General features: G+C 38.4%; 3 protein-coding genes across 7 annotated transcripts; 1 reads left to right on the top strand and 2 right to left on the bottom strand.

Moving 5' to 3' along the window:
- Positions 1–1,342: 1,342 nt before the first annotated feature.
- LOC132979297 (outer dense fiber protein 2-like) lies at positions 1,343–8,979 on the bottom strand. 5 transcript variants are annotated; one of them, XM_061044985.1, is made up of 17 exons: positions 8,772–8,979; positions 8,447–8,622; positions 8,202–8,328; positions 7,951–8,082; positions 7,687–7,761; positions 7,293–7,364; positions 7,089–7,205; positions 5,429–5,614; positions 5,234–5,343; positions 5,000–5,135; positions 4,369–4,479; positions 3,836–3,940; positions 3,198–3,356; positions 2,697–2,797; positions 2,437–2,599; positions 1,632–1,757; positions 1,343–1,516 (listed from the first exon to the last, which is right to left on the bottom strand). In XM_061044985.1, exons 2-17 carry the CDS (start codon positions 8,608–8,610, stop codon positions 1,343–1,345), a joined length of 2,058 nt encoding a protein of 685 aa, XP_060900968.1. In that variant the 5' UTR covers positions 8,611–8,622; positions 8,772–8,979. The 5 variants fall into 5 exon arrangements, with proteins under 5 accessions (XP_060900968.1, XP_060900967.1, XP_060900966.1 ...); XM_061044984.1 differs by having other exon boundaries at positions 8,447–8,625; XM_061044983.1 differs by having other exon boundaries at positions 8,711–8,979.
- Positions 8,980–9,176: 197 nt separating this feature from the next.
- On the top strand, positions 9,177–12,264 carry ift22 (intraflagellar transport 22 homolog (Chlamydomonas)). The gene is made up of 5 exons (XM_061044989.1): positions 9,177–9,438; positions 11,039–11,121; positions 11,309–11,395; positions 11,541–11,743; positions 11,833–12,264. The coding sequence occupies exons 1-5, from the start codon at positions 9,400–9,402 to the stop codon at positions 11,979–11,981; spliced, it is 561 nt and encodes a 186-aa protein (XP_060900972.1). The 5' UTR covers positions 9,177–9,399; the 3' UTR covers positions 11,982–12,264.
- A 20-nt stretch (positions 12,265–12,284) lies between these two features.
- Positions 12,285–13,912, bottom strand: LOC132979300 (ATP synthase subunit g, mitochondrial-like). Its single transcript, XM_061044991.1, has 3 exons — positions 13,796–13,912; positions 13,312–13,472; positions 12,285–12,484 (listed from the first exon to the last, which is right to left on the bottom strand). The coding sequence occupies exons 1-3, from the start codon at positions 13,845–13,847 to the stop codon at positions 12,386–12,388; spliced, it is 312 nt and encodes a 103-aa protein (XP_060900974.1). The 5' UTR covers positions 13,848–13,912; the 3' UTR covers positions 12,285–12,385.
- Positions 13,913–72,089: the final 58,177 nt, after the last annotated feature.

Genomic DNA, 72,089 nt, shown 5'->3' on the forward strand with positions numbered 1-72,089 from the left:
ACTAACAGCAGAGTCTAAAGTGGTTTGGAAATATCCCAGAGGTTCGTGTGTATCAGTTATTATGTTTGCAGCCCTACAGGCATGAAGCTTCTCGTCTGACATCTGAGCAATTGATCTGCAGCATCAGTGATCTCAGTCCAGCTGGGATTCAGAACACAAACACATTAAATATAATCATCACACATTTTCTATTATCAATGCAGACATGGACACGTTTGAATTCAGTAAAAATGAGATCATCTCATGATCATTTTTATTCCTAATTTCCCATCATCAGCATCAGTCACGGTAGAGGAATTATTATGTGATGGGAGTCAAGTCGCAGCATATTTCATTTTTAGGAGGAATGAACAAGTCGTTTATCATACCAGTTAAAAGTAACATGGACATGTGCAACAACAACATATACCAGCACTCATTGTGTTGGATAACAATTGCGTTCATTACTCTCTGTATTTAAAGAATGGAGGGAAACACCTAGTCTGATTTGGAGCCTGATGCACACAGATCAGAATGCCCACCATGCATTGTGAGTCAAATGAGACACTCAAAGAGGAACAAGATGGGCAACAAAATAGTTCCACCTAGTGGCACATTATTTTTCTCCAGCTGGAAGACAGAAATTGAATTCAATGGCTGTTACTTTGACCGAGAGCCCAGCAAAACATCTTCAGATGTCCTTTTTTCTAATCTGATAACAGACTAAAAAAACCCAACATTTTTTAATTTAAATGGATTAAAAAAAATGCAAATTGAAGCATCACAAGCACAAAATCACATTCACGACTAAATCCATTTACTGTATCTATCTACAATGTTGATTTTCTTTTGAAGGCTCTTACAACAAGCGGACACTTGTACACATTGTTTAAGGTGTTGTACAAATTATTCAAGTGAAACAAAGTAGGTCTTAAATTAAGACATTTTATGGCTTCTTTTAGTCACTCAGTAATGTTCCACAGATTGTCTTAGTCAGTGTCAGTCTTACCCAGAAGCCTCATTTTAAGTTTATACATTCACGACAGCACCAATTACTTCTTGTACATAAGCTAAAAAAAAAAACAGTCATCAAACCTCTCTAACTACAGTCAATTTTCCTGATACCTGGAAAATCAAAGTCCCACATTTCCAGCAAACTGTAGAAGTATCAAAAGACAGTCCAAAACTATCAAACTCACAATAGGTTCTCAAAAAGTGATTTTCACACACACACACACACACACACACACACACACACACACACACACACACACACACACACACACACACACACACACACACACACACACACACACACACACACACACACACACACGAAACCCCCTAAGACATCAATCTTTACTCACTTTAGAAAATACGACGATCCAAAAGTTGTCGTCTGCAGTCCCTCATCAAACATTGTGGTGTACGAGTTTTTCAGAAAATCCACATAGTTCTGAATGCTTTGTTTGTGGCTCTCTGATTGGTCAAGGCTGATCTGCAGGTCCTTCAGACGCACCTCAAACTGTTTCTCTGCCTGAAGATTAAGATGCAGAGAAAAAAAGACGACAGTTTCGCTCGATATCAATATCCGAGCCTGCAACACGAGAAAACGTTTGGCTTTCTCTGATAGAGACAAGCAGGACACTCACAGTGATCTTTTTCTGACGAAGAAGCCGCAGCTCGTTATCTCTTCGGCTCTTCTCGGCTTCCAGCTCCAGGATTCTAGTCTGAAGGGCCTCCTCTCTCGAAACAGCTCGGCCTTTGACCTTGTTGACCTGGACAAGAGGAAAAATGAAACACATCATGTCCTGAGTGCAACATAGTTATCTGAAAACACTTCAAAGTATCAAAGACGTTGACGTTAAGGTGCTCTAATTGTTTATATCAAATAGTGAAAGGACAAATGTTTTCATGAAATGTCAAGATTTATCACTTTAACTCTGAAAAATGTGGGTACAGAGTGGTCGAAAAAAACATTGGAATATGGGTGCAGGTAGCCTAACGGTTACTGAGTGCACCCCATGTACAGAGGCATATTCCTCCAAACGGGCTGCCCGGGTTCGAATCCGACCAGGGGCTCTTTTCCTGCATGTCATTGCCCACTATCTCTCCCTGATTTCTGACTCTATCCACTGTCCTATCTCTACAATAAAAGCACAAAACACCCCAAAAAAAACCCATTAAAAAAACCATTGGAATATTTGTAATGTTATTTATTGATGTTTCTTCAAATTCTGAAAAATACAAAATGTAAAATTGGTTGTAGTGTTGTTAAGACAATGTGACCAAGTTGCATTTATTCATCTTGATGACTTGATGATGTAGACTGTAGCAATCAAAGCTTACCAAAAGATACAAAAGAGAAATATTTATTGGAAAAATACTTTCTATTTTGCATAATGCATTGTTTTCTATGTACGTCTCATCTGTCACTGAACTGTCTTTTAGCTGTACCTGCTGTTTGACGTCTGATAAAGCCGCCTCCAGCTGCCGGCTGAGGGCCTGACACTCCGACGAGCGCTGGTCCAGCTGTCGGTTGCTGTAGCTGAGAGCTTCCTCCTGACCCGCAAGTCTCCGAACCAGCTCCAGGTTTTCCTGCTGCAGATTCTCCATCTGTCTACAATCACATGTTAAATTCATTCAAATACATTTATTTATCTGTACAAAAAATACAAACATGCTCACCAGAGCACAAACACAAGAGGACTTCTTACTTTTGGACAGAATTCACCCTCTCTTGTATTTGTAAATTGGCCTCATGGATGGAGTTCTTCATTTCCACAGAGGATGACAGCAGTTTAGTCTGACTCTCCATCTGAAGGAGTCAAATGTAGAATTTATAACCTCCTGCATTCGTCTCAACTGAATGAAGAAAACAAGAAGCTTCATGATCACACAGAAAACGGTGCAGAATAAAAGATCATTCAATGCTATTTGCTATTCAATGCCACAATCTAGCCGACACAAAAAGGGGAAGTTTTCAAGGCAGCAGTTCATCAACATTCATAGAAAGATGTTGATGGATGAAAAGGACGCACACTGCACAACAATGACTGGGTCCATATGTTAGTATGGCTGTAAAGGAACTCATCCCACTGCAATCAGACAATCTCACTGCAGGACCAAAAACACAAGATGCGTCGACAGACACATGGGGTTGGTGCTATCGCCTACATTTTTACATTCTCTGACCTCAACGGCTCACTTTTCCACACCTTAACCTGCAGTTGCCTAACGGACTCTGACTGTTCTGAGCACTTCCTCTCTGAGCGCCGCAGGTTCTCCTGGCACTCGAAGAGACTCTGCTCAGCTGAGCTCAGTAACTCTGGTAACGACTTCAGCTCCTCCACACGCCTCTGCAGCTCCTGCCTCACCTGGGCACCGGAGGACGGCAGAAGGAGTTGGATATGGGAGAACAGAAAAAAACACAAGCCATAACATGTGACACTCCTCTGAAAGTGACGCTCAAAGCTGGGTGTTATCCTTAAGGTGTGCAGAACGTGCCAAGATTGATCTTTAAAATGAGCCCCAGCAGTTGTTAGCTGAAGTGTTTTGCTCCAAAGAATTAACGTCAGAGGTTTTGTAGTTTGCAGAACCAGGTGAAAAAAAAACTTTTTTAATGCTTCTCTTGCTTTTCGGCTACAAAAACAGTCGGAGTAGCCATTCAGCAGCAGGAGATAGAGCTGAACATACTGAGAAAACACAACAGTATTGTACAAGTGCAATAACAAAGAAATGAAGAGAAAGAACATCATTCAAATATAGTCAAATGTACATGATGGTATTCATTGTTTTGGAAATCAATTATTTAATGAAAAAGGAACAGTCGTCATACAGAGGGGCAGGTGCTTACCTTCTCAACTTCTGAATCGTTCTCATCTCTCGTCTTCTCTGTCTCTCTTAAAAGATTTGCATATTTCATCCTCAGATCCTCTACCTCGAATTGAAGCTCTGCAGCCTGGAAATCAAAAACAGGGAAGTAAAACCTTCTATGATTGAAACAGTTTGAGCAAAGCACAAAATTAGATTTTTGTTTATGGCAAAAAAAAAAGAGACAAAAAAATGATTTAAAGTTAACTTGTCACTACTATGCTTTGTATTTTCTCATATTATGACTCTGGCTTTCTTCCCCACAGTGTTTTGTTTTTTTACCTAATCGGAAAACAGACTCTAAAACATCTAATTTACATATAAAATAATGGCAATAAATTTGCAATGTTAGGTTTTTAGGCCGTACAAAGTTAGCTTTCAATAAAAATTGGCGCGTTTAAAAATCTTGCTTCCTGTAAAATGTGTGTCCGACCTAATCTTCCCCTTTGAGCTCTTAAAAACAAATCACAAGAAAGAAAAAAAAAAAGGTAAAAAGCTAAATGAGCAGATGTCAACCTGAAACTGGCACTTCTCAGTTTGATGTTTCCTCTCCTGGGACACGATCTTCTCTTCTATCAGGGCCGACTCAGAATCAGCCAGCTGCTGCTCCAACTCCGCCACTGACGCCTGGAAACACACCAACACCAAAACATGATCGAAAAAGAAAAATGAGAGAGAAAATGCTGGTTTCCAGCTTCCTCACGAATAAGACCTTCATTTTACTGTTTGTTCTTATTTAGTCTTTTATTTGTACTGTGTTCATAAAGTCTATATTTGTATAGTATCACTATGTAAGTATTTCTTTAAGTCTAATGATTCTGTTTTAATCCTTAAAGCCTCAAAGCCAGGGACAGGGATACAAACTCAACCACAGCTAGAAACCTGTACGCATGGCTTCTTCCCTGTTTTACATATGAAGCAATTTATTGCATGTGTCAGTGTTAAATAAACGGACAAAATAAAATAAAAGATGCGCATTTACATTAAGGCGAAACAGAATTGCCAAATGAGAAAGACTGACAGATGATCCTCTCTTTGCAGGTAAGCAATAAGAGGTGTGAGTAATTAAAGGAAACATATTCACAACAGGGTTTTAATGCTGTTTACAGTAATGACACATGCATGCAAGCTGTTCGGCAAGCTGTACCTTCAGTGTTGCATTATTGACGCTGAGCTCTCCATTTTCAGCGCCGAGTTTTTCAACTCGTTGCATCACAATTTCGTTGGCTGCGTTGAGCTCGTCCTTCTCCTTCTGCAGCCTCCCTGTCACGTCTGCAATGTGGCTGTATTGATCACACACATTAAAAATTCATTAGTGAAAATTGATTTCCACAATCAAAAGGGGGCGGTGTGTGGGAAAGAAGACAAAAAAATGGCCAACCTTTTCAATATCTCTATATGAGCTAAAAGTTGGTTGTTCTCATCTGTCATCTGCTCCTTTTGTTTACTCCTCGAGTCTCTTTCTGAGCGGGCGTTTGCCAGCTGAGCATCCTGAATGCCAAACAAGTTAAAAAGTTAAAGCACAATCCTTAACAGACACTTTGAACAGAACCACACAAAAAAACAGACTTTATACCTTTTCTCTCAATTGTTCATAGCATTTCTCAATGGCGACCTCGAACCTCTCAGCTCTCAGTTTCTGTGCTCGCGTGGCTTTTTTGAGGGATAGCTTGTCTTGTGCTGCCTTTTCAGTCAAAGACGTGATGGACACTTTCAGATCGTCTACCTCCAACTTTTGCTCCGTTAAGGTTCTCTCTAAAGTCTGGGGGGAAAAAAAACATTATTTTAAAAAGATACGTTTGATTATTACGCCTTTACTTCATAGTATCTCAAAGATATCCATGTTGTTGACTTTAGTAGCACCTGTGGAGAGATAATCAATTATCATAGATTATTAGATTTGTCTTTCCTCTATTGGCTCCCTGTCAGTTTAAGAATTGATTTTAAGATTTTACTGATCACTCTTAAAGCTTGTTTTATTGGGTGCTGCATGGATTACATCTCTGAAATGCTGATCGCTTATGAGTCATCTCGCAACCTGACATCCTCAGGTTGTTCTCTACTGGTCATTCCAAAGTTGAGACTCAAATCTAAATGTGACCGTGCTTTTTGCCACTTTGGAACGGCCTGCCTGAGGAGAGAATTTGAAACTTCTTCGAAATCACTTCATAAAACTCACTTTTATAGACTTATTTTTTATGTGATCTCACTTTTTAAATGTCATTTTCTTTTCTCTTTTTTTTTTTTTTAATCCTTTAACTGCTCTAAATACATTTTGACATTCCTTGTCCGTATTCTGATGCCCTCTGATTACGGACCTTTAAGGCTTCATTTACTTATTTATCAATCATTTGTTCTTCATGTGTTTTTATTTCCTGTGTGTGTTATAAACTTTTCATCATTTTGTTGAGATTGTATTCTTTAATTATATTTCTTTATCATTTAAACTGCCTTTTGAGACCTGCTTGTTGTATGAATTTCATTCCTTCATTTGCATTTATTCTTGTTGATATTTGCATTTGCATTTCGTTCTGGCCTTTTTGTCTGAATTGTTTAGACTACTCTGTGTATCCCGACTCTGAATGTTTATCATGCTCTTTTCATGAGCTCCTGCCCTTGCTTCGTCTGTCATGCACTTTGTAAACCTCTGTTTTTAAAGGTGCAATTTTAATTAAGATGGAGATGAGATTTATTTTTGTGAAGTTTTATTTTATAGATATATAATATACATTATTTGATTTAATGCTAATTTCATTTACATTTATAATTTGTACTTTACAAGAGTATCTGTTTGATATGATGCACTTTGCCTTTAAGGTTACCCGTGGTTACGGTTTGAGGAGTGATATTGCTTTAAGACAAGTAAGGTGTCAATGTTGTTGTTGTTCAGTCAGGTTATGTCATGCTCTGTTACGGACGGACATTAAAAGTATGAGACGCACAGCAGAAGTTGTCCCTGTACTTTTACTTACCCACACCCGAGTATATATATCTTTAATTAAGGATGTTTAGTGTTATAGTTAATGGCAAGACAACTGAGGATAATCAAAATCATCCAAGAAGCGCCGTTACAATAATTATAATGAACAGAAGAGACTGGTTTTAAAATCAGCAGACATTAATAAAAACAGTATGCCTCAACACACACACACTGCGATGAAATGACATCCAAGTGAATGTAAATTCTTTAGATCAGTTTACAGAGTGATGGCGGATAGAGGCGTTTTTTTTTTTACCCGTAGCTGCACAGTCAGGCGATTGTTTTCCGCCTCCTTGTTGCGTAGCTGCCCCTGCAGGTGAGCACGAGTTGCCTCCAAAGACTTGGTGATGTGGACGGTACCTTTAATGTTCTCCTGCAAAGATAATGATAGCGAGGTGCTTTCCAATGAGGTCTTCAAGGTCTATCCGAAACTCTAAATGAAAACGTCTTCTGTGCCTACCTGCTCTTCTCTCCGCTCAGCCATCAGGTCCTCCACTCTCCTCTCCGTCTCGCTCAAGTCTCTTTTTAAACGCTTAAGGACAAAAATGACAGCAATCAATACATGATATGAGACTATAATTTAGAATTATATTTATAAAGTACAAAACATGAATTCTCACAGAGTAGATGTTTGTATGTAATATAATTCAGATCATAATAATTAAGAACATAATGTGGCTTTGTTGGATCACTCAGTCTTTGCATTAACTTTACCAGTATCCAGTCAATAGAATTGACCCAGATTAACCCTTTCAGTCTCCACAATTCACATCTACCAATTAAAGCAAAAAGCTTAAATATCTTTAATATATGTAATAATAATATAATAATAATATACGTAATTAAACATTCACCTCATTTTCACTCTCGGCCTGAGAGAGCTTCTTCAATAAAATATCAATTTGGTGGTCTGCATCAATTTGTTGAGCCTGTATGCAAAGACACAGGTTATAAAATACACGTTAAAAGGGAGTGAGAAAAGAAATCCAAGACACCTTTGGATAAGGTGTTTATTATGATCATATAATGGCCACAATAATTCTACTGCTAGTTCTGACAGACCTATGGCTAGTTATCCTGAGCATACATGTATACAAGGCAAATATATTCTGACCAACCTCTGTCTCTTGGAGCTGTTTCAGTTTCTGTCGGACAGACTTATTCATTCTTCTGAAGTCCTCCAACTTCTCCAGCAAAAGTCCTCTCTGCCTTATAATTCTACGTTTGTCTGTGGCACACTGCCTTGAATCCTTAATAAAGAGAAAAACAAAGTAAGAATAGTGTGACATGAATTCAATTTAGAATTATTCTTAATAGGGTTACATTTCTTTGGTGTTTGCAAAGTAAGTAAACAAAAGAAAAAACATACTGTGAATCCATCCTCCATGGCATCTTTAAAAGACACGAGCTGTATGGCAGCAGAGTTTGCAGCTGCTTCTGCATCTGTCAATATTTTCAGGAAATTGCTTTTTCCATCCACAGCAAAGTTTCCACAGCTAAATGACAAACAGGAAGGAAACGGTTGAAATAATTTAGGCTTGGCTGCAGTGAGGATATCTATATCCTCTCATATTAGGCAGTATGATCAAATGTTTATGCATTATAGGACCTCACCAATTGATGTCAGCCTCTGGGGTTCTTGTTTGGAGACTGCTGTGGGCTCTGTTTCTTCTCCATGGCTCCTGAGAGGTAGCGAGATCAGCACAGCTGAGACTAACATCCTCCCTGGTAGAGCTGAAACCAAGAGGGGGACTGTGGAGTTCATCCTCTGGAGACATAGGCTACTATTCCTACTGACAAAACAAAATACAATCTTAATAAATGACAACATACAGTTTGAGGGGAGAGAGTTAGTTAACACTAGACGTTTTAAATTACCTTAGTATCCCCGTATTCTCAACTATTAAATTAAAAAGACAAATTTGACGATGCAAGCTACCTGAGCTTACTCCATGGCAACTGGCAGTCCACAATATCAGGATAAGTGGCTGCTAAGCTTTACGTTGTATTACAGACAGAGAGCATGTTGTTAATTCTACGAGACAAAAATCATTGACCTTAAACTATGAATGTTCGAGCTTAAAAATTGCACTCCGTAAACAAGTAACACAACTGAAAACACAAATATTACTTACAAAAAAAAGAGTCGGTTGCGAACAACGCTACTCCAAACTGAAGAGCCCCCTCCTGGACGGTCAATCGGATTGGTTAGCTCTGAGGCAACGTGATGACGCAGACCTATTTTTCTCTCTACTGATTCGTTCCGAGATGAAAAAGTGGGCGGGACGATATTTGATTAAACCAGAGAAGAACCAATGAACAGGAGGAAGCTAATAGTGTTGTTGATACCATAGAAACAAAACGGAAGTGTACTGCTAAGGTATCTGTAGCTCCTCTAAAAAAAATAAAAAAAAAAGCAAGTTAATAAGATTGTAAACATTTTGTGCACAGACGATTACGCGAAACCAAAAAGCTTAGCATAGCATTGTGCAGAAACATAGTTAGTTGTCATATAATTGTTTTGGTCGCGTGGCTTGTAGGCGAGCTGGTTCTTCTGCAGAGTGGAAATGTTCAAAGCAAAAATCCTGTTTGTTGGTCCAAATGAGGTAAGTCAATGCAAAGATGAACATGCATAACCTTTGTTGTAGATAGATAAGAACTAACGGAGGCAGCTGAGCAGCTTTTAGCGGCTTAGGAGATAAAAAATAGTAATTATTCCTGCAACGTTATTGTTACGTTACGTTATTTAACTCATACGTATGCTTACGTTTCTCTATGTGTGTCTGGCTTGGCTATATGTTGTTCAGCAATCTGGCAAAAACTTTAACCTCAGAAAAGTAATAGATTGTATTTTTCACAGCGTACATACTGACTGGTCAATGATAGGACAGCATAGATGATGGCACTCATTACATGATGGTTCAGTTACTTCTAATTCTACGAGAAAGTCAAAAACAATAAAGATCAGCCCCATGTCACTGTTCTCCACTAAAGAAGAAAATAATTAAAAAATACTCAAGTTTAAGTACCTTCAACAGAATAATGCTGCCCTACAAAGGCAAAAGACCTGAGAAAAATGACTTTAAAGTCTTTTTGTTGTCCAGCCAAATGAGTTGCAGGCAGAATATTGGAAATGTGGCAATTCTTTGTCTTTTTAATGAGGTTATTAATGTTCATCAAAAATATTTAGCTCAAACATGACCTTTGACCCTCATTTGGAAGTTAAGGTACTCTGCCTTTGCATTGGTCATGCCAAGGCAAAAGGCATTAACTTCCATTTGATACTGTATATCACTTGGTTACATGGTTAAAATAACACAACCAACACTATTTCTTTGTTACACTTTAGTCAAGCTACTGTGTGTGTCAGAAGCGCTTGATGACAGATATTAAAACAAAGGCATAACACCTTAACTCCACTGCAGTGAAACAGTAACTTCACTTTGATCCACAGCGATACCAAGGCAGAAGACCTTAACTCAGTTTGAGTATTTCTGAATGCTGCAGTACAAAGGCAAAGACCCTGATGAGTGAAGTTACTGGACTCTGCCTTGGTTTCTCCAGGGCTTTTGGAAGTTAAGGCAAATACAACCTACTATTTTCTCAAAACAACAACAACACAATTGACTCAAGATATCTTTCCACATAATAAAGCACATCTGTAATGTTCCAAAAATGACCAAAACTCATATTTGAAAAAATTGAAGTTACTGCCTTTTGCCTTTGCAGGGCAGAATAATGCAGGGTGAGCGAGGACCAGTGGTGTGGTACTTCTAAATCTCCCCTGATTCACACTATTGATTGACTGACAGTATTTGGTAGGATGCGGCAACTTCTAGTATGGTGAAGGGATGACCCTCCCTACTCGGTCTCTAATTGGCTAGTACACACTAACTCAACATGCAAGAGGATTCTTACGTCACTGTTATTAACAAAGGCCGTTTTTTCTCTGCTGGACGGGACACTTGGGGAACAATTGAGAGTATGCCCACTTCTTCAGGCACCTCTACACCACTGGCGAGGACCCTATATTAATAAGGCTTCACCAACCAGAGCCCTAACATGTAGAGAGAGTTCACCCTTCAAATGTTATTGGAAACAAATATGTGTTACTTGCTATGACAAAACCAAAAGGTTTCTGTGAAAGAGGCCTAGTCAAAAAATTAAGTGATGTGACTAAGATCATGATTTCTTTTTTTTTTTCAGAGTGGGAAAACAGTTCTTGCTAATTTTCTCTCCGACACCACAGAGTTTGTCGGAGGTGAATACAGTCCTACCCAAGGAGTAAGGTATAACAAAACCTGTGTCCCAATTGACTTTGTCTTCAGTACTGCACTGAAACTTTTCTCACTGAGTAAAGTCCCAGATAAGATGGAAATACATTAAACAAAATATTTGGAAAATCATTTTAAATTTAGTGTCAAATCAAGTGAATAAGTAAACAGCTCTCAATGTCCACTGATTTCTTTTTTTAAGGATACTCGAATTTGAATCACAACCTGAAAACATCAGAGACAACAGGGTTTACGAGGTGGAGCTTTGGGATTGTTCCGGAAATTTCAAGTAAGATAAATTACTTTTAACAGAGGTTGAGATCTTACCCTGTTGATTATTTTGATAGTAGGAAAATAAATCACTGTACATAATTGACTTTCTTTTAAGACTCTTGTCCAAAGATACAGATGTTCAGTATATATTCTCTTTATAGATTTGAATCCTGCTGGCCAGCACTGATGAAGGATGCCAGCGGTGTTGTGATCATTTTTAATCCAGATGTTTCCACTCACCTAGATGAATTAGAGTTGTGGCATTCGATGTTCATTTACACTCAAGGTTTGCAAGCTGAACAGTGTCTACTCATCGCTCACCACAAGCCTGGCAGCGAAGTGAAAGACAAACGGCTGTCTTTAGGTATTTGTACTGCAGGCCTCACAAAGCTGTTGCACGAGTTGTTTATATTTTATATTAACAGCCTAACATGTTTATTGTTTCTGATGCAGGCTCAAAATTGAGCGGGCTGCCGCTCATTCACTGGAACCTGGAGGATGAACCACAGCATGTGAAGCCAGCTTTCCACAGATACTTGGAAAATGTTTTAAAAACAATGTCGGAAAGTCGAGAACGAGAGGAGATGTCTATCATTACATAACGGCAAAATCTGCAAAACATGCCGCTCGATGAAGAAAAACTCTCACCATTGGCAGTCTCTCTGTAAATGTGATACTCGTAAACAATTCCCATTTTTAATTATTGATAAGTCCTTGCAGTCTTACAACAGTGAATGTTATCATCAACCCTTTGCAAACCTTCCTTTCCTACAATAAGTCAGGTATTTTCTACAAGACCCTAAAGTAGTCTTCATTTGTTGTGCTTTTGTATTTTTTCATTGCATCTCTGTTTTAAATAAAAGATTTACTCAAGCTGGAAATAAATACTCAAGGGAGAATATATATATTCTTCTGACTATAGACATCTGTTTATTTTGAAATGTAAGTGCAGGTTGTTGAGAATGTGACATTTTGAAGTGCAGAGGGAAAGAGACAAGTACAACTTTCAGACATCATATCCGATAATGCCTCCTTTGCCGATACACTCTCCAATGTAGAACCACATCAGTACTTCGGTGGCCACAAGTCCATTCCTCAAAGCATCCTACAAAAAAGGACAAACAAAGTTTCAAGTTTAGCTCAGGAGAATGGCTTTTGTAACAGACTCATCAATTAGAACATGTTAACAGTCACAGACTACACACACACACACTCTCGATACCTTCATGTTTCCAAGGCCAGCTTCATGCAATGCAGTACATCTGATGTGTACAAAGTCTGTTATTGTTAATATATTTTAAATCCTCCCCAACAACCCCTGATTTCTGTGAGTCATTTTCAATTGAACTAATTGAGATGGCACAAAATCACTTTGGTTATACGTGCTGCTAGCAAAAACTATTTTGAACAAGTAATGTCTTTTGTATATGTAGGTCAACTTGATTTTAACCATGTACTGTTGCACAAAATAACCACAGCATTCTATAAACCAACATCATGTACATAATAATAATAATTTATACTTTATTGATCCTGCGAGGGGAAATTTGTTTTTACACTCTGTCCAGTAAACATGCTACACAAACATGCTCAAACAGGATCCTATGGACACAGTGGGCGCTCCTGAGCTGGTGTGTGTGTGTGTGTGGGGGGGGGTGCCTTGCTCAAGGGCACCTCGGCAGTGCTCAGGAAGTGGATTGGCACCATTTCCAGCGACCAGACCAATTTCCGGACTTGGTCTTTAGCTCTGCTATCTGAAATTTTATATTTAAAGTCAATAAAATATAACAGGTTAACGTAAATTTAGGACTAGATTATGTTTCCAAATTGTGTAGGACCACTTTTTTAAGAATTGGAACTAAAAATGTCACTACATTTAAACGCAAACTTTTCACCAGAGGCTTCACAAACAACGTCTCTGTGAGGACTCACCCTTATTGTTGTTTGTCTCAAGCGTCCTGCCTGATAGCTTTTGATGAGGCCCGATGCGGCCTCTATAGCCTTTGGGATTTCAGCAGGTGAAGGTGGGACGAGCTCCACGCGGGCATAGTGCCAGAAGGTGGTCAGTCGGGGTTTGGAGTATGTGACAGCGGCTGCAAGAGAGACAAACAAACTTAATGTTATATACGAACAGCTGTAGCTGAGGAGCACAGTTAAACGCTAATGTTCCAGTCTACTTCTCCAAAGACAAAATGTACTTCGAAAAAGACCAAAATATTGCTGGCCTATTTTGTAAACAACACCTGTAGGCTACTTAGTTTGAAGTATTGACACCTGAGCTTGGTTAACCGTACTAGAGGTCACACTAAACTTGTGCAGAAATATGAAACAACTTGGCCTACCTAGATAGTGCTGTATACTTCGGTCATCTATCTAAGTTTTCAATTGTTTAAAACACGACAGCGAATGAACTTACAACCCACTAAAGTAGGAACTTTAGCAACGAGTTTCTGAACAGCTTGAGCCATGATGCAAAGCGTCCTGCAGAGCAGAATACAAAAAAAAGGGAAGAAGACAAAGTGTCGAGACTGTATTTCCGGGTCATTTCAAATTAATAAGCGTCAAGTGACATTTATAAGTAGCCTACAATTGTGCTTTTCAAAATAAAAGGTAGTAGGAGTGTAGAAGAATACTGCTGTCAGCAGTAGAATAAGTAAAGACATAATCAAATTCAATTCGTGTCCTATAAGATAAACCAAGAGGTTGATGTTTCTTCAATGACATTTTTAAATTAAGCCATTTAGCAGATGAAAGACAAACTGGACTATCATTATTTTATAAAAAAAAATAGCCTAACAGTGAAACAGTCTTCATTTAAACTGCAGCACAAAAGTTTATAGAAGAATGAAACTAGGCTATAACTAAGATTCCTAATCAGGTTTATCAGCCTACAAAAATCTGAAGAAACAGTTTGACAAAATCGTTTTTTATCTGCATTTGTGCACTGTCTAAAAAGGAGGAAAAGAAAGGATTTAAAGGTGTTCGTTATGACATGGATGACTATATCATTACTCACTCTCCTCTGAGTCACCCTGCAGTCTGTGTTAAAAGCTGATGCAGTACTGAATAAAGTACAAATGCAGGACATAGAGCTTACAATAATTTCACAGGCAAAATGTACCTAGGTTGTCTGTTTGATTTAAAGTTACAAAGATTCTTTACATTATACTTTACTTTAAGACTTTTTCAGCAAAACTTACTACAAGGATATCTCAAAATCTAACAACTTCCCCATATACCCGTAGCTGTGATTGTGAAAAGGTGGTTTGAAAAGATCTCCAAAGATGATCTCAGGCCATGTTCCTCTACCCTGCAGAGCACAAAGCACAAACAGGACTAAGAGGTTTCATGCAGTGGTGGACGTGTGTAATTAGATTTTCAAAGGATTAATCACTAGAGGGTGCTCTCCAATAAGTTTCTGTACCACGTAGAGCTACAGAGCAGGAAACTTTGTTTGCCATGAAACCTACCTTTTCTCTAAAATCTAATGGTTAAACAGTGATTTTACATGCTCACTGCTGTTATATGTGTTGTTTTATGTGGTATTCTTTAATCATACCCGTGTCTGTACTATCTAAGATAATGATGTTTTGATGTACAATGTAAATCACATCAATTTAATTTGAATTGTTAAGTAAATAAAAAAATGTCTCACAGTGGAGTCCTTCATCTCCGAAGGTCATACAGGCTTAATGCTCCTAACCCATTTTGCACCCAAACACAGCAAGTGCTCCGATAACTTTATTTTGAGTTTGACTCAATTTGCCAAGGTTTCCAAAAGTACCAAAAATGTCAGTCTGAATGATGTGCAAATGTCAACAAAAGAGGCATCAAAGGGCATTAGGAATTTTCCATTTCAAGTAGCCATGAAAATGTCCCCTTGGATTTCATTCAGGCCAAGTGTGACAGCTGTTCAAACCACCCGCTGCACGATCAGAAACAAAATACAATCATTAGATACTGTCATAATCAAAATATGTGAAACTAACTGTGAGGCTGGTGAGCTGTCACATTATGTGACATACTGATAATGATAATCTATGATTTGCTGCAAGAGACAAGACAAATCACAATACCATAATAATATTTTTTTTTCTGTCAATATTAAGTTAGCAGACAGTTAGCTTACCTTAGAATTGAGACTTGAAGCAGGGGAAACCAGCTAGGGTAAAAACAGTGGAGGGGGGCGTCCTTTAATGTCGGTAAGCTAAGCTAACATAGATATTGGCTTTAGCTTTATACAGTATAGCCTAGGCTACTTCACATTAGAGTTTTGGTTTTTAATGCAAGAACTTTACAGCGTTTGTTTTTATGATGTCGCCTAATGAAGATCCCACTTGCTTGTCAGACGCAATCGCACAAGTACAGACTTGCAGATTCTGGACATGCAATATACTGTATATTTCAGCCAATTGTTTCACCCTGTTTTGTCACACTGGTTTACATGAATGTATTAATGCCCCTATAAATGTAGCAATGCACCACCTGTGAAGAAACATACTGTGACCAAGAGGTAAAACATTAAGAATTGTACATTTTCACAGAGTAAGAAAATGATTTCTACATGTTAAACCTCAGAGAAACAAAATGTGTGTGCTGTGAATAATTGGACAACTCAAGTTTGTTTACAAGAAAACTCCACCTAGAGCGAAAGAGGTATCGAGCACCACATCTCACTCTTGGCAAGAAAGCAAATCAGCATGATTCCCCAAATGTTCATCGATTTCTTTTGGCTGAGAACAGAATATATTTGTAGTTTTAGCCATCACAATTAATCAGTAACCTCCTTAAAATAACTGAAGGGGAATTAACTCAATTTCTTCAGTGACAAAATATGATACTGTTTTGGAAGCGTGAAAGTCAAAAGCTCTGTGCCCTTCACATTTCTCTGTGTCCCTCCAGCACACTGTTCATTTCATAATGATGTATTAGTTCCACAGAGTGAGGAAGACACACTGTGTGAGTTATAAGAAGACTGACAATATAAAAAAGAACATAGACAGACAGGAAGACATAAACAGAGCGCTTCAACAAAGGAGTAAATCCTTCCTTTTAATGCATGGTTTTAATATGCAGATGAGATTAAAACAAATGACAATACCTCAGCTTTGGCAATCAGCACAGACTCACATTTGCTGATAGAGCAGTAATCTGTTTTAGAACTTCAGGGTATGCAGACTGATAAGGACTTCCTCCAGCTTGTTGTGTAGATTTGTGGGGAAGTGTCAAGCTGTTTCCAAGACGGAGGTCATAAAGTCATTTGTTTTAATTCTAAATAAAAACCACCTCAGAATGAGACGCCACACAGATTTGTTTCATTGCTGCCTTCTTTCGAATTATCCGCTTTATCCTTATCGGTCTTTCCTCTCTCTGGCCCTATTCAGGTCTTTCGAACACATATCTAGGCGGTTCGTATATAATCCATCAGAAACTGCCTGCATGCAGATTACAAATTTAATTTATCTCCGTCCCGCTGTGATTAGATTGTGTTCCCTGCTTTGTAAATGTTATCTGTTGGAATCTGTTCCCATACAACTGGTAAAGAAAGTTGTTGTGTGTGTTTGTATCGTGGACACTGCCATGAAACTTACAATGAGGAAAAGTTGAAAACATTGCTCGATGAGAGAGAAAACACAGGACCTTATCTTAAGTAAGCTTTGTTTAGCCCATGCCTGTTCAAAATATTTTTTTTAATAAAAACGGTCACATGCTCAAGTGGAGAAATCTGTACTCATAAATAGTTAGCTACTTCTGTCATGTGCTGTGTGTTTCGCAAACGTTAGCTGCAGCTGGCAGTTAGCTGCTAACTAGCTTGAGTTGTTTGCACTGTAAAATACATTTTCACACATATTTTCTTCATAGTATCATTTGTGTGGTGGATTTCTTTGGATTTGGAGTGTTTTCAGGTGTCTTGCCCTTTGTAAGCATTTCATTTGTTAGTTCACAGCTTACAGAATAGAGTGTGCTTGTGTTGCACATTTAGTAACTTTTCACTGTTATCGGGCCATTTTTGCCTTTATTGGAGAGGACAGGTGAAGAGAGACAGGAAACATTCGGACGAGAGAGAGGGAGAGAGGGGGGTCTGACATGCAGCACAGGGCCGGAATTATTCAAGCCCACGGCTGCTGCGACGAGGACTAACCCATATGGGGCGTGCGACATAACCGCTATCTATCTGACGCTCCACATTTAGCAACTTAAATTCCAATCGCTTACCTGAAATGAGTTCATCTTGTTTTAAGCTGTAATCCTCATCGTTCTGGTCGCTAGTTAGATTCCCAATCAGCAATCAATCTTTTATCTGTATTTGCTGTTCATATGTTTTGAAGAAACTGAATGCCACTGTCTTTCTGCTCACTTTAAAAAAGCTTTGAGGGATACCAATGTTCTTAAATGCGTAGGTCCTGAATATGCAGAATGTCTCCCACTGAGCTGCAAATGACCTCAGTAACACATCTGTGATACTGTCAAGTCAAGTCATATTTATTTATAAAGCACATTTAAAAACAGCTACAGCTGACCAAAGTGCTGTACAATACAAAAACAACTTGAGATCACAATGTCCACAAGAGAGAAATATATATATATATATACATATAAACAAATATAAAGAAAGAATATATAAAGAAAGCAACAAAATAAAGAAAGCAACAAAGAAACCTGAAAGAAATGGTCTATTCAGGACCAGGGGACTCAAATGCTAAAATATAAAAGTATGTCTTGAGACGGGACTTAAAAGAGTCAACAGAGGGTGCAGACCTGATTGAATGAGGGAGGCTGTTCCACAGTTTAGGGGCTTTTACTGAAAAGGCCCTATCTCCCTTTAGCTTGAGCCGTGAGCGGGGAACAGCCAGGAGGCCCATGTCTGATGATCTTAGGCGCCTAGATGAGGTGTACGGCCTGAGGAGGTCGGTAATGTAAAGGGGGGGCCAGGCAATTCAGGGCTTTAAAAACAAACAACACAATCTTAAAATCGATTCTGAATCTTATTGGGAGCCAATGAAGGGACGCTAGGACAGGACTGATATGCTCCCTCTTCTTGGTTCCAGTCACCGGCTTTGCGGCAGCATTTTGGACCAGCTGCAGACGGGACAGGGACGACTGGCTTATCCCGGTATATAAAGAATTGCAGAAGTCAAGCCGGGATGAAATGAATGCATGGGTTACTGTCTGTAAGTCACTGAATGAGAGGATAGGTTTTAGCTTGGAAATTGTACGGAGCTGAAAGAAAGTGGATTTGACAACTGAATTTACCTGCCGATCAAATGTAAAGCCTGAGTTGAAGATAAAGCCAAGGTTCCTGGCGTGGTGCCTAATGTGGCTGTATAAGTGACCTAAGCTGTTGGAGACCTGTTTGATGATGTCGGGGGGGCCAAAAAGAACAGTTTCAGTTTTTGACTCATTTAATTGTAGGAAGTTATGGGCCATCCAGTGTTTTATGTCTTCAAGGTATTGTGTAACTGTGTGATGATGATGCCAAAAGCACCAGCAGATATCAGCCAGACATTTCTAAAATCTAAACTCAAATCTAGCTTGCCAGTGATATCAGAGGTAGCACAGAGACAACAATTATTTCTTGTTAAATCGTGTTGAGGGCATTTTAGGGAAGATTTTGGCACCTATATCTCTGTGGATGTTTAAATGTGTTAGCAGCAGTTATGCGACCATTATGTCAGACCAGAGAGGTATTAAGAGAAAGGAACATCACAACAGTAGGCCTTTATTAACTGACTGATCTTTGTTCTGACACTTTATTGTAGCTAGAGGCATGCAGGTGAAATTCAAGTCCCTCCACAGGGTAGCTGCTCATTTTCTGTGGAGCTCAGCCGTGCAGAGGGCCATCGGAGGGAAATCGTTACTGAAGAGCCAGGTAATGAGATTTGAGACAGTTGTAAGAATATTGCATCCCCTGAATGAAGGGACCAAGGGTAGAAGCGCTAATTGGACTGATGTCACTGTGATATCTAATCAGAGGATAATTGTGTTGAATTACCAGCAGTGTTACAAAGAGATAGAAACATACAGCTGGTGATAAAAGCTAAGGGGCACAATGAATCAGGGGCACCTCGAGGTATTTTGGGCCCAATTAAAACATTTTAACATTAAAAAAAAACAACTAATGTAACCCCACAAACGTAAACTTCTATAACGTACAATACAGATGTAAAAATCAAAAACTGTACCTTATAATCAGAATCAAATCAAGCGTTTTCTAGTCTTAAAAAGAATACATGTGTTTGTTTGACTGCAACGTGTTTTATGACTTTGCCTATCTTACTTTATTAATCCCAGAGGGAAATTCGATCGTTACAGTTTCTCCAAAATATACAGTATAGCAGTAGAAATATAGTAATATAAACATTTACAGACATATTTACTTCAACACATGAGGCCATTTCCTCAACTGATTCCAAGATTTCTTTCAGAATTGATCTTGGAAATTCCTGGCAGAAAACAGACTGTATGTCTGTGTCCATAGGCAAACAGTGAGAACACCGACACTACCAACCCGACAGGCCGGTCTCATGTTGCGGCGGCCGCAGCAGCCAAAACACAAGACCGGCCTGTGGCAGCAGCCGTCTCTCCGCTATGTTTATATTTTTTCGCCATTATCAGCTTTCTCCATAGAGCCTGTTAGCATAGCTTCCAAACAATATGGTGGATGTTAAGTTTTCGATTCTGGGAGTGAGTTCCCACCCACTGATCTGTGATAGGTCTGTAGCTTCAGTGGTCGAAAATATGAGGAACTAACGTTGTAGTTTCACCCCGCTAACCACAACAGCTTCCAGTGACGCAAAAATCGTCATTTTGCGTCACTGGAAGCTCCTTTTCAGACTTAGAAATACAAAGATTTCCCATCTCAGGGGAAAATGATGGCAGGATGCACGACCATTCAAAAATACTACCAGGTTTCTAATGATACAAAGCTTATTGCAAATGGGTGAAGTATCCCTTTAAGATGTTTAACAAAATGGTTCAGCAAGGATGGTTTTTCGACAGAACATCTTTGCTTTGTCCCGTTCAGCAAGATTACCACATTTTTATGCCATTGAAAATCAAATGTGCAACATCCAGTATGACTGAGATTCTTATGATCCTTTATGTACATACCAAGAATTTCTTCTTTTTCACACTGCAGAATGAAACAATATCTGACGGTGGAACAGGGGCATTATTATTTTACAAACTTTAGTCATGAGACTTCTTTAGAAAAACAGGATGACATATAAGTAGATTGTGGCTAATATGCTATGACAGCATGATGTTTGAACTCTCTGGTGCTCCAATCCCATAAAGGTTAGCTCTGTCATTTGATCCAGAACTGATGTGTATAGGCGACCAATTAATAATTCATGAAAAATGTAGAACGTATCGTTTTCCAGTGTGTGGTGTTGTATTGTTACAGTAATATATTGAACCTGTAGACAAGTTACACAAGTCTCACTACTGCTACAGACAGTCCATTCCTTTAGACACTAATATAAGATAGCCTATAACTTTTTCAAACACCTTTGTGATGAATATTTTACAAGACAATCTGTTGAGACGGGTTATCTGAAATGTTACATAGTTCATGACTCTTCCTTCCTAAAAGTGAAGCATAAATAATTGCAGTTACATGTCATTAATTATGAACATTAACACTCACCTGTCCCTCTATGGAAGAGGTCCAAAATATGTATTTGAGTTGCTCACATCACTGGCATAATTGTCTTCTTGAGTTAAAGACATCGATGGCCTTGCAAGACAAAATAGCTTAAAATAACTTATTCTTCAGTGGCTCTTTCTTCCACATTTTTAAATTAAATCCCTTTTTGCATATCAAAGCCCACTCTGCAAATATGACTATTTGACACTGAAAGCCTCAAACATGCATTCAAAGCTTTCGATGCATGCTTTAGTTGCTTTGAATTCGTTGGCTGCTGCTGCTCCTAAAGGACTTGTTCTTTAGTGCTCCATGCTTCACCTCAATCGTCAATGCTCAAGCAAGTGTTTCCTGTTTGTGCTAGCGTGCAGATAAGTGTCTGTGTGCTTGGTAATACCAGTGAGTTACGAGGTTGCTGATCACACTGTCTGTTTCTGTTTCTGTTTTATGGCTCTCGCACTGATCTGCTTATGGGTGATGTCATGGCGTCTGTCTGCCTGCTTATTTACTGTGTTGTGCTGCTAATCAACAAACCTGTGTGCAGTATTATATAGTGCATGCAAGCAATGAAATATATTGTTTTCATGCTTTTGATTTTGATACTAATGAAATGTTAACACTCATTTGGAATATTTGTCTATTGTCGATCTTGCTGTAAATTTTCCCAATGGTGGTTTGCTGGTATTTTTTGTAAGAGCATTGGTAAAAGGCAGCAATAGCATGAATGTTATGACGCATGTATGGTAAAGCCATTTTTTACAATCACTGGTAAAATGTTTTCTTGTGTGATTCAGATTTAAACCATTATTAGAAATCTGCACCTCTGTAATAAAACCAAAGAAGCGCTTGTTTAACTATAGTGGCTAAAGTGCAAGCCTCATGTACAAAGGCTGCAGACCTTGACGCAGACCTCAGCCCTCAAGCCCCTTATTATACCCACTCTCTCTTCCACAATGTTAATGACTCTCTTTCCTGTCTGAAAAAGGCAAAAAATAAACAAAAAATAAACAAAAAATACAAAAAGAACCAACATTTGTAGGGCAGCACAGAGGGCCCTTGGCCAATGGAAGGGCACCTAGAGTACATATAGTCACATTCTGTCACAGTAAAGACTCCTTATGGATAATTCATCACATGTTCTCACACATTGGGCCACTAGATAGGGCACTCATCATATTTGATCTTCCATAGAGGCATCTAAGAAGGACTGTTGTTTACATTGTTTACAATACAAATAACTGGAGATTTTTTTTCATTTGATACTACACAGTCTCTCGCTGGTGGTGTAAAAAGTTGCTCTGTAGTAAGTGGCAGTAATACATAAACCCAATGTTTACCCATCGCATCTGTAGGCTGAGTTTAGTTGCCTTGAGGGTAAAAATTGTTTTGCTAAACTGATGTGCAGAGAGTAATGGAATCAAAGCTGAAAGCAAGATTTCTGTCAACAACCTCCAGCTAAATAAGCTTTAGCTATAATATTTCAGCTTTACCAATTAAAGAGTAAAACACTAAGGTCAAAGCCACTGAACCTGCGGCTGAGGAAGGTTCAAAGTGGAAACTTAGGTCAGAGAGCACAACAGATTAATGCTGCTCTGAGTTTTTGTGAAGTGCGCACTGGAACCAATTAAAGAGCCTCAAGCTGCCTCAGACTGCAGTTGTTTATCTCAGTCTCATCTGTGCTGACTAAGAGAACATGCATAATAGGATTTCAAAATGTGACCAACGCCAAAATCTCAACTCTGAATCTGACTTGTTTCAAAACTTTTCATGGAATACTGAGTGAGAAACTTTCTGACACAGCATAACATTTTAGATGTAATCTAAAAGATGATTTGCTGAGGCTCAGATTGCATGTATTCATTTAAAGTGTAGCATACAGATTTGTGCTATGACTGCACCACATCCTTTAGGCTAAGCTGAACTGCATTGCTCATCCCTTTGATGGCCCTTTGAAATATCAAACTTGAAAAAAAAGACATAAATGAAAATGTAAATCTTATAGCCATGGTTTAATATGCACATTTAGCAAAGAAAACCCATAAGAAAAGAGGAACATGCAGACAGACAATTTAATATGAAACACCTGTGTTGAAAAAGATTCACTCTCATTATTTTTGCCATTCGTATTTGTTTAAAAGCAGTCGGAACATGTTTTATGTTTGTTGGTCCAATTTAATTACAGAGGAGGAATTGTCTCTGAATCGAACCAAACCAAACCAAGTGTTTTGCATTGAAATGTGAGCGTGTTGTCTCTAATTACCCAAATTTGAGACCTCGTGCTGGGTTTGGCTTTGAGGCTGTCACAAACAAGCCTGACACACACTTAGTGATGATGAATGTTCATATTGGACACAGATTGCAATCCACTCACACACACACACACACACACACACACACACACACACACACACACACACACACACACACACACACACACATACAGCTGCTGCAGTGGTTTCTCTCAGATATGGAAGATGATCTGTAGTCACGCTAACTGGCTTCTGCTAGAGTATAATATTACAGCTGTGTTTTTACTTTCTCAATCTGATGCTGCGTTCATGTTTCTATTTTACACGGTCAGAGGGAAAACTGTGTGCCCACTATATGACGCAGGCATGAAATCACACTGTACGTACCTACAAGGAAATGAGGGTTATGTAAGAGCTTTAGTTTGTGTGGATAGGTGCGTGTTTAAAAATGTCCGTGCGTGCACATTATTGTGGAGACGTTTGTGTATTGATACAGCATGCCAGAGGACAAACACAAATAGGTACATGACTCACAGCTACAGAATCCAGACAGTAAAACTAAATAAGGAGGAGGTGCTAAAATTGTCTTGTATTGTCTTTTTTCTTTTGCAGGAAAGAAGTAACAACCATAGAAATGTGGCTAAAATCACAAACCATATATATATTTTCCTGTTGGTGTTTTTTACACTCAAAATCCTACACTAAAAATCACAAAACTCACAGGTCATGCACATACTTATTTAATCTAAAATAGGAAATCTTTTTTTTGTGAGTAAAAGTCTGCACAGTAAACTATAAAAATATTGTCTTTTCTGTAGGAGATGCACTTTTCATTTCGTTTCATTCATGCAAAACGACCAATAGTTTATAAATAATTAGTTTCAAGATAATGCTAGGGTTGGAGCTTTTGGGTTGTAATTTGAAACCCGGACGTGGTAGATCATAACTGTTTGAGTAAGAGAGGCAAATCAGTGTCATATGCTTGCAGTATGCAATGCAGTTGCCACGTATTAAAGACAATAATCATCCTTTGAGCTAACATGAGATGAGAATGCTGAAACAAACAACCAATCACTGAACATTCAACCAGGTGTGTTTTTCTGAAGCGCTCTGAGACTAAAGCTTGTGCTCCTGCAAGAAGCTACATATTCAAAAAAAAATGCAACAAGACTTAAAGAAACTCTCCAGTATTGTACCTTTGCCATTTGTAATGCCTTTTTGGTGCAGAATTAAATATAAAGTCACGAGTATTGGGGTATCTGCTTGTGTTGGTTCCAAGTGGCAATCTTTTGACATAAGGATTTTGTGAGAAATCAGGGGAGGATTTGAAGGGGGAAATTTACCTCCGGAACCAAAGCCACCGAAAAAGTGGGCGGTCACTGTTGAGCTCTATATACCCCATATTTGAAACTGGGCGTGTTTTAAAAACAAACGTGCAGCAGAGACTCATAGAGGGGCAGCACTGGTGCATTTTTCATTCAAGACTTACCTTTTCTCTGTCCAGTCGCTAATAACGTAGATAACAAGATATATATGTATTTTTATACGAGGTAAATTAAACTTTATGGATCAAAATAAGTTAAATAAATACTCGTAAACGTAAATAATACTTAATTTAACCCCCCCCCCCCCCCCCCCCCCCCATAACCCAAAAATAAAACCCTGACCCTGAAATGCAGTTGTCAGCAGTTGTTAAGGTATACAAATAGTGAATAACTATTCAGAAATCAAGCGCACGCCTGATAAAGTTGCCTTTATTGAAACAACGGTTACAATGTGTACCTGATTTTTTTCGTCTGTAAAAACATGAACACCACAAATCATTCAAATCATCTCATGTTTATAACACAATCAGTTGATACTTCCAGCTACCGTGAGTGCAAAAACAAAGACGAGAAAATCCGTGATAGGAGAAAACGGCTTCAAAGTAATAGAGTCATTTTACTCTGTGGTGTGTGAACTTAAGTCTCCATTCGTTGTCATGACACCGGAAAATGCTTAAGAATGTTTTAGTGACTCAGGGCATCCAACACTTGGTTTGACATCATCGTATATTCCAGTTAATTTTGTATATTCCAGTAATCATTTCACAAGCCTTCCTGTCATTACTTTCCTCCAGAGGAATCCCAAACACCGTCTTCAGTGGTGTTTGGATTCTCAGAAGAGATCTGGTTGACTTTAGTAAGGGGTTGACGAGTTGAAGGGCCGATGAAGAAGTGGAAAGTTATGTACACAGACGAGACAACTTTAATGAGCATTGCATTTTAACTTTTCATTATCATATACCTATACAGACATTGTGCGGAATGATTATGAGCTGTGTTAAAGAAGTGTTCAGACTGTGTTATTCATAAGAAGTACCAATCATGCATTCAATATCTTACAGAAGTATTTACAGCCAAATGAATTGTTCTGAACAGAAAGTTTGTGTGTGATTTAAATTACTGTATATGCATCATTAGATTGTAAAAAAATATATATACATATAACTGAGGTAGCATCTGGTGCATCTTGGACTCATGAATCAGCTATGAGAAAAAATAAAAACAAATTCTGTTGCAACAATTTGCATATAACAATTTTATGTATCTTTAATTTCTCATTTAAGTTTTTTTATATTGCTTATGTACCTTTTATTTATTTTTTAAAACACTGTGCATTCAGTATTTAGAAGCATCTAAAGATTAGCATGCAGATTTCAGACAACTTCCTGTGTCTACATGGCCAAGGGTCCTTCACTAGACTTTACTTCCCATTTCAGGCTTCTGTAGAAACATGGACGTGTAACACAGCAGACTCTTTAGAAGAGGACCGACACTCTGCAGTTATAGAGTTCATACCAAGGTAACAAAAACACAACAACTATTATTTTCAGCTTTTAATGAAAACAGCCTCATTAAAACGTTATTCCATGCCAGTAGACACAGGGGTACCTTTAAATGCTGGGAGGGTTCCCAAGATTTTTAGCACTCAACCCCTCAAATAAGGGTTACAGAGACTGGGAACCCCCACTATGACGCTGCCCCTGACTGCACACTGCTTTTTCTTACAAACTGGTTCAGTGATTAACAGTTCTTGTACTTCAGAAGATCATTAAAATCTGTATTTCTTTATAATCCTTGTCTGACCATTAACTAAAGATTTCAGATAAATTCATGAAGATACAAATTACAACAACTCCCTTTTGTATTGGTGAAAGATTGAAGAAGCGGAAAAAGTCTTATCAAAATTTTCCTGAAATTCATTTTTGTTCAAATGTAGTTAGTTTCCACCACTGGTTAGAAATCTACCTACAGATACAATAAAGTCAACCACCTGGCCTGGATATTAGAAAGAAAAAAAGACTTGTTTTTTTTCTAATGGATTCAATAATTATTTGCTGTTCCCAATTTAAGGGGTTTGTTGCAATACATGAGAAGAAACAATATTAAAAATGTCAACAAGTTTTCAAATGCACCTCATGACTTAATGGTTAAAGGAGTCTTCCTGGAATCATGGCGAGTATAGCTGGAAAAACTCTGCTCCTGTGATCTTTTAGTCACACCAAACCATCAGAAGCAGATTTCCTCCATCAGTAACTTTGACACCCGAGGTTTGCATTCAGAGAGGATGTGCGGGTGCATTTGAAAGACTTCTGTGCTTCTGCCGCTCTGACTGAAAGATGATTACACTCTTGAATGAAATGGCCTTGATGGTGCTTTGTGGAAAAAGTCTAAAACCCTTTCAGAGCAGTAAAGAAATAACAAGGGTCTGTAGAAAACACAGCCATGGGCTACACATACAAGTACAGATATTCATTTGCAGCATTATGGCAAACACTTTGATTGCATAAATCTTTATAGTTGAGTGAATATCCACTCGAATGTTGAATGCTGGTAATGGTAATTTAAGTCGTCGTTGTTTCTAGAGGGCCTAACTCCGGTTCCTGCTGAACTGAGCCAGTGCTTATTGAAAATCAAACTGTTATCAGCTCAGTAGGCACTGGAGGTTGAGCCCAGCCACCTGCATCTCCTCACCCCCACCACTAGGGGAAGAAGAGAACAAGTGTACTACAAAGTCAGAAAGTGAAGTCAGACAACAAAGACACGTGCTGATTTGTGTTAAACCCACTTTTTTTCTAACCCATTTGTTTTATCACTCAGCTACAGTTTTAGTTCAAATTAAGAAAAGAAAAAAAAAGAGTAATGGTGCCTTTCAAATGTATTCAAAGCGCCCGTTTACCCCATTGTGGGAAGTCAACGTGTTTTATGTTTAAACATATAGTAGAAGTACATGCCTTCACAACATTTAATTAAAATAATTTAACGGCTAAATTTATCTCCAGAAAAAGAGTAAATACAAAGTGCATGCAAATCTAAGACAGTCAAATAACAGTTTACAAATATTGCCTTCCTCAATATGGTAGTTTGACTGAAATCAGGTCAAATCAGCCCACTTTTTGTAAAGACTTCTGGTGTTTAAAAAATACAACATTTCCATGTAAAAAGCACATTTTTGTAAAATTATGTTTGCTTGTAAAATAAAGATCGCAGAGAAGCTACCAATGGGGACATTTTGGTGGCTGGGAAATGCAAAAAAAAAACAAAAAAACTACAGAGTGTGAAACACTTTCACAAAACTTTAGACAAATTTACATTTTGGAAAATATTTATTTACATTTTATTTAATCAGTACATCAGTAAAACGTATTAGTCTCAAGCTTTATAAAAGTTTTTCACAATTTGTAATTTTGATTTGCATTTCCCAGCAACTGTAGCAATAGGGCAAACCTAAAATAAACTATCTTCAAATCTACTTAACACTGTAGCCTATAGCCTATGTATGTATGTCTTACTTAGTGTGCAAATTTTATTGCCATTGAGTCAGACTGTTGTTTATCATATTTTAAGTGACATTTTTGCCAGAATTACTGAATGAAAGTTAAGTTTCTCTCAGTATTTAGCTCATAAAAAAAACTGAGGACAAGCTACACAGGATAAGTACACTGTAACACTTATAATAAAAATGTACAAAAATAGTACACATAAAGCAAATAAACAATACAAATGAGAATGGAAGGAAAGGAAAGAGAAAATGAAATATAAAACAGAGACAAAACTTGTACAAAAATACCCCAGCTGTATATACATCCTTGAGACTGTCAGGAAGGGGATTCGACTTAGAGCCCACCCCTCTTTAGATCAAATTGGAGGTATAGGTAATATTTCAAAATTTAATAATAATCATTGAATATTTCTTTTTAAATTCAGTGTCAAAATATTCCCCATGTATAGTAATTTCTATGTCTTGCTTTGTTTGGACCACACTGTATGCTTCTTTTAACCAGTGATAGAGAGGCTGTTGCATGTGTGCACATAGCTGAACAACATAAAGTCTGACATTACTGATACTTCTTGTTAATGTTGTGTTGCCATCTAAATCAAGTACATGTTGTGTTTTTATGAATTGGCGCTATACAAATAATGATTGATTGATTGATTGATAATGTGGAAACACTTAAAAATCTAACAAAACAGAACATGTCTTTTAGCACTGAGGGGTCATGCACAATTTACAGGAGTCCCTTTTTCACTGTGGGTAACAGCATGTTTACTCAATCACATGTACATGAATACACACAATCAGTGCTGCTTTCGTGACCACCCAGACAGTAAATGAGCTCAGGAATCACAATTACATCGCAACTTGTTCTCCCTGATGGGACATTTCCTGTACTTCCTTCCTGTATGAGTAAGCTCACCCCTTCCTGCCTCCAGCCGTCCTCTCTTGCCCATCTCTCTTGTTTCAGGGTCTTTCACTTAAAAGGCGAGGCCAGAGACGAGTGACATAGCAGTTCTTAAAACCTTGGAACCTACATGCTTTTTAGCCTTTTACTGTAGCTTGACATTTTTCAGTTGCCAGGGCGCATAGTGTGTTTTTATAATTTATGTCAGTTACAGAAACAATAGACCATATTCACAAGGAGGCTGTTGTTTCGGTGACGTCAAGTTTGAAAAGTCTCTGTGCTAAAGTGGCCTCATAGACAAGAATAGCTTTCCTTTGAACAAATCAACAAATTGGCTGATACATTTCCGTCAATCAAAAAAACCTTTAAATATATAGGTTAAAAGATACAGAAACTTGATTGAGGCTTAAATCAACAATGTTTAATGTATACGACCAGAGTCTGTCCACACTGGGCTATTGTAAAGGTTGTGATGATAAAGTTAGCCTACTAGCTAGACGGTTGTACATAGTACGCTTAATATACATCCAGAGTACCTCAGACGTAAAGAAATGTGTTCAAGATGAGCGTTATTAGAAATAATAGGCTATACGCCAAAGTTTATCTGTGATTCTCAAAAGTGTAAATGTTAGTAAGGAAGCGTCTAAATGCTAATGTAAGCATCATCCTGATGGTGACTAAAGAAATATACAAGTTTTTTCTTTATCTTAAAATGTGGTCCGATGTCTCTCTTTATCAGTATTGTCTTTGTATTTTTTTCTTCAAGTTGGTAGAGGGGAAATGTTAACCATTTGTAAGATCATCAACACTTACAACCTGGAACCAAGCAGTAGCCTAAGACATAAAAACATTGAACTCAACACCAAAAGCGTATGAAAATGGTTGCCATGTGAAAATGGTCCTTTATTTAGCCAGTGTTTATAGCTAACATTCTCATAACTGGGAGTGGGAAGTGAAAAGATATTCTTAAATCTCTGTGTCGTGGATTGTGGCTACACTTAAAGAAAAACATTGGATTCCATGTTTCTTACAGCTGATGTAATGAAGGGTGTTGAAAGATGAAAAGGTTTGTGAGGAGCGGAACTTAGCCACTGTGAACACAGGCTTTCACTGAACTGTTCACGGAGCGAGCTAAGCCCTGCCTCTCTGGGCAAACACATAATGAAGACATGAACAGAATTTTTGAGTTTCAGGAAATATGTGCCAGTGCTGAAGCTTTACAGCTAAGCAAAAACAGTTAGACTGGCTCTATCCACAGCTATCCACCTACTTTCACATCTTGAGCTTACTGATTATCACATTATTCTTTGTTCTTGACATACAAAAGCAAGATGTTAGAACCCAGAGTCAGTTGTCATTGTGAACTATTTCCAGTCCTTACGCTAAAGCTAGGCTAGCAGCCTCTTGCGTTAGCTTTGTTTACTCAAGAATCTAAATAAGAAAGCATAAACTTATTTCTAAACGTTATAAACTATTCTTGTAAAACTCAATCAAGGGATCAAGATAATTTGTGAAGTGTTGAAGACTGGGGCGAGTCTCAGCTGTAGCTAGTTGGAAATCCCTGGCAATGTGATTTACAATATATCACAATCAAATCACTCTGCCAGGAATCCCTCCAGCTAAACCAACAAGTGTGGATCCTGTTAGGGGAGAAAGAAAAACGAGGTGGTGAGGGAGGAGGGCATTGAGAGAATGACAAGAACATACTGTATACTGAAAAATATTGAGTAGAAAGGCTTGTACGTTGTGGTGGGACAAGGTTGCAGGTGAGGACAGAGAGAGAGAAAGAGTGCAGACTGCAGGTGTCTATCTGAGCACACATCAGCTGGGTAGAACACATTTACTCCCTCATCACTTTGTAATTATGGGAAATACAAACACACCCTCTCGCACACTCTTTTAAATGTTAACACATGCACATTCAGACATGAGGACACATTTGCATTTTTCACTGCTGCACCTGCACAAACAGATGCACGTTTTAAATCGGCTGTCAATGATTTTTGGCATGTGTGCAGGTGTGTTTGTAAGATTGTGGGTGATTGATCAAGCCCATTTGTCTGTCTAGGAGCTCCACAGGACTGTGTTGGTTACTGGATTTGGTTGTTAGGGAGTTGAGGCCAGGACTGTATAACATGGAAGTATTGTCTCAGTGACGGCACTCAATCATTGGTTTCTGAAGAGGTGTTATGAAGCCAAATGATGGCGAGTTGCCATTTTGGAAATACTGACTAACTTTTGGTCAACCATACAGGCAAACAGGTTGAGCTGAGGTATAGGCCCTAAGACTCCTGGAAAATGGTTACATGGCAACCAACTGTCAGACAACATAGCCTTCCCCCGAATTACGCAAATTTATTAATAACTTTCATGCAAAATAGATGGGTTTAAAAGTCCGTCTCCTGTACAGTGTGAACCAATAGCAAAGTAAAGTTGTCTAGTAACTCACACTGAAAATGTATCTAACATTATTTCTTTTCAGCTTTCCTTTCCTGTTAATCGTCTGGCCGTCCCTTAGATTTGTGGTGTGACACTTTGCACATATTCTTAGTTACATGTTGGGATTGTCATTGACTTTTTGCATTCTCCTGATCTGTTCTTTAGGAAGTGTTTTTATGTAATCACCTCAAATCCATTTTTGAAAGCTTCATTCTCAAGATTCCTTTTAATATGCTAAGAATCTATATTTAATATAGGACAATTGAAACCTGTTGCTACATAGGACAGCAGAGGTTTATCATACAGTGTAGAATAATTTACTCAGGTGTTTCCTTGTCGTAATGCTTTCAAGTGAGCTGGTAGAGAGAAAAAAGAAAAAGAAGTGCCACGGAAGAGCCCGAACAGTTGAACAGAAACAATAATTAGGCAAGAAGGTATCCATTATTCAGAATTGATTTCAAATAATTACACACATTAAATAAAGCAGTTCTTTGTCCTTTCAAATACAACTTAAGACAGACAGGCAGAAACTTCCAGAAAACAACGACTGCCTTCCTTCGTTTTGTCCCAGAAAGTTCTGAGGTTCATGTTTCTTGCCTTTGTCAGAACATAGCGTTTGATACATCAGAAACTATGTGTGACCCATCCAGGGTAAACAGCTGCATTCCTCTGCCCCAGAGACTGATATTCCCATTTAAAGGTTTCAGCTTCTGGACATGAATTTCAGAATTGTAAATGCAGATTTATTTATCCCACGTGGATCATGCAATGAGCGCTACCGCAGGTGTTTGGGAAGTGATCTTTCCGCTGAAGGCTCAGCTCACACACACCATCCAGACAACCTGAGAAACAATGCAGCACATAATAATTTCAATAGAGGATTTATTGCATCATTATTATTATTGGATGGGCACACTGATGCCTTGGAAATCCCTCAGTACTCAATATTTAGGTTACAGCAATGCTACTGATTTCATCCTGCTGCAGACTTAATCTTTTTTTAATTTTAATTAAAAAAGAAAATTATTGTTTGTTAAGATGTACCAAAATTACTTATTTAAGAAAACTGAAAAATAGCAAGTACAAAAAGTATAAAAACTTTACACAACTATAATCAATAACGATGTATCAAGAACTCAAATGATGCAGCTGCAGGTGAAAAAAAAAGTGAAAACAGTAAAATGGTGTGTCACACCCCTGAATTCTACTTTCACAGCTTACCTTTGGCATCTTTTAGCTCTTGTTTTGGTTGAAGCTTGCTTTTGATGCTCTCATATATTATTTTCCAAAACAAGCAAGCAGTCATTTTCTGCTCAAATAAGGTCTTCAAATTTACACTTAAGCATCTTCACCTAGTGGCCATTTTGAAACATTTAGCAGCCTGAATGACGTAAAAATATTTCACATTTTATATTCATACCCTGAATGTGTATAATAAGCATCTGTATGTACACATGCTAACCATAAAACTTTATGATTTATGCTAACATTGTGTTTTTTGTGGCTTCTTTCTGCTGCCCTCAAGTGGCCAACATAGTTTGCTTTTTTTCTTGTTAACTAAACAACTGATGAATAGAATATATATATTTTTTTCTCTTCTCTTTTCGGATGTGCAGAAGCTCTCTCCTCTATCTCAAACTTCCTTGTTCTCTGTCAGATTTGCACTCACAGCTGGCTGGAAATAATCGCCGCAAGCTAGCGTGTCTGTGGGCTCCACTTTGACAGCCTGTCACGGTAACTTAATAGCTCGGTGCTGTCTGCCTGCCTCCATCTATGTTTCCATCTCCCTCACACTCTCACCCTCTGTTAACCACAAACCTGGTGGTATATTTGGACAGTGATAGGCACTAATGCAGCGCTACTTTACAGCATTAAATCTGCTAAGTGTTACAAACCTGCACATGAGGGCTTGTTGAGGCTGAATTCCCATTTGAAGGACTCCAAAAAAACAACAGAGAGTGAAACAAGGCATTATTGAAAACTGGAATGAAAACAAAAATCCAGGTTATCTTGTGTACTTTAAACCTCAGAGGGTTAATCATATGTCTCAAAATCCCATGCCAGCACTGAAATAAAAGTCTTATATTTCTACTTGTTCACTCCAGGCCCCAGGCTGCCTCATGGCTTTGCCTGTTTGACAGCTAAATGAGCAACAATTGGCCTGGCCGAGCTCCAGCGTGCCTGAGCTTCTCAATAACAGCAGGAAGTACGTACATACATGACTAATGCCTGCACACACCTTTTATACCTTCTCTCTCTCTCTCTCTTATTTTCCATCTTTGATTCGTCAATGTAACATCTAAGACTGGCAGGGAAATTGCCGTCGAACCAAAAATGTGAAAAATTACACATAACGTAAGGACAGAAAAATGAGCCACTCCGTTTTGAACCTTTTGCCTCATGGCAGATTTGAGTGACTTTTTCAGAGGAAAATGCTCAGTTAATGAATCACCCATCAGCTCCTGAAGGGTGGCATCTTGTGACAATTACAAGCTGTTCTATGAAACACACTGTGCAGCAGCAAAGCAGCCTGCTGATTCTGCACAATAATGTCTTTTATTACTTAAGTTCCTCTAAAATGATACCAAGAAGGCTTGATGCTCACCCCCTGGGCTTTCTCAGCAGCTAATTATAATGAAATCCCCCACATCAGCAAGAAGAGGCTTGTTCTTTAGACTGCATGCTTCAGGCCGCATGAAGAGGCAGCCTCAGACTCATACTGTATACTTATATCAGACAGAAAGGTATGTTTGACACAGAGTGCTGCATTGGTTGGACTTAAAGCTCCTCCATTTCTGAGGCATTTATCTGACACTTCACATACAGATTGTTCTGATGTTTAGGGACCTTCAAACATTCCCTGCTCCTCCTCAGCTTACCTTCTCACTGTCTGCAGAGCTGCCAACCCGGGGCCCTTCTCTTGTGATCACCCCGTGATTTTAGCAGCCTCAGCTGGGCTGTATTTTGGCTAGACACTTTTTCTTTTTGGGACCAGGCCAAGGGCACACATGATTGGTCGGGGTCTGTCTGGGGCGTGCACATGGTTGGTTTATCCTAGTTTGACCTGCACTGTTCAGCAACCTGCACAAAACGGCTGCATCTACTGAACGCTGGGATCAGTGTGAGTACTTGCCTATAATGTTCAAAGGTTTGGATCAGGACTCGGTAAGTTGATCTCTTGACCTGCGGGAGGGTTTCCTCAAACTGACGTCAGAGTCAGATGTTGTGCAGGCCGCATGAAGAGGCCGTGACAGGCGGGAAGGAGGGAAGAGGGAGACACAGAAGGAAGTAAGAGAGGCAACACAGTGAGTGAGGAGGGAGGCGGATAATGATGATGATAATCATCCCCTCTCTCCCCATGTTTTCCTTGTTAAATATTGATTTGTATCAGATCAAATGAGTGGTGCCACTTCACAATCTTTCACAGTGTAGCAACTAAAGATTTACTGTGCAGCACAAGCAGTACTAAGACAAGAAATAACAGACGGTCGAAGATGGCTTCTGTCATCAAAATGAAGATGATTAATAATACTTCATGTTCTGTTATTTTCCCACTAGTTTGAAACAGTTAACCATATGATGTAATAGACTCCTTTTCCCAGTAGTGCATTTATATAATTCATCTGAGACACTTTGACAAAACAGAAACAATTACTGACTATTTCAGTCAGATAAGCTGCTTTGAAATGTTCTTTGATCTTCTATATTCTCCAGGGAACATTTTTATACCCATGTGCTTATTATCAGTGATTTAATTCAGCATTTGAGAGACTTTATTCCATGATGCTTCAACTGCAAATAGAACAAAATGGTTTCACTTATAACAGCTCTACTTGCACTCTACTGAAGATTTTTCAACGTACAAAGCAGCCAAATATAACCTGAAACATTCATCTATACCCAGATAAAGTCTCAATCAACAACACGTGTGTAAAACTTCATGAAAAATCCTCCAAATGCGCCTAATTCCAAACCCTGGGGATGGTTTACATTTGCCTGTGAAATAAATCAACAAAATCATTTGGTTGAGGTTTGGCCACAGCAGCCAAATCACTTCTGCAGAAACTCCTATCCCACTAAATCTGTAACAGGCCGACGTTGCAGCAAATCAGCAGATGGAACAGCCAAAGGAGCTCTTTAGCTTTATTTACCTCTCAACATGGTACCAGGCAATGTAAGCTGCTGCTGCTGCTGCTGCGGCTCTTTAAATGGCTCTCTGTGGACTCGTAGTCCTGGATCAGGCCTGGACTGGAAGACCAAATTAATGCTTCGCCTGCTTGGAAGCAACAGACCCTTTAACTATAAAGTAGTTAATGTCAGGAAAGAGGGGGCATTCAAAAATTCAAAGCAGCAGGGATTGTTTTAAACCCCCCATTTGTGCTGCATAAAGTCAAAGTATACCTTCAAACAAAGGGTGCAACTTATTCTCGTTTCTATTATTGTGAAATCTGGGGTTGTTCCTTGTTTAGTTATTTTTGTTGGTTGGTTAAAACAGAAGAAGTAAAACATGTACAGAGAACTGGATGTTACAACGTGAATATTACATATATAATCTTATCAAAAGAGCAGCAAAGATTATTTTTTAGGAGATTTAACTGAAACATGTTATTCTCAGGTTTCCTGCCATTAATGATTTTTTTCTGTCAATCACCTTGATTACACTCAACAGAGTTAATGGTTATTCCCAAAAAAGGACAAAGGTCACAAGCTTTAAAAAAAACACTTTAAAATAAAAAATATATTTATTCAAACTGAAAATTTTTAATTAAGTTAATTAATATATATAAAAATGAATATAATATTTTATTATACTGTACATAAACGCTACATTTTGGCTTCACATTGCCGAATATTTCAAACACGACTTCTTTAAAATATTTGGACATGTTAGATTTGTGTGCAGGATTATTTCCATGACGACAGCCCAGCCATTGTTTTGTTTAAAGTCTTGTTGTTTGTTGTTACAGTGTGTTAGTCGGACAGAGGACATCATTTTTAGTTTTTCTAGTTGTGTGTTTTCAAAAACACACACACACTCACACTGATCCAGACGTATCCAAACACACCATTAACTCTCCACACAGGTTTGGAGTCTGCCGGCTGTCAATCTGCAGCAACCCTCCTCTAGGAAAACGTAGACCTCAGAAGCCAAGCAGCAGCAATCGTAGTTTCCCACACATAAATGAAGGTAGGGGCAGTTTATGGGGCTCGGAAAAATGCAATAAAAAGCCTTTCTGTGAATGCAGCCATCTGTGGGACTTTAGAAGAACTTCCTGTAAACAAGACTGAGGAGAACAAATCCTCTCACATTTTTCCAACACTCCACCGCCGCCTAGAAATACACTTTCATCTTTGTTTTCCTCCATTTTTCCCCCTTTTGCTTTCCGCCTTAGATCTTTGACTCTCCGTTTTCTCTGTTTGTCCTCTCCGGGCCTGTATCAGTGTCGCTCTGTCTTCCTCTTCACTACTGCCACCCTGACGTAATTCTTATCCTGATTTTTTTGGTCCTAAATCCAATTTCTTAAAACCCGGGACTATCTTTTTTCTCTTTATAATTTCAAAGTCTAGGAGAGACACGCTTTACAGTATTTTTGGAATGTAGTCGAAATTGTAACAAAAAAACATTAATGTTTAAAATTGTTAGACAGAAAAACATTGGATGACTTTTCCTCTAAATATCACACAATTTACAAAATGTTTTCAAGTTTTTAATTAGAAAGAACATATTTCTTAAAAGAGCCTCATGACATATTTGATTTGGAAGAGATTTTCCTGCTTTCCGTTGTGCACATTAATATGAGACCTAATAAAATTAAATCAGCCAGGCCTGGAGAGTGTTTCAGTCCACCTCTGCTGATGTGTCTGATCATATTAGAGCCACAGCTGATGTAAAGCAGTTTTACAGACAAACAAGCTGCAGACAAACTGCTATATTTCCAACTTTCTTCACCACTGTACGTCACAGATTAAAGAAACTTATTAAAGCTGAATGCCATTAAAGGTTTGAAACTTTGTATATCCAACATCCAGTAATAATAAACCAGACAGAGACTCCCCACTTCTGTATAAAACAAATTAAAGACACTTAATGTATTCAAAAGTCAATCCTACATATTGCCAAATGAAAAAGTCGCTTAAAGACCGCCGCATTCATTTTCAGTACAGACATATCTCACAACTTATCTTCAGATCTACACTAATTTGTCACAATGAAATGCTACAGCTCCATCAAGTCCTTTGTTCAGCACTCGAGTCTGTTAACGCTGGCCTGTCTTAACACTCTGTGTCCTGCCGAACAGACAGGCAGGTGTGTGTTTTCAGTCAGTGTTCAGTGTGTTTGACTCCAGTCTTCTGCTCAGTATCAGTCTGACTTTTTTCCCCACTTGCTGAGAAAACCCAGATATACGTATAGTGAGGCCAACTGGGCTCCAGTACATTGGGGGAGACCATTGTGTGTGTGTGTGTGTGTGTGTGTGTGTGTGTGTGTGTGTGTGTGTGTGTGTGTGTGTGTGTGTGTGTGTGTGTGTGTGTGTGTGTGTGTGTGTGTGTGTGCGAATGTGTATATGTGAATAATGACTAAGTCATGTCGAGTGGAAAACACGGCTACTTCCTCTGTCTGTGCCAACGTTTTAATGTACAGAAAGAGGAAGGAGGATTTGCCTGAGGCGGAAAAAATAGAAAAAAGTCAGACAAGAGAAGCTGCATGGTGGGGGTTTCATATTTGGTTTACTTCTTCGTCTTCATTATTATTATTATTATTATTATTATTATTAATAAAGTTATAGATAATTATGATCGACCCTGAGTGACCATGAGAGCAGAGAAATTCTGATTAAAGCTACCCTTGGAAAAAATGAAGGCTGCAATAATGAGGAAAGCTTTGCCAAAGAAATAATGAATGGAGAAGCCATTTATATTCCCATCAGTCCAGACAATGGAAAGTATTTCAATCTTTGGCAAAATACAAGTAACAGGCTCAAAACTACGAGCAGATTCAGACTTTAAGAGCTGTATTTTGGAAGACTTTGCTAAGACATTCCCCAGCCTCATCAAGGTGAGAGAAGTACAATCTGAAGTCGCCACGTAAACCAAGGACGCGAGTAAAATGCTCTTATAGGTGCAAAATTGGCTTCAAGCATTATTAGCTTTCCTGCCTGAGTCAATATCAGTTCACAAACTACTGAATTACCAAGCATGCAGACTAATTCATTTGCAAAAAGTGACATAAAATTACAAATTTCGCATTGCTAGTTTTAGCCTGAACTTCAATATTGTTGCATAAAATCCAACATATTATCCCTCACTGATAGTGATGCACTCACATAGAAAAAAAAGTAACAGACAACAACAAAAAAAGAAGACAAATAATCATAAAGGCAGACATTGTTGTAACACTAAAAGACACATTAGCAGGCAGGAATTCATTTTTAGGAGTAACTAGATAAACAATTTCTAGTTTGATCTCTAATTCTAAAGAAAACTGAAACTGTGGCACAAATTAAAGTACATATAACTAAGACATTTTAAACCAGCTCAGCTCTCCATAAAGCATCATGGATCTCCCTCAACTCTTTCATTTTCAGCTGCCCATTAGCCGTCACAGTCAAACTTCACTCACCTCTGAAAGTTTAAATATGATCACAATCTTCAGGGAAGCTTTGCACACTTCTCATGGCAGAGACAAAAAAAAAAAAAAAACCTGTAGCCCTTACACGCTCAAACTGAAGAGATCCCAGAGTCACAGAGTGCAGCACAAAGACAGCACAGGTCACAGCCGTATGAACATGTTGCCTGAAAAAGCCTCCAAGCTCAAGTCCAACCCCAAACTGTGCTCCAAGAGTCGCTCCACCTCCTCCAAAATGCTCTCCAAGTTCAAGGGTGTGGACTGAGTCAAAGCTACGGAGTCCCACATCATTCACACAAGTTTGCCTCTTGAAAAGCCACACCCAGAGAGAGAGAGAGAGAGAGAGAGAGAGAGAGAGAGCAAGAGAGAGAGAGGGAAACACTGAAGTTTTCCTTAAATAACAGCAGAGTAGGAGTGAGGAAACTTCTGGTTTCAGGGTCACCCAGAGCCTTGAAATAACCTGCCAGTGGGCTCTGCTTTGAGAAGAAAAATTATGACGCAGAGCAGCGGTCATTTCCAGGATGTTTATGTTATCTGGCAGACGCTCTGTACTTTTTTAAGATGGCGGTAGGCGTTCGGTGGGCCCTGACGTTAAACATCGGATTACAGAGATGAAAGAGATTAGTTTGTTGAGTATGTCTGTGTGTGCTTCATGCCTCCACACGTCTACACATCTGTCTGAGTAGCGTGTACATTTGCAAACATGTGCATAGGTTTGAGTGTGTTTGAGTGGGCATGGCTGCGGCCTATAGTTTGGGGCTGCTGATGGCTAACAGCTGCCATCTCTTTCCTGTCTGAGTGGGTACACAATCCATGCTATAACACAGTAATCATAAAGTATGCCTACATCTGTTTGACGTTACGCAAACACGTGTGATCCCAGAGCAATTCTTCTGCCCCCGCCGTTTATTTGATCTCACTTTATTATAACATAAAGAACTCTGGTGGCTGCTTTCATCAGAAGAGCTTTTTTTTTTTATAATGCTGTGGGTTAGAGAGTAAAGGGCTAGGAGGGAATCAAACTCCTATTCCTGGCAGTGTTTGTGCCACGTCCTACCTTATAAATAGATTTGACATCACAGCCAGTTCCACACAAATGTGGATTCAAGTAGTCAAAACTCACACAGAACAAAACATACTGGAAAAACAGGAAAGTTGAAGTTTGCCATGCTGTTCAAAATGACTCTTAATCGTTTTCTCCCAAAATAATAAAGTCGCTCAAGCTCAATTTTTTTGGTTATTGTCGTCAAGTCCCACGGAAAGACCAAAACCACCAATGAATACCAATTTAAGATTCCCTTGGGTACTGAATGAAACATTATTTTTTAAAGAGATTTTTATAAAAGCCCTAAAGCCTCCTACAGACTGTCAGATTTTCGCAATCTTTATTATAAGTTTATTACAAGCCACACTGTGTGACACAAATGTAATGATGTTGGGTATGATATGCATGTAAATGGTGAAATGAGGTACCTAGTGATTCAGACTGCAAGCAAGTCAACATGCAGCGTCATTAGTGTCATCATCGAGCTGAGGTGGCCATCTGCAGAAATCAAGCTCTTGCCATAGCGACGTTCATAAAGCTGTTTGGCCGCACTAACTAGTGAGGTACTTCATGCTGCATTTCTATTGGCTTGTAGTTGACGTAGATCTCAGAAGCATTCACATTGTGAGATGATCATCCTACATTTCTGACACTGTCAGATGCTTGTCGAAGGCTATCTTTGATCACAAGACCGTGTGATCAGTCATCTTGGATCCTCTCTCACAGAGCCACGTAGGACCACCGTTTGGCGGTCATGACCACAGATATTGAACGATTGATCGTCTTTCATCGTGTCAGCCCAAAATTGTCTGTACCCGGCTCTAAACAGCTTCACACTGTAGGCTTTAACAAACATCTCTCAGACAGACAATCCAGTACACATACATACACTTGTTTGGGACTATTTACTGCGGCGGATTAATACACGTTTTGGCGAGTGCATGTATTTGAAACAGAACCATGCAGCTTAAAACCGCTCATCATTTGACCCTTAAAGGATAAAGTTAGACGCTCAATGTTTTTGCTTCCATCTTAAAACCCAATGGACAGACCAAAACCAACAATGTTTCTTAATCATGAACTGTTTATTATGACGTGTGCTGCTGTCCTCTTGGCCAGGTCATCCTTGTGAAAGAGATCTTGATCACAATGGGTCAATTACCTGGTTAGATAAAGGTTAAATTAAAACATTAAAAAAAATGAGCTCCGATACTTATATATAGCACACATCCCTCAGACAGATAATTCAGTTTATGTACAATTTATTTGTTGTGTTTGTTGACTATTTCCTGCAGTGGATAGACTTTAAGAGCTTAAATGAATATTTTCTAAAATGTTGGATTGACTTTAGTACAGTACTGTTACAGTGCCCTTATCTATAACTTTGAAGGAACACGTTCAGCAGAGGCTGTCTGATTCATTTCTAATAGTTTGTATTCATTGCTTAATCTGACAGGGACATTATGTATTAATAACACGTCTGTAAATATGCCAGAGTTAGCAAGAAATGCTACAGTTGACAGCACAAACATTCATAATGAAAGTATTTTATACACAATCAATGATTAAAGCATTGATGATTATGGTACAAACACAAGATGCACTTTGTAAAGACTTTTGACAGACAGTGCATGAGCCATGTTTTTATTGTGTTTCCCTTTTCTTTTTGGTAGTATTTTAGTAGCATGTGATGTTCTCTTACACACACATAACGTTGAAAAACAAGCGATTGCATAAAGTGTATTCAATCATTGCGAAAAATAGAAATATACAAAGAATTCCTGTCCTCACTTAGCAAAGAAAAAGGAGGCTTTCTTCAGACCAAACAATGAAGACTCATGACAGATGACTTTGCAGCTAATGTGTTAAAACAAACAGCTCCTTTCCTCCGATGTTTAATATTTCCCTTCCAGGGACTTCCTCTGGCTTGTATTAACCACACAATCAAGGCAGAGTTCATACTTGTTGCATTTCAGCAGCAATCATTCATAAAAATGACCATCAAAACCAGAGTTGTTGTTTGGCGGGTCGCCAGTCCGGGTGATGTTTGTCCATTAGTTTCTATTTATGGCCAAATATTATGTTGCTAGGGAACAGCCGGCTCTGTCAAAGTTATCAAATTAACATTAAGAGCTCGGCAAGCGGCAGCAACGTATATGCCAAATCTCATCATTTCCCTTGTTCAGACCCTGTGACGCATCGGGAGACGCAGAGAAAGGTTCCAGGCAAAGATGCACTAAGCTGCTGCTGGAAGTGAAGCTGAAAACCAACAGCGCTAACAAAGACACACAAGCTCCAGTAAAGAGTGTTTATTTGTCTGGTCGGCGTTATTCACTGTGACTAAATGGATGCTGAAATGTTGACAGAGCCAAGTCCAGGAAGCCTTATAAAGTGCTATCTCACAAAGAAACAAACTATAAAAAAAGTCTTATTTGGTCTGGCAGGTTGCCCAGATGGCAAGTGAAAACAAAGGCAGCCTACGCACAAACTATCAGGGACAAAAAAGAAAAAGAGGGCTAGAGCAGCAATCCCAACAGGAGGAACACTTTCACCTGTATTGAGGACAAAAAAAAAAAAAAGAAACGTGTGAATGTAAGAACAAGATTTGTATTCCTTTTGATGTCTCCATTAAACCTCTCCCTGCAGATTTGCACGATTGCACATGTTGTACAGAACAGACAATTATAAGGAAGTTTTTAGTATTACCAGTGTTCACTTTGTGTGCGTGTGTGTGTGTGTTCCTGTTTCCCTGTGTGTGTATGAATGAGTCATCTCGGGGTGACCCCACCCTACGTGGGCGGTTGATTTGGCAGGCTGGGAATATTTGGCCTCTGTCAGTCTGCCGGTCCCAGACAGAGCTGCTCCCATAACTGGCCTCTTTGTTCCAAATGTCACTCCTCTCAAAGGAAGAGACGCGATCCCGTCGCCGCCTCTCGTGATCCTTTCCTGCCATCTTTTCTTTGTTTCTCTGAGAGCCGGACCCACAAAACACTAAAGTCTGCCGCCATAATAGTCATTAAACTTCAACTCCTCTGTTTCATTTCAAATAAAGCAGCTCCGGGGCTTGAAGGGGGAATGTATTCATCTTTACAGAAATATCTTTCTTTTTTTTTTTTTTTTAATCAAATGCATCATTTTGATCGCCTGAGAAAAAATAAAAAGATTGTCTCGGGTTAAAATGCAGAAACATCACTGATGGTCCCCCTTTACTCGTGATCTGTACTACTGTTAGATTATACTTCTCAGTCTTTTTCTGCATTAGTTCCTTGTTCACATTACCAGCCGACCAGCCAAAGTTTTGCTTTTGTGAGAACTTTTAAAGTTGTTTTGCAGCAAATTTGCAGCTCCAAGTACGTGTACAAAAATGTCATTCAGGCTCTCCAAATCTCCACAATCAAACATTCATGTTATCTACTGGCACACTTGTGTGGTGTCAAACCGGTTCAAAATCACTTTAATGGATACTTGATTAAAGCTTTACATAACCAACTCTTGTGTTAAGTGTCACGTTCAAAAATGTCCTAATTTATTCCCTCTCAGTTACAAAGCAACTACTGCTAAAACGGAGCTCCTTGACCTTCTTGCTCCTTGTTGGATCGCTTTTGGGTTTACACTCTACAGGAGTTTGGAGGGTATTTAAAAGAACCAAATCAAGGTTAGACTATAGGTGGGTTAACTACTTGGATGTTATTATTACACACATGTTAAGCCTTTCATTTCTGCTACCTCCTCCTCAAAAACTGTCAGGCAGCATGTCTGTTTTTTCTTTCTCATTAGCTAGAATGGTGCAACTATAAGAATTGATTTATTTTCATTGCAAGGAGTTAACATGAGTCATTAGATGTGTACACTCTACGTGGTCAGTATAATCCTTTAATTATATCCTTTCTTTATAGTCTCTAATAACCTTCTCTACATTCTTTAAATCTAGGTTTACCTTTATTCACTGAGGGCAGCACTTGCAAGGACCAGAATGTGTGCGGTGATAAGGTTTTTGAAGACCACTAAAAGTCCTTCTTCAGCTGTCTCTATGATGTCTTTATACGCTGAACAATCCCAACATGATTTTGAAAAGTGTAGGAGAAAACAAAAGCTAACCAATCAAAAACTAGCACACATCTGACTTGGCCATCAGCATCATTTTCCAAATGTGCTGTTTTGATAATATAGCAGTTATTTCCAAAATACATTGTTGCGTAATGACTTTCTAAAAGAAAAGTGAGGCTTGTGTCTTAGATGAATTTGAATTTTAAATAGAGTTGGTCTTCAGCTAAATAATATAAGCTAATGGTAGGCTATGGCAAATCCCTGCTATCTGTGTGTTGTGCAACCAGTTTGTATTTGAAATACAATTTAACCCAAAATGATGCCTTCTATATGTAAGTGTTCGGTTTAGGCTAGCATCAGGTTACCTGTATTGTGGTAGTCTTAGGCTATGGACATAGTTTTAAGTTTTTGTTTTCATGTGTTTTTTTTATTCCAGTGCCTGAGTTTCACACATTTGGTCTAATTTGACTTTTCTCGACGCCAGTCTTCACACTTGAACCTTAAAACAAACAACAACACTTTTAAAAGCTTAAAGGCAGGGTTGGTCATTTTCTCCAGATATACTTTTAAAAAAAAAAAGATTTTGGTTGAAATTGTGTTTGGGTCCTGACAGAAATCAATAATTCATGTGCTCTGAAAAAGGAATCCATCATCTGTAGCAGTTGTAAGCAGGTAAAAACTTCGACTTTGAGGGTGGATGTAGACGAAGCACTACTTTCAGCATGCTCGTTTTTTTTAAATGACCAACCCTGCCTTTAATCAATGCTATTAAGAGCAATCTTTTTAATCAGCCCTTCACAACATTTGCTACTCTAATGCTACTGGTGACCAGTAACTTCTTCCCCATACAAAACATTCAGTTTGACTAAAGATTATTTGGCTTGCCTAATTCAAATGGATTCCTTTGAGCCAATAGCATGAAGAGGACCTGTTGCTGTGTCACTTTTGAACCTTTTCATAAACACACCCTAGTAATGGCGGTAATCACAAAGTTATATTCTTGGATGAGACTGATTGAAAATTATCTCTCACACGTTTTGTTCAAGACCTTCAAAGGTGAAGAGTTAGAACAAAGACAGCACAAGAGAATGGGGAGACACACAGGTGTCGGTATAAATACTTCTATAATGATCTAATTAAAATCATTTTTATAATTATGTCACCACTTATGTTTAATTAATTTAATTAAGGTATCAAACGACTGTTACAAGTGGGTGAAATCATCAGTTCAGAGATGAGTTCTTTTAAAGGAACATTCACATAAAAATACATTTCCACTTACAGTCATTTTTTCTTTTTTTATAGTAAAACATAAAAATGACTTATGAAATCTAAAGAGATCACATGATGGAACAATCAACGAGTCCATTTTCACTTTTTCAAAGACACAATTATAGCCTCAGGACATTTTGATGGCGTGGAGACACTGGTGAGGACTTATTCTGAACTTTTGTCACATGCCCCGAATACCATCAAATATGAAGAAATGAGCGCAGGATGCGGGCAATGCCATTTGTAGTTGTGCTAAAAAGAAATCAAACCGATTGTAATAATACATTTCTTCTCCTTTTTAAAATCAAAGTCACAACAATCATTCGTTGTTTTTTTTTTTTACATTTTTTTTTTCTCATGTATTGAGTTACATATTGTCTGTCAAGCAGCGCCTCCATTTCACTTCTGCTCATGTCATATCATGCCCTTTAATTAAGTGTAACAGTGAATACAGCAACACATGTCAGCATCAGGTCATTAGTCGGTGTACTGTTACACTGACTGTGAATGAGGCAGGTGTTAACCCTTTAATATCTAAATAACCTTCACAGAATCTGACTTAGTAAACTCTATTAAATATTGCTCGATGCTTAGGGTACATTTTATTGGAACCTTCTATTATTGAAAGTATTATTTTAAGTAAAAAGTATTTTCTCTTACATATATCTGAGATTCCACTGATGTATAGTTTTAAAGGATAAAAGTATTTATCTCCTGCTGCTACTTTTTCTGCTCTGGGCTACTGCTGCAGCTGCTATACTAAATATGGATCTTTTGTTGAGAAAACTTCAAGCTTCAGCTCAGCAGCATCTGCTTCTGGCAAAGACTTTTAACACTTCTAATGCATCAATTCATCAACTAAACTCCAGCATGGTGAGGTAAAACAACAAACGAAAATATTGGGAGAAAATTAACACAGTCAACGAGCAGCTGTGGCTCCAGTTTGTTCTGTTCCTTGTTATGAATCTGTGCTGGCCGTGCTCTGACGTCCTCGTCTTTGAACTTTTCATCAGTGCAGAGAGGCTAAAGAGCAGAGTCGCTGCTAAGTGTGGGCCTCTTAATGTTTCTTTAATGCCCACCATTAGGCTACAATCCTGCCCGCAGCCATCCTGCGGCAAACATGATTTAAATGAAATGTTTACGACCGCGGCTTCCAGTTCGAGTTGCAAGACATTTTTAAAAACATGTTTGCTGATTTCTTCTAATGGTCACACATGTGTCACTCTCTGTATCGCTCAGACTAATTGGTAAGCTTGTTAGTTATCTGGTTTGACAGGATGTCAATGTATGTTATGGATACTGCAACAACATGTATGAGAGAAATCCCCAGAAGAGTAGATAATAAACACTGCTGGAAGCACAGAAAAGTCAAGTAATCATTCAGACAAGAACTGGGCATTTACATTCATAAGCATGCTGATATTCTGGCTGCAAGCTCACAAAAAAAAAATGGCTCTGTTTTGTTTTATGTGTGTTCCAGTGCCAGAGAACATTAAGCTGTCCCAACGTTTAATGGCACGTGAACAGGCAGACCAGAAAGGTCAATTGTCTGAATGTATGACTTAAAGGCAATCTGGCAGTATGGAAACACTTAAACAGAGGCGTGTGCACGCCATCAGACCTGCGTTGTGTGTGCAACCGCTGAGTTGAGACAGCAACGTTTTGCGGATCAGATTTTAAGCAGGCAAATTGCCTTTGTCACCTGAATAGGATTACCTTCTTAAAGAAATAAAACATGTCAAAATATTTCACATTACGGCAGTGCACTGACTGAATGTAAACAGTCTGGAGTCTGCTCATATTTACCAGTAGACCATGAAACAAGGGCTAAGTTTCATGTACCTTCCTTCATGTGTAATTGTATATAGGCCTACTGCTTTTTGGTAGCTGTTAATAATTCTTCTGAATCCTGAGAAAACACATTTTGCCTCATACTCTGCTCGTTGTTAGCAAATTTACTGATTCAGAATCAGGCTGTTCACTGTGTAAATGTGCGCAAGGAACTTGTTTTGGCATTTGCAAAGGAAAAATCAAAAAGTAATAAATAAATCAGCACAATTAGATTGGCTAAAGAAAATAGAAAACAGTAAGTACAGTTAAACAAAGCAAAGAGAACTCCCATGATTCCCCGTCAGCCTCAATGTCATCTTTTGTGATTTTATTGAGGCGCTGGATTCTACACACTGTGCCTTTAACTTTGTGATCTACTATAACCCACATAACACAGAAGTTGTCATGATATAGTCAAACATTTTTTAAATTCAAAACAATGCCAAGTGACTCTGTGAGACAAGTTCCAACGATATGCTGACGACTCTCTGCTACGAACAAGCTCTAATTGACCTCAACCACACCCGGCACCCACTATGACTGAGTCCTTTCACTGTGTGCAGCACTGAAGAGAAGAATGTGGTGGAAAAGGTAAACATTATGAGTCACATCAGGCTACACGTCAAACTAAAAATGCATTACGCTAACAAGCTACAGAAAATATCTGTCACAGACTAACAAATTGGAACCATTTACCTTCTCGGTTTGTTTATAATACCCTCATTGTGACTCTTGTTACTCGCTGACAGACGACTATCAGGTTGCAAAAGTCCAGGTGCCTTTTTCTCTTGCAGATACAAGTTTTTAACCCACTGAATTATGGATTTTTTTTTTTCTGTCACTTGTCATTGTTTGTTGAAGAAATGCCATCCTTCCTGTCATGTCTGGATACATCCTTCAAGGACAATTGCCTTTATGAAGTTGTGAAAACATGCTTTCAGCTTTTTTCCTCACAACATACATCATGCACATAAAAAAACGAACCTCCTGCAGCCATTTCTAACATCTTAACACCACAATTTCTAATTACATCTTCCACCTTTTGTACACACTGTGATTATGTGTCACGCATCGAAAGATGGATTTGAAATAACCTCCTTAAACCATGATGGATCACTTCCCTGCTCTGATTAATAACAAATGACGGCTCGCTCTGCGGCACATGCATATTTTGGATTATTTCTTCCCCATGTCCATGTTCTCCAGATGTACAGAACAGTCTTTGATTTTTAATACAGCCAGCTGAGACGTGAAGCTTCACTTGCAGATAATGCACTTGGGAAATGACTTTGCCAGATAGAAATTTTCATTGTGGTACAGTGCTCACTGCAGAGGCCTCATTAAAAAGATGTTTTTTTCAAGGGAGCATCTTTTTCCTGTTTATTAATTTGCAATCCTCGATGATAAAACCTCATGTTTAGTTTACATGTGCTGTATTTTCATGCAGAATTAAACAGCTTAGGCTTCATCCTGGTCACATTTTCGATGTCTGTTGTGTAACTTAGTATAGTGATGATGCTGTGAAAGAATATTTCTGTCAGGGATGAACATCCAGTACAGTGAACAAAGTTCAACAAACCTGCTCAGACTCCTTTGCTGCAAAATAAGGACACAAATAATGTTCATTTGGAAAATGACTGTACTTCTCAATATTGAAAATAAACTCTTGTAAGCAGCAACAAATTCCATAACCCCATGCAAATAAAGCTGCCCATTCCAACTCTTTCACAAATAAACAAAAAAGTGCAAGATATTTGACTTTTACTTAAAGCGTGCATTCAGCTGCTAAAATCCAACTGAATGCACATTTGAAAATCTATTTTTGGGTGCAAGGCCTTTTTTTGTGTTATTGTTGTTAATCAATATAAAAAAGTGTTTTAATGTATTAATTGTTTTTGGAGAATGACAGACAAAGTAAACGAATGTGATTACAAGCCATGGGTACACGGGAGCAGTGGTATTTCCTAGTTATGCATGCTTGTCATTTAGCATCCATGTTGACAGGTTACAGACGCAAAACAGCCCGCGCGAGCCGCACGCCTCGGGCAAGGCTGCAGCAATCCATCAGTTCTTCTTTTGCGGAATTGGGGGCAAAAAGAGTTTTTTCTTTACATTTTTTTATCCCGTTTTTCCCTTATAAGTCCTCCCTCTTCCTCACACAATAATGAAACTACACTGGAGAGTGGGCCCTTCTCCATTCCCTCCTCCCAGTCCATGCTGATCTACAACAGTTTAAACCTGCAGAACACTAATTGTTTTTCTTTAGCACTTGTAAGTACGGATTGTCAACTTTGTCGAATGACCCCCAGTGTTCAGTTCTGCCTTGTTCACATGCATGTTAAGATTTTCTAACAAAAAAGGAACACAGATTCTACACATATAGCTATTGAAAAACTAAATGTACACTTGGAGTTTTTGCATCAGTTGAAAAGGCTACACAACAAGTATGTTAAAATGAAAACCAGATCCAGATATCTATCAAAACTACTCTAAAACATTATATATTTAAAGTGATTTAGCTGAGACATTTTCAACCTGGCTTAAAAATGAAAATAAAAAAACATCATAAAAGCGGTAAAAACCCGCCCTCCGTCCTACTGTACATGCATCCTGGCATCATTGTCTGTGTGTTTGTTTTGATCTTGTTTGGGTTCGCACAGAGAATTCTGAGAAGTGTTAACATCTTGCCAGGACTTTGACGTAAAAATCACCACTGGAAAATCACCTGAGTCCTTTGTGTACGACTGCTGGGAATACACACACAAACACACACCCCCGCACACACACACAAAGAACGAGGTCTGTCGTGTGAGCCATGTGCTGGTGGATATCTGTTGGCATCTGGCTCTTATTTCCTTTCTCCATGTCGCAAAGGCTTTAAGCATGAGTCACAGCCCTCAGACCTCCCGGGCATCCAGGCTCGCCTCTAAAGACACAATACATGATCAGTGAAAATGTCATAAGCATTTAGCCGCATTACAGTAACACACAGTCAGACACAACATTTTTTAAAAGTTGTGTATTAACACGACCCGGGGCTCAAATATCCATGCCAGACGTCAGCAATTAACAGCATTCAACTTTTTCGACTTCTACACATCGTCTTGTCCCGTTGGCTCCTGTTCTAGGCCTTTCGTCCGATACTCTTCCGGTACTCTTGTTTAAGCAACCAAAACCAGACTTTTGTCCTCTACAGTAGGTCAAGCTTACGTATTGATTCCTTCCTCAAAGTTGTAACGATTTTTTTTTTCTGTGGCTGATGGGTTATGCTCTGATTGCTCAAGATATCAGTGTACAATTACACAGAAAAATAAACCGACACATTGTGCTGAATATAAAATAAAATCAAAAAAACTGAACCACTAAGAACATGCATGACATGTCTGAAACCAAAGAAACAGATCTTTAAATGAACTCAGCGTGGTCTCCATGTTTGCTCTTATTCTCGATTACATTACCAACTGTTTCATGCAAAAATATGGTTTGGATGCAAATGCCAACACGGTCATGTTAGCCTGTTTTCGTCCTGTGTTTTGGACTCTGTGTGATTAGCAGTGAAAGTGTGATAAGAACACTGCGGCCCAGAGGCTATGCTTTGTTCTCTTTCTGCTGCGGTCTGGTCCGGCCTAGTCTTTTGGGGCCGTTTTTTAAGCAAGGTGGCCTTAACAATGATGCACTGACTCACCATTCAGTTGCACAGGCGGCTTGGCAATTTCCACAGTGCTTTCAAATCTGCGTCATGATGCCTGAAAACATTGTGGTGGATGACACAATGAGCAGACTGAGGCACTGAGCCTGCTCCAAAGCAGATATCAGAGAGAGGATACAAAGGCTCAGAGCTGGCAGGCAGGCAGGCAGGATGTTTCACTGCTGCTGCTAGTGTGTCGACTTTGGCCTCTACTCTTATCTCGTCTATGGATGAAAATTGAGTAAATACAGAAGGCCTCCACTTCCAGGGCTGGTAGCTGTCAAAGTCTAACAGGCATAAAGACAAGTATGTTTTCTAACATGTCGTGTATGCCTAAAAATAGAGCAGTTATTGACAGAAGAAGTATTCGGTTCCTTTACTTAAAGCTCCCGAGAGATGTTTTTAGCTGTTTAAGAAACACACTGAAATTAATAGTGATGCCTCTTTAAGACCTACAAAAGCAGAAGAGAGCATCAGCAAAAGGATGGATTGTTTCTTACTAGTTATTTAAATGATTGTAAATGCTGCTGCGGGGTAGGTGTCAGACGACCCTTTGTTAAAAACAATTTCCACAGCAGTCACGTTGAGTGTTGAGTGAGGGTTATTTTTGACTGTTGAATTAAAGCAGCACTACATTTTTTTCTTTTTTTTCAGAAAAGACAAAATTAGCAAGGAGATAGATGGTACTGCTTTGTCCACTGGGGGCGCCACAATCAAAACAAACTGAAAGGTCCTCACTGGACTCTTAAATCCCACATCCAAGTAAGTCAGAAAGGAACATTTAGCAGATACATTTTGCAGGAAGACATGAAATGATAAGCCATGAACTCAGTAACACACTGTTGTTTCATTTGTTTCCTACTCTTTAGGATAATATCATTGTTCTCCTTCAAATACAAAAACTGATGCATTTTACATCATATACAGTCTGATGGACAACATGTTGCACAACTATTCAGTGCTTTAGTTGACATACCAATACAGAAGTAGGCCTATAGCTTTTAGTGTCATGGACTCAGTTTGAGCCAGTTTTAACTATCTTTTATTGTTAGATGTCTTCCTGATTTTATCGGTAAAGGTCACTGATTGTTCTGAAAACTTTTTTTCTAACTTGAGCTTTTAATTCAATGGTTCAAGATTCACGTTAAGGAGAAGCATCTTTTAAAGAAGCCTCTTTTAAAGTTAGGCGGCGGCTGTGGCTCAGTTGGTAGAGTCGTTGTCTCTCAGTCGGGAAGACGAGGGTTCAATCCCCTGTAGCAACATGTTCCGATGTGGGCAAAACACTTAACCATGAATTGTTCCCGCTGCTTCCTCAGGCAGTGTGGGATTAGTTACTTCTGATAGTCTTACTATAGCAACCACAGCCATCAATGTGTGAATGGGTAGGTGTGACATAAGTGCTTTGAGTAGTCACAAGACTAGAAAAGTGCTATACAAGCTCAAGTCCATCTACCATTTACCAAAGTTTGAGTACAGATTCTGATGAAGCTCTGATACATAAAGAAAAGAAGTGGTCAGAGACATAATGGAAGTAATGACTACAACACTACAAAGAAGTGATTTTCTGGACCATTGCTCACAGAGGAAACATGGACCAGCTGCATGCTGTGTTTTCATTAATTAGTGTGTATGTTGTAATGAATACAGTATTATTACAGTTTCCACAAAGTCAAACCCCTTCAGACCCTCAACAAGACCCTTTGTGATCAATTAGGCAATTTACAAGTATTCTTTATGCAACCTTTAATTAAATGTCATTTATGGATTTTTGCCGACAATCTTTTACAAATCAGAGTACCTTCATATATGAAAGAGTTTCATTTACCTTGAACATCAGTAAAACATGAACGCAATTAAGCACATAACACAAAAATGGTACACCAAAATGTACTTGATCAAAAACCTTCATGTTATTATGTGACTCTTTCTTTCCCTTTTTGCTTTCAGAAAAATAAACATGCCATTTTGAAATGTTTATTAAAGCAAGAAAAAGCTCTAGTGTGAAAGTAGTACGATTACTGTTTGGTTGATTTTACATTTGACTTGTATGTTAATGTCCTTCATTTCAGGATGAAGGTCAAACACTTTGACCCCCTCAGCACTAACCTGCCTCTGTCTGCTCCGCTCTGCTACAATTGTTCTGTTGTCCGGTCACCAGCTGGCCTGACTGTCAGCAGGACCTCCACACAGGCAGCTGATGGCAGCCAGATGGTGAGGCAGACACACACACACACACACACACACACACACACACACACACACACACACACACACACAGTTTACATGCGTGAGTAGAACATCCTCCGCTGGAAAGAGAAGGAGTGAAGCTACCTCAGTCAACCTCTGCATGCTGCTTTTATTCAGAGGCAGAGCTCCGAGGGAGAAAGAGTTCACTGAAACGTGTAACATCAGCTAAACAAAATGTTACAGATTACAGACTCTTCATAACAACGCTAATACATTTAGTAGTTACACAGAGCATCATGTCAGCACAGAAAAAAACAGACAAAGTAATTTCTACAATACCTCAAACTTTAATAGTACATCCACATTTTTATTTCTGAATTTTTGACACGTTTCTGGTTTGCTTGATCACATATAAAACATTTTTTACAAGTTGCATCTTTCCCAATTTGTTCAAAACTAATTCAAATAATATTCATTGAATATATAGTATGTACAAAAAAAACAACAACAAAATTATTTTATTTTATTTTAACATTTACTGAGATGAGCAATGAGCCTCTGATTTTTTTTTGTCAATGTCTTTTAAATTAAACTGATTGTAATTTTTTAGAGAGTTTTACATATTTAAATATATTGTTCTCAGGCAGACATAACTGTGCCACCAACAACAGTAAAATATTATAAGAAATAAATCAGTGGATGTATGTTGACTTCAATCAGAAGTTTTTTTCCCCCCATAAGAGTCAGTTTGTGTTCTTTAAAGGCTTAAAAGATCTGATGTTATGGAAGAGATTTAACAATATAAAAAGACGTAGTGAGCTTTGTTAAACAGACGTATGATTCAGCACACACATCTGTTGTATTGTTTCATTTGTAACCCCAAAAAAGAGACGTGTCAGTCTGAACTCTGCTATCATCGCCTCATATGAACTCTCATTACTTGTGTTGATGAACGATTCACCGATGTTTGACCAGCTGAAATGTACAGCTTGTTCCCAAAGGATGGTTTTAACCTCAAAGGAACTGTGGCAGACATGAGGGGAAAAAAAGCTCAATGATTAAGAGTTTCATTTTGTGTTCAAGAAGAAAATAAGAAAACAGTTTGTTTCACAGCACCATGCTGCGTTCATGAAACGATCCATGATGAGCGACAGATTGCTGAAAGAAAATAAACTCAGTCAGTATAAGACCAGTTTTCTTCAATTAGAGTCGCCTTGGCTTCATTTGTTTCCTCTCTGTTCGACTGGTGTTTATCTGAGAAACAGAAGTGTTTTACTCCCCCCCCCCCCCCCCACCACCACCACCACCACCACCACCACACACACTTGGACACTCACCAGCAGAGAGGATTCTGCTCAGGATGGTAGTGCCTCTGGTAAAGTGGGCTGGCAGACTGCCGGGTTTCAACTACAACCATCTGGGGACGCTTGAATATTTGGTAGTCAAAAACAGCTCGAACTGCTCTGTTCTCTGTACTCCCTTAAAGTCACTCTAATCTTTTTAAAGTGTTGTTCTTTACTTGTTTTCTCTTCTTAAAAACATTTGATAAAAAAAGTGCGTCAGTTTCAGGTATTGGTCTTTTTCTTTTTTTTTTGAGATCATGTTTTGTGTGTGTGTCTTTGCTAACATGTAGACATGTATTTATGAGTATTAGTATTGGTATTTTTTCTGAGGAAGAGCAGATTTTTCTTCCCAGAGGAATGATTGTGCAGCTCTGTTTTGTGCAGTTTTGTACAGTGACATTTGTGGCAATTACAGTACATCAGTTAAAATCGTTGTTTTAAGATCGATGGGGGAATTTAGGATTTAAAAAATGCTTTAGTGTATCTCCATAGACAGCTCTACTTTCCGAGGCACTCAAACACTTCATTATAATTAGTTTTTTTATCAGCCAATCATTTGTTCTATAGCACCAATTTATAACAAGTGTTATCTCAAGATGCTTTACAAAAGAGCAGGTAAAAGACCTTAGTCAGTGTTAAGATCAAATGGGATAGGGGGAGATGTGATAATATGCAGGAAGCAGTTCTCCTTTGTATTCCTCACGTTCTTGTTGTCCACACTTCCTTGCTGCTGAGTTGGAGGGTGGAGTAAGCCGTGCATTAATGAGGACGGTGGTGGTTGTGCGGTAAACAGTCCGATGGTGACGGCTGGGCGTCAGGGACGTCGGGTGGTAGTAGTAGTAGTAGCGCCGGATCACCTCGCTGAAGCTTGGGGGAACTCCGTCTACGTTTTCATTTTTGTAACATTTAAATGATATTCTGTAGATTTCATTAGATGTGACTTAAACACGGGGTTAAAAACAACTCATTAACTTGGGATTACTTTCAGCTGTGGATTGATACACTTGATCCACTGGTGACCTGAATTGTTTTTTGACCTTTCAATGAGTCGAGATGCCTCAAAGCATAATTCATTGTCAGCTGACAAATCACACAAAAACCCCAAACAACAACGAGTCTGTCGCTCTCTAAATACTTTCTGATTACCCCGGCCTGTCAGCGGTGAATCAACCCAAAGCCATAATTTGCTTATGTGACTCTTAAAAATGGTTTACAAGTGTACGTTTTTTCCTTTTTTGTCTACATTTTTTGTGATCTATTGGAACATATGAGCATTGTAGTTTTTTTTGCAGATGTTAATCAAATAATAGCCCATTTTGCAAAATGACCGCCTTGGTAGTTCTAGTATTGATACACACTCGAGCATATGTGAATACTCACACCAGCACAACAGTGTAAGTTGGAATCGGTTAAACAGCACATAAAATAACCCTAAAATGTCCTAGTTACTCCTAATGACAGAATTTGTCACTGAGTGCAACATTCGGCCTTTTAGATGTTTTAAAACAGATGAACCAAAAACTAAAATTAGAAATAAATGTCTCGTTCTGTACTGCCTTCGGTTACACAGACAGTTCTTGTATTGGAGGTTTCTATGTTGCTTCTTTTGATCTTTTCTTGGAATTTAACAATAAGTAACAATTTCAGAATTAGGTTGCATTCTTAATGTTAAAAAAAACGTTTTTTCAGGGATAAGCAGAGAAATACACATGATAGTTCTTCTGATAAATATGAATGAAAGAAGTGTTTTATATTGTCCTGTAGTATTTATCACACACTCTTTAATGATCCTCAGCGGACACATGCTGGATGACTTCCCTGAAACCTTTAGTGAATAAAAATGAAATCAATCTTTTTTCCATTTTCTCTGAAGAAGAATCTACTACAGAAGGCTTGACAGTAGAGACCACCATCTATGCTCGTCACACTGACAGTTTCTGTTTGTTATTCCAGGCAACTGCTCTGCCTGATAGGTCTCCAGCACCCTCAAGCAGTCTTATTCAAACTGTGTCTCTCTGATTCCCCGCCACAAACCATTCTCTGAGACTTAATCTGTCCGTTCTCTGTCCTTTCCTCCCCTCATGCTCCTCTTTCAGCTCGTTTACCCATGAGTCATCGCTGTGGTTTGGACCGGGGATAAAGAAAGTGCGGATGGATGAATGCGTCTCGAAGCAGGGATGGAGTAAAACCTGAGAGTTAAGAGGGAGGCCTGCATGAAAACCACTAAAAAAAAATGCCTTGACTTAATGATGTGCCAAAGTTGCCGTCCAGCCATATTTTTCATTGGTGGTAAAGGAGAAAGTGAAAAACCAGGATGCAGTTTTTTTTTCATGTTAAAGGGGTGGAGATTATGGGTCTGAATATGGGTCTGAATCCATCAGCAATGAGCACCAACCGTAAAAAAATAAGTTTTGAAGTAAGGCTCAGGATTAATAATAATATAAACTGTATCTCGATTGAGGGATTTACCTATTTTAAATGTATAGTGTGGATTTAATCAGATATCCAGTCAGACTACATTAGAGGAGCAGACCGTCCCTTTTCATGTACCAAAATAAACAATGACTTTATTTACAACATTTAACAACATTTAACATGTCAAGCTCAATGACTAAATACTGGGATCCACAACTATGCAAGAAAAGAAAAAGTAAGGGCAAAAAAAATCCAAGGCGCCAATATTGTATGTGTTGAAAAAGACACATTGAACATATACGGAGACCCTGAAGTCCCAAACAGTAAAAAAGAAAATATATCTTGTGTGCACAAGTTATTATCTTGACTTCAGGGGCTCTGTAGAATATTAACCAAACTATCATTTTTACACATCCACACACTGACCTAAGGATACTTTGAGTTTATTATTACATTATCTGTATACTTCCTGTAGTTCTGTGCTTGTTTTTCTTTAAACAAACGGTAATGTCCGGCGTGCACTTCAATGCCCCTTTGTTTTTATTTTTCTCCTTTTTTGGTCAAGGGTCAACCAGTATCTAAAAATTCCAGGACTGTTCATTATCTTACATCACAGCGTATATAGTTTTATCTGCTGAACCCTTTTTATGTTGTTTCATATCATGTGGCTTTGTACTCTGTTTTCTCTTTTCATCTTTGAGTTGTGTGTTATTTGCTTTGACTGCGGTGTCCCACAGGGAAAAAAATGAAGCACTGTAAAGAGTTATAACTGAATTTCATAGCAAAAAGATAAGAGCAATGTTCATGCATCACAACAAAAACACAGGACACAAAGCAACACAAGCAGTTAAATGAGTCAAACAGTAAACATGCACACAGTTTCTGCCAAGGAATAATGGATTCCTTGGCAGAGAAAGAAAAGCATTACCTAAACTGTGTGCTGTAAAAAATGAATTACCGTAGATTTAAACCTACTATTTGCAGGTTTTCAGCCTTTTCAGTTGCAGTCACAGATTCTTACCTGAAACACCTTAAAATAACAATGTTAACTCAATAACATGTTTTGATTATTCCTGAATGATCCAGCGATTAACCTTTAGGTAATGGGAATTTGTGAGCCTAAACACCTGCAACCAATCTCACAATGTGGAGACTTTTTTTTTCTAAAGACAGCATGTCAGTGTGTCAACAACAATCATTGAAGCCAATTTGTGTCGTTGAAATATTTAGGTAAAATACTGAAAAAGCAGTTGAGATGCAGCCTGAGTGTTTGGGAGGTCTGCCGATCCTGATGTTGGTGCGCTTCTGTTATTTGGCAGCCATAATTATGAGCCTCTTGCTTCACGTCTTATTGAGCTTAGTAGTAGAAGGTGAATATAAAAGTTTGGTTTACAAGTCACAAGTGGCAAGATGCTTCCCATTATGCCTTATTAGGCGTTGTGTTTAACTCTGCTCCCTTTTTTCCCTTTGTAACCTCAAACACTACCTTTGGTGACTCTTCAGCGAACTAGAGGTTAAATCAATATCTCCTTCACCGATCGTGGTTGGACTTTCAATTATTTGACACTAAGAAGGTTTCCATCCTGAAGATGTCCATGCAGTTTTCTATAAGTGTGTGTTTTCATGGCCGTTCATTCAATCCAGTTTAACGAGGTGTGTTTTAGTTGAACAGACCTGATGAATTAGGCGATTGAAGGAGCCACCCGCATTATATTCCCATGTTAAAATATTCAGTCCTTATCCAAAGCTCGTGAAGTTGCGGGGGGGGGGGGGGGGGGGGGTTAACGTAAACCAGATTGCAGTTAATCTCTGCTCTCGTCAGCCTTCATTATAAAGCAACAGGGGAGAGATGCAGCAGACCCGAGCCCCAGATTGCAGCCCTGTCGTCTACATGCGCTTGATGTGGGAACATTGGTACTGACAGGGACATATATTCTTACTGCTGAAATTACCAAGTTGCACAGACTTGCTTTGTTTTGGTGTTATTTTTCTTCTGAAAGCAGACTTAGTTGAAAAAAGTAAAAAAAAAAAAAAAGAAGCTTTCAGGAATATGTACTCTCACTTATTTTATTATCAACTTTCCTTTTTTATTCATATTTTATCCCAAAACATAATTTTATTTTATTTTATGTGAAATTGTGAAATCAGATGTTTTTGCTGGTGTATTCATTACACCTACTGTTTGACATATCAACTGTTTTTTGTATTTGTTTGTTTTTATTTTGGGATTTACGTATTACTTTGGCAGCAGATGTATGCTAGCTTGTTTTGCTAGCTTGCGCAACAGACAGAACAAATAAATGTATTTACTTCTGACTTGATTAGCTTCAACATGGACTTCTGCCATCCTGTGGGGATAATAATTAGAAGATCTTTGCCAAAGTAAACTGCTATAGTTTTCTTATGAATCATCATTTTGCGGCTACCTGGAGTAAAATAAATAATAATAATGATTTTTTTCAGGCTTGAACTCCAGATGATCTTATTCACACAGTAAGGGGTCATATGGTCCCTGGTAAGTTTGTTTTACATTTTAAATAGGAATAAAACAGAATGAATAGTACTATTAGTTTGAATGATACAAACTTTTAAGCTTAAGTCTAAAGTAAAAAAAAAAAAAAATCTTGTCAAATGATTTAAATTTTAAGAAGCTGTAGAATTAGGCTAATAGGCTACAAGCTTAAAGTGAGTGATTTCAACTTATTTTAAGAATTGAACAAACATACAATGAACAATAAAACACTTTGAACAATCCCCTTATACGACCTATAAAGATAATATTGAGCATGGAAACTAAGAACCCTCAAAACATAGACTTTAACATAGAAATGAATATGATTCTTTACTTTTTTGAAGATGACAGCATTGACATCTCTCTAATGTGTCTTTGCAGTGCGAGCTACAGCTAGTAGTCCGTTAGCTTTGATTTACACAGAATGGAAACAGGGAGAAACCAGCATTGCCCTATCTGTATCATTTTAAACCTTTGGTGGAAAAAAAATACATAATATGATGTTTGGAAGTGCTTGAATAAGGGTTTTGTCTGTTCATCATGCTGAGCATTTACTCCACGTAAACTGAGCTAGCGTACTTTAGCTTAAGCCGAGTATACACTGTTGATTGTATACAAGTTGTGGCTAAATGTCAGCTGTACAGTTCGATTGACCTGAGTGCTCACTCAGAAAATTCACTAGACCCAGATATATGTTCAGGGTTGTTAGTATAAGAAAACAAAGGACAAATTAATCTTTCTTTAACTGCCAGTGTGGCATTAGATGTGTCGTTTTAAATCTTCCACACCCTTCTCCCCCTCCTCAGAAGAGAGGGAAGTGTGCCATCCGGTTACTGGAAGAGCCAGCCGACCTTGTGGAAAGTCTGCTTCAGAGTGGCACGCTTTCAAAAACTCGGGCAGGCTCATTCCCGAGCATATGGGTGTGTGTTTTGAAGATTTTTGGGAGGAAACCATTCCTTCTTGAGGCATGTTTTTGACTCTGCACAGGGCCCCCACTCATCCCCAATAGCAGGTACAAAAAAAACATAAATTGGTCCAATATGGATTTTAAACCAAACAAGATTTAAAGCACTTCAGCATGAGGGCTTTAAGGAAAGTAATACAAGAGCTCAATGATGCGGCACATTGTTTTTGTTTTTTTAATTTGCAGTTTTCAAAGGCTTTGTGTAGAAAATTGTAACGCCAAGGGACTCCTGTTAATGGAAGTTACATTAGGAAATGAATGGAGGTAGCATTTTAATAATTCGCTGAACTTGAGGCTGTTGTTTTTACTTGAAAGCTACTATTGTCTCAAGGGGAAAACAAGAAGGCCAATAACGATACCATTTCATAAAACGTATTAAATCCTAGGAGTCCTTCTTCATTGGATTACCCTGAAGAAGGGTATAACTGGAGGACACTGAAAACAATTTGGAGTGTTTGGTTGATTTATTTATGATTAAACCTTCAAGATAGTTTGCACTGAGTGCTCACACTTTTTAAATTTAAAACTGAAATATTAGAATATTTCTTTATAATTTGGAGTTTTAAAATAAGAAAATTCCCAGATGCTGCTAATTGCGAGTTCATTTATCTTCAGTGTTTTTGGTCCATCAGCAACATTCAAACATGACACAAAGTACACGCAATGGCTCCAAATGCACAACTCCACAGGGGCAGAGTAAAATCAGGCAGGTTTATTTTCAGTGGGGTTTGGTACACAGACAGTCCAATCACACAGGCAAACAAATTGAGATGAGCAGGAAAAGGAAGGGTATAAAAATCATGCACATACAAGGTAAACGCGAGGGCGAGGTAACATGAGGGAAGACACACAAGGCATAAAGGTCCCATATTATACTCCTTTTCAACCAGTTTAAATAATCTCAGAACTCCCCAAAACATGTCTGTGAACTTTCTTGCCAAAAATCCACTCTGATCCTCTATTTAATCATGCCTAATAAACCCCTCTATTTCAGCCCTGCTCAAAACAGGCTGTTTCTGTTTCTGTGTCTGTAGCTTTAAATGTAAGTGAGCTGCGTCTGACCACGCTTTCACTGGAAGGGTTGGCACCACACCTAATTGTGGTGAGAAGGCAGACTCTATAGAGGCACAACAAACACCTAGCTTTGGGATCGTACCCACCTGGGGGAGGGTTTACTGCCCTTTGTGACGTAATGTAGGGAAAATCTCCAATCGGCATGTTTGAGCACACATTTTCTGAAAAGACAGAGAGGATGAACTTTTCTCATAATTGGGGGGTTTGTAGACAGGCTACGGACACATACTGTAACATTGTTCAAAAACCATGGTGAAGTGTATTTCACATAATATGTGACCTTTACATCCACAGATAATCAGGGGCTAACGAGACACAGGTGGGTTCAATCAGAGTGGGGCTTACACACAAGGCGGGAAACACAAGGAGCAGGATCTAGAAGACAGAGACAAGGTTAAGTAAAAAAAAAAATGATAAAAAGTAATGGCAAATTCTCCAGCTCAAAGTAAGCATGTTTATATCAGTTAGAACTAAAGTATTTGACAGCCACACACAGATAAATGTGAAGGTTGCTTTAGTCAACTCCCTCCTGCTTCAGAGGAGTCAAAATAAATCTTGTTGCTGAGAGGTTGTTAAAATGAGAAGTAAATAATTCAAATCAAAACATTGTGTTTTTTTTTCACATCTGTGCTAGATGTATAATTGACACATTGAAAGGAAGTTTTTTTGTGAGTACACTACACAGCACAATTTAATTGAGATCTTTTGTTTTATATAAAAAATGGCACTGCCTAAAAATTAGCAAACCATCAGAGGTCAGTGTGACTCATACTCAACATGCTGATATTGTTTTTGTATTTTCGAGCCTCCTTTGACAATCAATAGAGCAGTGACAAGACTTCCTGTACCCCCACAGAGAATCTTTTCACATTGATCATGAGCAGTATGGGGCAGTGTGTGTTGAGTTGTTAATACATGTAGATGAAAGCTGCTAAAATGACAAATGTGCAAGGTTACATGATGAACTGTACTTTACAATCTGTGCTCCATCTAGTACTGTGCAATGTTTAGCTACAGTGACCCTTTATGTCTGATGTTATCCAAAACTATACATCAAAAGCATATCAGCTGTGTGGATTATACACACTTTTAAGATGTAGGTGGATAAAAGACTTCATGTACAACCTTCTTATATATTTAACATATCCTTTTAGTGATGGTTGTGAAGTGGCTTTAAAAGCATTGAGCCCACACCACTCACTGTGATGCCATATATGACACTGCTTAAAGAAGATAGAAATCTTGATGAATCAGGGATGAGAAATGATCTACATATTGGTTAATAAATACTTTGTGTCTGTAATGTTTTATAGACTCAGTAGGAGAAGTATTTTCTTGAATGAATCACTGAAAAGTGTGATGTGGTTTCAAATACGGAAAAACGCCAAACTCATAAAACTTGACTGAATTGAATTGTTTTTCTCTTTTCTCTTTTCTCTATATAACACCTGCACCGGCTCACACAAAAAGGACAAATTAAATGTTAAAATCAAATTTGGCCATTGCCCTTTTGTTCATAACCCTTTTTTTCAATTTCAATGTTTGATTGTCAATTGAATTTGAAATAACAAATGATACAATGTCAACGCACACTTTGATGTGTTCAATCTTAAATACATACAACATTAGCTCATTTATCTCCACTAAATCAGAGGGAGAACAATAAAAATATAAACTTTACTGTAACAGCCAGTTCCACTCTGGACAAATGGTCTCTTGAAATAGACTTTCCACATACAGCTACATGCCCACTTTACAACTTGACATTTACAGATGTATCAACCACTCTCCTCTTATACTGGATGGACTGAAGGATGTTTGTCTCTATTTCTTTCCAAAACCATTATGAGAGTACGGATGAACATGGGTGGTTACGGCGTTGAAACACATTTATTTTTATTATCTTCAACCATTTAAGCCAACTGAAATGATACAAACCTATATAAAACATAATAAATATAATATATCATGAATATAAATTATATTGAGAACAACAGGTTGAGTAAATAGAACGTGAAGTGAGTACTAAACTACACATGCTATTAATCCCATCCTAAACCAGCAGGGAGTGAGACACAATAGTAATCTTTAAACATTTTAAGACATTTAGGGCACCATACCTACTTGATTAGGTTCAATAAAAGATTATGGATTTGTTTGAAATTAGTGAAATATGAATTTGGGTTTCACACGGACCAGAAGCCCTAGTCTGCTGGAATACAACTTCTGACCTAACCTCCTCCATATGCAGACTCTCATAGTTTTTATACTTTATCACTTCACTGTGTACACACTATATGGCCAGGGCATCTGATATTACCTAGGATGGGTTAACTTTGGATGTAGTGGATTGCAGCAAGTATGACATGGCATCAATATTTGATGTCCTGGGAATGAGAAAAGTCTAGAGTAAACCATCAGGTCAATGGGGCTTTAACCTCACAGGAGCCTGGCTTTAGCGTCTACCACCTTTTCAAGTCAAGACTTTGTTTGGCTTCTTCATAAAGTATAGGCATCTCTCATTCATCTACAAAACTGATTTTATTTTGTGTTGGTTGTGGACACATTCCAGTGAAGCGAGATTAATCATCTCAAGTCCAATATTGGAATTCCCATACAGATTAAAAGATTCTCCTCTTTGGAAATGCCTTGCAAATAGTTTACCTGATGGATCTTACTGCTTGTAGTATCTAAAGTATTTTCTGTTTCCTAGCCAATGCTTTCTCAACAACACTCATGTTGAGTGTGTTGAATTTAGCCTGTTTTGATCAAATGGTGAAGGACTCGCCACATCTGTCAGCTTTTCAAGAGATCAAGACTGAGACGTATCAGAGACAATTTATTTTCCAATGAATAATAAATTGGATTCCCAAATGAAGACGAAAGCTTTCTTTAGTTGGAAGACTGAGTAGAAAATGTGTGATTAAAGGTTCTCTTGACTCCACTTTTCAGCTGTTACACTTCCATTCTTTTTTCCCCGTAAGGTTATGAAAAGTTCAATCGTGATAATTATTTTAAAATGCTGCCGGGGCTGTTAGTGCGCGTCTGCACGCTAAACGAAGAAAAGCAGATGATGTTTCACGCCTTGCAGGAGCACACCATGCGTGTGTTCCTCCAAGGCATGAACATGGGCTACATTCATTTTCTTTGTGTGTATGTGTGTGCATGTGTGCCTGAAAGACAAAGAGTGGTAGGGAACCGGTTGAATGACTGGTGGGTGTGTAAGTGTGTGTAGGGGTGTGACCCCGATGACTCAGCCACCAGCTATGTTCTTCTTCAAGGTGAATGAGTCACAACCTCCATCCATGGGGAGATTTCTCTTTCCAACGGATATTTGCTCCTCCAATAAATGTATGCCTCGCCTTCAGTCCAGAAGCTGAACCCTGACGATTTTGAAACACCAATAAGAATAAAAAAATTTAATGTGACAGCTGAAAATTATTCATAATAGGGAGATGTTATTATGCATTTTTGAAGGTCATAAAAAATGTATGCAAAGACTAAAATGAAGCTTCATCTTCACTCAAGCATTATGCTTTTAAATGATGATGAGCAAATAAATCCATTCGTACGAACAAGCTATGAATATGCTTTACTTTCACATCTAACAGAATGGGAGTGAACTCACTTTTGTGTCTGTTTAGCATCATTCGCATTCCTGCCCAGCTCTCTGACTCATATCGTTTTTTTTCTCTGGAGTGGAATGAACGCTTTGTCTAGCCACATATTTAGCCATTTCTTCTGCTTCTCCCTCCCCATCTTCCCTCTCCTGTGTCAGCCACTCTTCCTCCTCATCTTCATTTTTGCTTCCATTCGAATCTCATCTCCTCTCCTCTCCTGTTTTCCACCTCCTCCTCTTCCTGCTGCTTTCGTAAGTAATGTGCTGCTGTAAAATCGCCCAAATGCTCTTCCTCTTGAGCTCAGCCTGGCTTTTCAGAAAGTCAAATTTATTTGTCATATGAGAGTGTCCATCATAGTTGAAGAGATTTCATCTGGTCTAAATAAACTCTGCCCTGGAGGGAAGAGATGAGAGAGACAGGTATTGAATTCTAAGCTATAAAATTTGATATCGGGACAGCATACAAAACTCTCTATCCGTATTTGTTTGCGACCAAACCTCCATTTAGAGCAGGACGTGTGTTTCAACACATCGGACGCTGTTGATGCAGCGGCTAAATGAACCACTTGTTGAGAGCACCACAATGCTGCTCTGGGAAACACAGGAAGAGTGCAAACAAAGAACAGCAATGAGCAGACCTGGTGTTCAGGGGGATGTAATTTGGCAAAAGGTCACCCAGCAGGTTAGTGTGATCGATGGGATGATCCTTTGTGTCGAATTGGGTGAAGAAGGAGAGAGAAAAGAGGAAGAAGAGATGGCGAAAGGGGGGAGGAACTCAGAGGGAGGAGGAGAATATGGGCAGGATATTTTTCATATTCAAGATTTTGGCCAATTCTTTGCAAACAGATTCTCAAATTAAAGTGTCTTGCCCAGTGTCAAACTGTTTGGAGAATCCATTCCCCACATTGTTCATTTTCCCATAAATGTAACACACATAGCGGATTTCAGTATCAGATGCGTCAGACATTTTCTCAACAGCTGGGTAAAGTATTCAGAAGGAGAGGGACTTGCCTATAATAGTGACTATAAATACACTGTTATTAACATGTGCATGGATGTATCTGTAGTGTAAACAAACAGTGAAAAGCAATGTACCAGCAATCAGGAGAGATTTGAAGCAGCAATTGTTTCAACAATGTCATTAACCCCCACACGATTGATGGACCATAACATGCCCCCTTCATGCACATCTTAATCAAATGCTATTCAGACCTTGTACTGGGTATATGACAGCAACTGATTCAGACATTTGCATTTTCTCCTCTAGTTCTAGTCAGTATTTGGAGGTCAATATGTCACATGTCCATTAAAAAAAAAAAGAGAAGAGGACCCAAATGCAGATTACAAAACAAAATAATTTATTTTAAAAAAGACCAAAAGGCAAAAAAAGCCTACTTTTCCAGTTCAAAAACAAAGTCCATCAAAAACCAAATCCTACAGAAGAAAGAGCCAAGAGGAAAATCAACACAGGAACAAAGATAAAAGTCTGACAATGAACTGACACAGAAGAAAAGGAACAAAAGACAGGGGGCTAATCACACACAGGTGAGATTATCAACACAGGTTATGACAATCAGGGCGATCTATATGGAGGGAAACCAGACAAAGGGAGGAAGTAAGACAAGACAAGAAACACTGGGGACAACAACTACAAAATAAAACGGGAAACACTACAGACTGGTCTCAGAAATAAAGCAGTAAAAGGGCAAGGCCAACAAGTTAAACAAGAGGTGACACGAAAGGCAATAATTACTAAACAAGACAGGAAACACTAAAGACTGAGGAAATGTACACACAAGGAACAGAGAAACTCGAGGATATAGATGACAGAATTAAACAGGAAACAGAAACTTCAACCAGGAATATGAACAGTAAAATACACAGGGATACAAGCAACATGAGGGAAGAGCAATACAAATTAAAACAGGAAACATAAAGAACAACCAAAAATACATTCTAAATACAACTTAAAAAGAGAAAACCACGACACTATTAAACATCAACTTTCCCTCTTTCGTGACTGCAAATGACTGGATTGTCATTACATACTGCGAAGGATAGTTCTTCAAGAACAAATAAAACGGTAATAATTGGTGTACAGTGTAGAGTCTCAAGCTCCTTTTGCATTGCCAATTCGAGGTGGGACGTTTAACGCCCTTGTAGCATCTCACCTTCAATGTAAATGTCACAGAGGTGTGTGACGGTGCGACCATCCGTCCCACCACTGAGCCAGCACCAGAAGTAGAAACAGCAAAATGCAGAAAATCCTCCTCTTCCTTTTCATCATTTATCCCTTCATTAATTCTCAATCAGATATCAGGGAGGCGTCTAATGCAATGATTATGTCCTTTTAAGTAATCCATATGACATTGATTGTATATTAAATAACAACATAGAAACTTTTCCATGATTAAAACATCAATTAGAACAGTAATCATCTCAAGTGAAGTCTGATATCTAGTTAGTTTGGGAGGTGTTGTATGACCTTGTATAGAAGCCATTTACATGTTTCACCACACCCACACACGCTTTAATATTTTCTTTATCTGACCTGTATTTATATTCATGTGTGTGAAATAAACTAACATCTTCATCTTTCAAGTTTTACCAAGAAACTAATTCAACAAAAACAAGAACAGTTATGTATTGTGTTCAACACTGCGTCTATCACCCAACTATTCTTTTTTATCAGAAGCATAGAGCATTTAAAAAATCATAATTTAAGAAAAACCTAGAAAGGTAGGTGAGGATACACAATGATCAAATAAATATACAAAGATAAATCAGGGTGAGTTATTAGGTGAGGAAGTAGACACCATTAGCCCTCCAGCTTTATACTCATGTAATTCCCTTATCTTTTGGTACTGCTCCCTGAACAAGATTCTTTTTGGCAATTAATGTTAGAGTCTCTGGAACACTTCTCTCTGCAGGAATTTGACTCCATCCATGTTTTTGGCACCTGAAACAATAGCAGAAACATTCACTTGAAACAAATAATAACAGTGCTTGTGGTTCTGCATGAACAGGCCTCTGATCGTCCAATGACGTCGGAGTGGAAAAAATAGGTCTTAGTTTTTAAATGCTCAGGAATTCAGTCAGTAGAGAGTTACGGGTAATTACGGGCTTTGAGTTAAGGACTTAGCAAACATGTTTAATGAAAAATGTCAGCGAAAGGATATGGTTTTCTTTAATTGAACAACTCCCAGTACAGTTTATGAGGAACAGAAGGTAGGTTATACTCAAAGTGAAAAAAAAAGTATAATTTTTTTTCTTTTCCGAATTTCACTCTCTGTTTTAATCTTTGAAAATTAGAAAAATAAAATCCAATATTTCATAGTGATGAAGCTAAATATCGCCCCGTAACAAAGTCCCACCATCATTACACCTTTGTTCTTACACATTGCATCCTCAGCGGTTTAATATTGGCTTCCCAGTTTATGGTTTGATATTGAGTTACATTGTAGTGAAAGTACAAGATACACCTACACACACACACACACACAGGTGCGCGTGTTAAGGCATGCACACAAACTGCACTGTTTGCCATCATCTCACCTCTGCTACTACGTCTCATGGCGGATCAGGGGCATAACACCTTTGCCCGACCATTCCACCTCTGTGCATTGTACACGTTGCACACGAGGCACAACAGGGGCGGACATATCCGGCCTTTAACTGGCGACGTGTAAGCGCCACTTGTCATGGAGCTGGCCTTTTTTAAATGTTTCTGCAGGCCCTTCAGCACAATAAAGAGTAAGTGTTTATAAGCTGACTCGCTGTTAACACTCTCTCACACATACTTCAACAGTGCTTTGTTTGAATCAGTTGAAACAGAAGCTTTTTATTGTTGTGAGACTCTTTAATTATCATAAATTATTTAATTAACTATGATTGTCATATATTTGATAAATAATTCTGTAATATTAAATAATGTTGTAGGGGTTGAACAACAGCTTGGTGGTGTTCTTTTGTCTCTCACTTGTTGTGATTGGTTGAGGTTGTAATTGGTATGTTCTTCTCTGTTGACACATTGATTGTTGTTTGCTTTTATTTGTTAATACTACCGTGAATGTGCAGAATTTGATTCCAAAGAATTAGATTTCTCCCGTCATCCCTCCTGTGTCAGATTTAGTCAGTCATCTGAATCGTGCCTTATCTTCATATGGTTTTATTTCCCACTGCAAGGTGTTTGTCTCTCTTACAATTGCCTGAAAATATTTTACAGCTTTTTGGTTGATGAAATTATTATTTTTTTCTTCCAACAGCAAAAATTCAAAAAGGGAAAAGTCATTTCAGGACATTCAGTGCAACCCGCACCGAGCGACTGTATGTGAACTGCTGATTAAAAACAGAACTGAACTTTTACACACGCATACACACACACACACACACACACACACACACACACACACACTCCTTCTACCTCACAACGTGCCTAACTTGTTCCATTCATGTAATTGTGTGGGTAGTATTAAGCATCGCTGCTGTCTCCTTGGATTTTGTTATTTTGCTTCAGGTTACAACTTTGCAGAGGCTGTTAAAGGGAAATTTCACCCAAATTCATCTTGTTTTCTGCACATTTATCTCGTGGTGATTAAAGAATCTGTTAAACTTTGTGTTGTTTAGAGATAGTGCCTGCTGATATAAGTTACATTTTGTTTGTGGTGCTTAGAGCACTGAAGGACAAGGACTGATGAGTGCAAATCTGGAGACCTTTTTTATTTACATTACTATTTATTATGATAATCTGCTCTAACGTCTGAGTACCTAAACTGTCCTCAGAGTGTGTTTATGACTGTACGGTATTTATAGCCATCACCCGAGATCTATGGCATAAAGAAAGCTCAATACAGTCCGTTTCTAAAGACACACAATCTGTCATAAAATGTCCTTACCAAGCTAAAAAATCAATACTGAAACTATCAGAGACCTCTGGGCTGTTTTCACACTGTCCTACAGAGAGAGAAATAAATCAAACTAATGTTCTGTCACTTAGGAGTTCAAATATCAAACACTTTGATGACAAATGCTGTAAAACTGAGGTCACCTTGAAAATACTGGATCAGATGATTCCTGGCTAGTGTCTTCACGTATCCAATTCTGAGAAGATTAACGGTCAAAGTTCACGCAGCTTCTGACTTTCTCCAAATGTTGAGTTAAAGATCCTATATCAAGCTCATTTTCAACTTTAATGTTGTCAGTTTGTGAAAGTAGCTTTGCATGATTTGCAGCTCAAAAAAACGTGGTTTGATCTGAACCTTTGCCCGCGGGTAGTATGTAACACTATGTGACTTTTAGAATGGGGTAACAGCATAATAGGTCAACTTTAGTAAGCAGAGAGAACCCAACTGCTACGCAAACAATTATTTTCCAAAACAACGTCTGAACAATTATTATTCATTCCATCTGAGGAAAAATAATTGGCACTCAGTATTTTCTGGTCACAGTGATCATGCCCTAAACTACATTTGGAATTTGACACTTTAATCATTTGTTTTTTTCCTCTTTTTTTTTCCAATAGCTTTTTTTGCAGCTTCTTGGTTTTGTCCACTCTCACCCATATAACTTCAATTCAAGAGCCAATGATCATCACGTATAATTATTGACATAATGATGAATTCTAATAGACACTGAAAACCATGAAAACTGTTAGATGTAACTATACGTACTCTATGTATGTATATGTGTATTAACACTTCCAATCAATTAACAATCAATAAATTAAAATGTATTCCTATCAAAATAATGCAAAATTACTGTTTTTTCACATCCAGCTATCTCTCCATCCATCCATCTAAAAATCCATCCATCCATCCATCCATCCATCCATCCATCCATCTATAAATCCATCATCCATCCATCTATAAATCATTCATCCATCCATCTATAAATCCATCCCTCCATCCAAAAATAAATAAATCCATCCATCTATAAATCATCCCTCCATCCATCATTCTATAAATCCATCCATCCATCCATCCATCTATCCAAAAATCCATAAATACATCCATCCATTCATCAAACCATCAATCCATCCATTAGTCACATAAATAAAATGTTGTAGAAAAAGTTCACAGAACACAATTACACATCTTAAAATTAACAGAATCGGTGATTCTAATTTGATGACATTTCACAGCAGATACTAGATAATTACTCACAAGTGGCATCATCTAAAATCATCTAAAATCTTAACAATAAAATGAAATTATTTTCATGAAAAAGCTTTGTAATGACCTAACTTTCCCTAATAATGAAGGTTTAAACATGAACTCGATTTGTGGGAAAATAAAATCTTAAAAAGTTAGAGCCAACAAGGTACTGATGATTCAACTGTGACAGACAAACAAACAGTCACAATTGTATCCGACACTTGATACTCATGATCATCGGCGATCATCAGTGTTGTCAGTGTCAGTTTAACCTGACAGCTGACACCATGACCTGCTGCACTGAGGGCACGACGCATTCAGTACATTGTGTGATGAAAAATAAAACCCTGTATCAAATTGATGGACACAACACGAGGCAATTATCAAGACCACCCTGTATAGTATTGGATATGGAAACACAGTCTCACATTGCAAAAAAACACACATTCCTGCAACTAAAATTCAAGCACATCCGAGACCAACAAGGTGCAATTATTGAAGCACATACCTACTACACAGGTATGTTTGTTCTGTTGGTGCGCAGTAGTAAACATAACAGGAAGCTCAGGTTATCCCGGAAAGTTACGACAGCTGAACTGTGTCATGATGTTTTATCACCATCAGCACATTTTTAACTCTTACGCTGCTGCTAAGTAAATATGTTGTGTTAGAAAAACATCAGGACAGTTGTGCAAAGAGACAGTGGAGTGAAATATTCCAGCATCTCAGGTAATTCATACGCTCCTGGCCAAATCAGTTTAATCTGTCGGCCCTCTAAGATTGTTGATAAAAAAAAATACTGCAGGTGACCTGACTGGACGCTCTGTGTGCTTTTAAAGATATTAGATTAAAGACACAATCTTGGGTGAACCCCAGTCG

Source organism: Labrus mixtus, chromosome 8 (assembly GCF_963584025.1).
Source record: "Labrus mixtus chromosome 8, fLabMix1.1, whole genome shotgun sequence".
Taxonomy (NCBI): Eukaryota; Metazoa; Chordata; class Actinopteri; order Labriformes; family Labridae; genus Labrus; species Labrus mixtus.

Bases quoted from the DNA above. Each gene is read 5' to 3' on its own strand.
- LOC132979297 (XM_061044985.1), bottom strand. From the start codon at position 8,610: ATGTCTCCAGAGGATGAACTCCACAGTCCCCCTCTTGGTTTCAGCTCT. The intron at 8,329-8,446 runs GTGAGGTCCTAT...TTTGTCATTTAG, and splicing joins CCAGAGGCTGACATCAATTG to CTGTGGAAACTTTGCTGTGG. The intron at 2,798-3,197 runs GTGTGGAAAAGT...TGACTCCTTCAG, and splicing joins TTAGGCAACTGCAGGTTAAG to ATGGAGAGTCAGACTAAACT.
- ift22 (XM_061044989.1), top strand. From the start codon at position 9,400: ATGTTCAAAGCAAAAATCCTGTTTGTTGGTCCAAATGAG. The intron at 11,122-11,308 runs GTATAACAAAAC...TCTTTTTTTAAG, and splicing joins AGTCCTACCCAAGGAGTAAG to GATACTCGAATTTGAATCAC. The intron at 11,396-11,540 runs GTAAGATAAATT...TTCTCTTTATAG, and splicing joins GATTGTTCCGGAAATTTCAA to ATTTGAATCCTGCTGGCCAG.
- LOC132979300 (XM_061044991.1), bottom strand. From the start codon at position 13,847: ATGGCTCAAGCTGTTCAGAAACTCGTTGCTAAAGTTCCTACTTTAGTG. The intron at 13,473-13,795 runs GTAAGTTCATTC...TCTCTCTTGCAG, and splicing joins AGTTCCTACTTTAGTGGGTT to CCGCTGTCACATACTCCAAA. The intron at 12,485-13,311 runs GTGAGTCCTCAC...CCTTTTTTGTAG, and splicing joins TGAGACAAACAACAATAAGG to GATGCTTTGAGGAATGGACT.